The 63,478-nt window shown below is 41.5% G+C and overlaps 2 protein-coding genes across 2 annotated transcripts; both read right to left on the bottom strand.

Moving 5' to 3' along the window:
• Nucleotides 1-15,441: 15,441 nt before the first annotated feature.
• On the bottom strand, nucleotides 15,442-25,574 carry LOC108412241 (microfibril-associated glycoprotein 4-like). The gene is made up of 6 exons (XM_037543833.1): nucleotides 25,550-25,574; nucleotides 25,115-25,181; nucleotides 24,218-24,424; nucleotides 22,925-23,021; nucleotides 19,933-20,100; nucleotides 15,442-15,890 (listed from the first exon to the last, which is right to left on the bottom strand). Exons 2-6 carry the CDS (start codon nucleotides 25,118-25,120, stop codon nucleotides 15,637-15,639), a joined length of 732 nt encoding a protein of 243 aa, XP_037399730.1. The 5' UTR covers nucleotides 25,121-25,181; nucleotides 25,550-25,574; the 3' UTR covers nucleotides 15,442-15,636.
• Nucleotides 25,575-52,124: 26,550 nt separating this feature from the next.
• Nucleotides 52,125-58,755, bottom strand: LOC108412240 (microfibril-associated glycoprotein 4-like). The gene is made up of 6 exons (XM_017684166.2): nucleotides 58,462-58,755; nucleotides 57,718-57,762; nucleotides 56,976-57,182; nucleotides 55,914-56,010; nucleotides 55,369-55,536; nucleotides 52,125-52,513 (listed from the first exon to the last, which is right to left on the bottom strand). The coding sequence occupies exons 2-6, from the start codon at nucleotides 57,721-57,723 to the stop codon at nucleotides 52,257-52,259; spliced, it is 735 nt and encodes a 244-aa protein (XP_017539655.1). The 5' UTR covers nucleotides 57,724-57,762; nucleotides 58,462-58,755; the 3' UTR covers nucleotides 52,125-52,256.
• Nucleotides 58,756-63,478: the final 4,723 nt, after the last annotated feature.

The following is a 63,478-nucleotide window of genomic DNA, read 5'->3' as shown; positions in this document are numbered from 1 at the left end:
CCAGTGTTTACCAAGAGAGGCATGCAACTTTCAGAAGAAGACACCACCAACACTAGGCGCACTGGCAACGTCCATGTCCACGTTGAACGGGTCATACGTAGATTGAAAAACTTCCGAATAATTTCTCAAACAGTCCTAATTAACCTTGCACCTAAATAAAAAAAAAAAACAGTTTGTGCAGCCCTGTGTAACCTTCGTGGTGATATAATTCAAGACTCAGAAGATGATCAGTAAGGACCTGCTTGTGAGCACTTCATGTATTTAAAATTTTCATTATTAATAGTTGTTTGTCAGTTCAATCAGTTTGTACATGTTTTGGTTGAAGTTATATAGTTATAAGTTATAGTTATATAATATAGGTAATATTTTGCAAATCTATACAAAACCTGAACTATTGTTCCTTTTTTGATATCTACATGAAGTTTATTTCATTTTTACAAATCTATACAACTATACGTTCAGAGACCACAAGGTATAAAGTTCACAAGTCTTAAAAAATGCATCATTTAGACCTCTCCACAGAAAGTATTCTTTCGTTTATTTTATATAACAATAACAAATGATTGCTCAATAATTGTTACTTATAAGTGCCATACAGCAAAACATGCAAATTCATAAAAACATAATTCATGTGTCTGTCTGTTGTAAGTTCTGTGTTATTACATGTAATGTCATTAGGCCAATGATTGAGAACATGCTCGTTTCTATACACAAAATAATAAACTAATGTTCTGTGAACATTTTATAAGTTCTAATTATTTATCAATAAACCTGCTACTACCTACTATCGGGAGAGAACAGGTGATCACAAATTCATTTTCACAGCTGAGTGTATCTATTGCAAAGCAACAGGCGTCCTGCGTGATACTCATCCGACACGTGAGGGAGCAAAGACTTGAAATAAAAGGTTCTAAGTCTAGCCACAGACTTGGCACAGAATGCCTCATTGTATGGGACATGGAGCAGAACCTGTTGTGATGGAGTCCATATGAGCAGCTTACATGCCCTCCAAAGCTGAACCTGCATATAGAAGCCACATAGACCATTTTGCTGTGGCGTTCCATACTTCTGGTAAAAAAGTTAATCCCACACCACATACCATGAATATTGGCAATCCATACTGTTCCCACTTTTGGAAGCGAAGAGTTAACCTACCGTCTTCAGATGTTCAGCAGGAGAGACAGTTAGGTTTTATTTGTACAACCATATTACCTGGACTCTAGATACATGATTTGTTGAAATGTATTTACCAGGACTCCAAATACTTCCCTTGCTCCATGGACACATTAAGAGATTTGACAACACTGGCTACTTACAAATGGTCATCAATTCAGCAGCTGTGCATGTCCAAAAGAAGAAGAAGAAGAAAAAAAAAAACAACAACAACCACTACATGTTAACATTCTGAGTTGGACACACTGCAAACTAATTTTTCCAGATACTAAAAATGGATTTTCAACAAAAAGTAAGCTAATAGAAAGAATGTTTTCTGAAACACTAACAGGAAAACATAACTAGTTCACCTTCTGTAGAGCATTTACATTAGAAATGTACAAGTGCTGTTAAATGCACTTCACACGTTACTACAGATAAACTCTCTGGGTAATCTGAGAGAGCGCCTGTCTGACCGTGAACGAATTGCACACATCAATCTAACGTTAACCCTCACATCAAAGACGGGAGGACATAACTAGGTTAGCTTTTCCCTTCTGCATATCATGTTATCCCAGAAGTATGAGGCAATGCTGGCTAGCTGATACCACATCCAGCTGACAGACAACAACAAATAAAGTCACAGGCCTGCGTGCGAGGAAAAGGCTGTCTGACCCTTAATGAATGCATATCAACATGACACCACCCTATAAAGTTATACAAGCTTAGTGTTACTTACCTTCCACAGTATTGCGGCGGCTTGACTGCATGATCTTCCTAAACCGGCGATACAGGAGCACCCCGTCGTCTCCACAGATCCCTGGACTTTAACCAGTACGCATGCCGAGTGGCTCGGGCAGCTGGCTTGGGTCCACACTGGCTTTCAGAAATATAAATTCACCCTCTTTGTGTAGGAGCGCACGGCCGACCTTCCCACTGTGCAGGTACTGCTTCGCTTCCATATTTTTATAGTTTTTCATCGCCGAACCGTCTACGCCTACTGACAGTACAAAATAATTGAAAATGTCGCCATAGGTAACCTCAGGCCACCTTTTCATCTCATCCACCCACTGTGTTATGACCCTTGGATGAGGTAATGTTGTCCCATTCGAGCTTTTTATTGCTTCTTAGGTATCCTCCCGTGTAACTTTGTTCATTTTTTTTTATTGTAGTTAGCCAGCCAAGTAGCTGACCGGAAGTTCTAACGCAAAGGCGGAAAAACCAAACTCGTGAAAGTGGGCGTGGCAAAACAAGGTGAATAGGTATTTGTGGACATTTCAAGATGGTTATAAATTCTAATTCCTTCACTATAAAACATGAAACCTTTTATAGGCTAACGACACAGTACTATCAATATTTCTACAATACTATTACAAGATTTGCGAATGTAAAATGTGTTCTAAAAAAAAAATCCCAATTTTATTTCCCATATTAAAAGCCTTAAACTTTTAAATCTGTTAATTGAATGAGCTCACCTTTCTGAGATGACGGTCCTGAAAAAAAATTTGATGATCCCAAAATTACTGTTAGAGTACTTTACTGACTAAACTTATTAAGAAGTAGTCATGAGTGGTCTGGGACTTCAAACGCGGCTGAAGAATCGGTTCAGCTGGACGACTCCTTCACGAGTCACTACCTCTATGATTGACAGGCGGATCTGCGTCCTCTGATCTCAGAAGGTGTCCCTGAAAAAGACACTGCCGGGAATAACGGCTCCTCAGGGAGAGGTCGGCGCCTACGGCTCAGTTCCAGAGCGAGAGCTGTCAAAATAACACTTTACTTTTTATTATCCAGAGATTAATTTTCATTATTACAGCTTAGCGGCGGGTTTGAAGCGCATAGTGAGGTCTGTACACAGCTTTAACAGAGCCGCTGTGAGCTCCAGCTCCAGCTCCGGGTCACGGCCGCGACGCCACGGAATGGAGGGAGCTCCGACTTTAGCGACGCCCTACACGATAAAACTACGAGCCTTCCTGTCCCGCTAGCCGAGAGTGAACACACGGGTCCGCATGAAGCAGCACGGCGCTCATTCGGCCGACAGACCGCAGCGAGTTAGAGAGTCAAACATCTCACTGCTGCGCTTTTACTGTTCACCGGCGGGGGGTTAGCCTCTCTGCTAACGGGTTAGCGGTCTGGCTAAAGCTAGCTCACGGACAAACGCGTCACCGCAGCCGCTAAACACTCGACTCATTCACACTTTCTGTAAACGGACAACCGCCAATCAACAGAATCACCGAGTTTAACAGTTTACTGTTCCGTTTTACTGATCAAAGCCTGCAAGATTACCAGATGTCCAAGCTGGCTCTTAGCTAACCGGGCTAGCTAACGGTCGTGTGACTGCCGTTAAGCTCGCGTTTCCAGCTCTTCCGGTTTTTTAACCAAAACTCATCACTTACCAATTTATATCCAGCAGGACATCGTCAGCGCGGTCAGTGTCCAGAAATCGCTGATGAGAATCAGGAGACAGTCCAGCAGAAATTCAGTGTAAATCTCAGAGATACAGAGCGGAAGCCTCTCGGTCCGCAGGCAGGTCGCATCTGAGGGGGACGGAGAGCGGGAGCTGAAATAACGGACGGCACTTTTCAAACAACAACAACGCCGCAGCCAATCAGATCCATCCCAGCGCGCAAGCTCGCTTCTGATTGGGTGAACCGAGATCAGCCGTTTTTAATAACCAGTCTGATTTCTGTAAGAAATGCAGATGAGACTCGGCTCCACCGCTTTTCCTGGTATCAGAAGCTTTTGACTGGCCACTGCTGATCAATGAACTCTGAATCGGTCAGTCACTGCATGGTGTGCGCTTACCCTTCTACTAAATATTCATGCATATTTTATCCATTGATCACCAGTTGAAAGTTTTAAAACCTTAAGAAGAATTGAATCACTTTACTATGTGGTTACTATGATGTTGCTATGTGGTTGGCAAATGGTTGTTAAGTGTGTGGTATTAATGCATTTATAGGACACAGGGTGTCATACTCCCCCTAGTGGGCAGGAGGAAATAAAGAGGGGCTTCATACGTGCATCCAGAATATGACTCTCCGTGTCCATCATTCAGTTAAAAGTAACTAACACTACATGGTGTCAGAAGGCTTCAATTCAATTCAATTCAAGTTTATTTATATAGCGCTTTTTACAACAAGGTTGTCACAAAGCAGCTTTACAGAAAAACAGGTCCACGCCTCTTATGAGCATCACCACAGTGAAGCCAATTTTGTGGTGACTACAGTGGTAAGGAAAAACTCCCTTTAAGAGGAAGGGACGCATGCGAGAGAGACAGAGAGAGAGAACAGAGTGGGAGGGAAGAAAAAGAGTTTCAGAGCTTCAGTTTCAGAGCTTCAGTTTCTCGCTTCGGGTAAACATGAGAGTTACTTTGCCGAGTTAACTGAAGAGGACTCACCCATTTTTTTTAGTCAGTTTAAAAAGTTTTAAGTTTAGCTAGCTATCATAGCTAACGTGACTGCAGACTAGCCAACAGACGTTTGAGCGCGAGTGGCTAAAGATGGAGAGATTCCAGATTCCACCGCCACCGAAGTTTGACTTCACGCGGCCAGAAGAGTGGCCCAAATGGATTAAGAGGTTTGACAGATTCCGGATTGCTTCAGGTCTTGAGCTCCAGGCAGAAGAGAATCAGGTGAACACTTTAATCTATACCATGGGCGATGAGGCGGAAGATATTATAACTGCACTTCAGCTGACTGTAATAGAAGCGAGCCAGTATAACGCGGTCAAGAACAAGCTCGACGCACATTTCGTAGTGAGGAGAAATGTTATTTTTGAACGGGCCAAATTCAACCAGAGACAACAGGAGCAAGGTGAGACTGTAGACAGTTTCATAACTTCACTCCACTGCCTGTCCGAGCACTGTGGTTATGGACACCTCCATAATGAAATGGTCCGGGACAGACTTGTCGTAGGCTTACGAGATAAAAAGCTGTCAGAACAGCTCCAACTAGACTCGGAGCTGACGCTGGAGAAAGCGGTGACGCGCGCGCGTCAGAACGAACAAGTGAAAAACCAACAGGACTTGTTGAAGAGCAATTTCAAGTCGACGGCCACGGACGTGGACAGCATTCAAACAAAACTCCAGCCCGCCACAGGTAAAGGACGACAACAGAAATTTCAGGCAAAAACAAATGACAGACATAGTTACCACATGCAGCTAGGCAGCCAGAGACGGTGCATGTGGTGTGGCAGAACCCCAGCACACAGTAAAAACCAGTGCCCAGCTAGAGATGTAGCATGTAATCTGTGCCATAAAAAAGGCCACTATGCGAAAGTGTGTAGATCGGGGGTCCTCAATGACGTAAACACAACAGGATCAGATGAGGAGGAGATTGCTTTTTTAGGCACTGTCAGTTCGGACGGCGAGCCCTGGCTAATCACACTTAAGGTGAATGAGGACACAGCTGTTTTCAAAATAGACACAGGGGCTGATGTAACAGTGTTATCAGAAGAAATCTTCCAAAAGGGGAAATTTCCACAGCTAGAAAGTACAAAGAAAGTGCTGCAGGGACCAGGCCGGACACCCATCACAGTGAGAGGGAAGTTCACTGCGTCCATAAGAACTGAAAATAAAACCACCACACAGGAAGTGTATGTAGTTCCAAAACTGAAGTGTAATCTGTTGGGACGTCCAGCCATCCAAGCACTTGGCCTAGTGGCCAGAGTGGACACAGTGATACTGGACTCCAGAGAGAGAGTCAAAGAGCAGTTCTCCAAGCTCTTTAAAGGGCTAGGCAAGATGGAGGGGGACTATAAGATAGAGCTTAGAGCAGACGCTAAGCCATTCTCCATATCAACCCCACGACGAATCCCGCTGCCACTCATGTCTCAAGTGAAAAAAGAGCTCTCACGCATGGAGGAGATAGGCGTGATCTCAAGAGTGGAACAGCCCACAGACTGGTGCGCTGGAATGGTCCCTGTGCCAAAACCAGGCAAGAATGAGGTGCGCATTTGCGTTGATCTGACAAAATTGAACGAGTCAGTCAAACGAGAGAGACATATACTCCCCTCAGTTGAGCACACACTGGGACAGCTAGAGGGCGCTAAAGTGTTCTCTAAAATAGATGCAAACTCAGGCTTCTGGCAAATACCCCTAGCCAAGGAATCTGCCCTCCTCACAACATTCCTCACTCCCTTTGGGAGGTTTTGCTTTAACCGCCTCTGCTTCGGAATATCCTCAGCGCCGGAGCACTATCAGAAGAGAATGTCCAGGATACTGGAGGGGCTTGACGGCGTCTTGTGCCAGATGGACGACATTCTCGTCTTTGGAGACACACAGGCCCAGCACGACACACGGCTATCCGCGGTGCTGGGGAGACTGCAAGAGGCCGGGGTCACGCTGAGGAGTGAGAAATGTGAGTTCTCAAAAAGACATGTGAAATTTCTTGGACAGATAATTGACGCAGCCAGGGTGCGGGCTGATCCTAACAAAGTAAGAGCAGTGACGGACATGGGAGAACCAGAGGATGCGAGTGGAGTGAGAAGGTTCCTCGGAATGGTGAACCACTTAGGAAAGTACTTTCCAAATCTGGCCGAAAAGACACAGCCGCTCAGAGACCTGCTAAAGAAACAAAACACATTTCAGTGGGGACATCAACAACAGAGAGCATTCAACAACATTAAGAAGGAGCTGAGCTCACCACCAGGGCTAGCGCTCTACAACTCGAAAGCAGAGACCGTCGTCTCAGCCGACGCATCATCATTCGGACTGGGAGCGGTGCTGCTGCAGAGACAGGAGGAAGGCTACCTTAAGCCAGTGGCGTACAGCTCCAGGGCACTCACCGAGACTGAAAAAAGGTATGCCCAGATTGAGAAAGAGGCTTTAGCAATCACATGGGCATGCGAGCAGTTCTCAGACTACCTGGTGGGCATCAGGTTTCATGTGGAAACGGACCATAAACCTCTGGTCCCGCTACTAGGCTCCAAGAGCCTGGATGAGCTCCCACCACGCATTCAGAGACTCAGAATGAGACTAATGGCTTTCTGCTACTCCATCTCACACGTGGCTGGCAAGAAGTTGGCCACAGCGGATGTGCTGTCAAGAGCGCCCTTGAGAGAGAGTGAGCAGCTGAAACAGGAGGAGGAAATCAAGCTGTATGTCAACATGGTCATGTCAACCCTCCCAGCTACGGAGAAGAGGCTACACGAAATACGTAAATGTCAAGAAGGGGATGAAATACTGAGCCAAGTGAAAAAGTACTGTAATGAGGGCTGGCCAGACAGATCCCAAATAAACAGGGCTTACCTACCTTATATACAGGTTGAAAAAGAACTAACAGTGGAGGATGGCCTACTACTAAAAGGGTGTAGGTTAGTTATCCCCAAGGCACTACAAACAGATATACTCCAAAAACTGCATGCAGGACACCAGGGCATAGCAAAGTGTCGGGAAAGAGCCAAACAATCTGTCTGGTGGCCGGGGCTGAGTACGCAGCTTCAGAAAGTTGTCAAGGGCTGTGACACGTGTGCTAAAGAAAGAGACAACGCCAGAGAGCCACTGCTCACTTCCGAGTTCCCAGACAGACCATGGGCAAAGGTGGGTGCCGATTTATTTCAGTGGGATGATAATCAGTACTTAATAGTGGTTGATTACTTTTCTCGTTGCATTGAAGTAGCTAAACTTACGTCCACCACCTCATTAGCAGTAGTCGAACACTGCAAGTCTATTTTTGCCAGGCACGGCATACCTTCTGAGGTTATGACAGACAATGGACCCCAGTTTGCGTCTGAATGTTTTAAAAAGTTTGCAGCACAGTGGGGATTCACACACACAACATCCAGCCCTAGATATGCCCAGAGCAATGGAGAGGCAGAAAGGGCTGTGCAGACCATAAAAGGGCTCCTCCAGAAAGAAAAAGACCCGTATTTGGCCCTCCTGGCTTACAGGGCCACCCCACTTGCCAACGGGCATAGCCCAGCTCAGCTGTCAATGGGCCGACAGCTCAGGACAACGGTTCCGGTCACCCTGTCATCCCTGAACCCAGGATGGACTGACATAGTCAAACTCAAAAAGGTAGAACAGAAGATGCGACAGAGGTCGAGGGTCCACTTCAACAAAAGACACAGAGCTCAACAACTCACCACACTCACACCAGGTGACCACGTCTGGATAAAGGACGCAAAGGAGAAGGGAACGGTGATCAGCCAGGCAAATACACCAAGGTCATATGTCATTGACTCTCCCAGAGGTATCCTACGCCGCAACCGCAATCACCTCGTCACTACACCAGTGCCGCCAGCAGAGCAGACCATCTCGCCAGAGCCAGACCTACCTGCTGGTCAGCCAGGGAGTCCTGTGCGAGCTGAGCAGATTCCAGTTCAGCCAGAGAGACCGGCACAGGCAGAACAGGGCCCAACTCAGCCGGTCAGTCCTGTGACCTGTACACGCTACCCCGCAAGAGAGAGACAACCTCCAGGATACCTGAAAGACTTTGTGTTTAAATAGGTCCGAGTGACTTCAACGGGGCAGAATAATTCCCCACACTCAGTAAGAGGATTGGGTAGTCCACCCCACCTCCTTAGTTTAGTTTATCAGTGAATGTCTAACTGTTCATGTTCATCTGTTTAATTTTAGGCTTGTTGTTCTGCTGGCTCATGGTTATTTATTATTCTGTTATTCCTGTGATGCTATGACTCTTCAATGAAAATATGGGGATTGTTAACTTCTGGTATAATCTGCTACAGTACAGTGGCGTTAATGAACCCTTTTGTCAGATATCAGCCGTACTGATCTTTGAAAGGGGGATGTGGTACTAATGCATTTATAGGACACAGGGTGTCATACTCCCCCTAGTGGGCAGGAGGAAATAAAGAGGGGCTTCATACGTGCATCCAGAATATGACTCTCCGTGTCCATCATTCAGTTAAAAGTAACTAACACTACAAAGTGGTTGTTAAATGGTTGCTAGTGTATCCCAAGTGACTGCTATGGTGTTGCTAAGTGGTTGCTTTGGTATCCCAGTAGTGTATTGGTAGTGCTGGAGCCTATCCCAGCAGTCATCGGGCAGAAGGCAGGATACATGCAGACACGGGGAGAACATGCAAACTCCACACAGAGAGGACCCTGATCACCCAGCCAGGGAACCCAGGCCCTCCTCGCTGTGAGGCAACAGTGCTACCCACCGCGCCACCGCGCCACCCCTAGTTTTTGAATGATGGATGCAAACATGTGGATGTGTGTAAATGATCATTAATGGTAACTAAATCAGCCCCCACTGTTGATGTCTAAGGTAACGTCTGTAAGTTATATTGCAAAAGGCAAGCATAAATCATGTCCAATTACAGTTTTCAGAAAGGTCTTTGAAAGGAAATTATTTTTGATGACGATCTCATAAGAGGATGACAACTACACGCATATTAATTAACTAATAAAAGAGTCAGGGTCAATGAGTCACTTTGCCATATAAAACAGTGCAGTGTACTTTTGGTTAATGTGCAGTTCTTTTCAAATTATGTTTTTTATCTTTATTCAGTTTATTTGTGTTAAAAAAGTAAATGTAATCCCATAGTAAAGGTTTTAAGATTACATTTCTTTAATATAGTAATCATTTGAATTAGATTAACACTTAATCTGTACAATAATACAGTTTAATATACCCCTCCTGTGGCTATGAGTGACAGCAATGAGCCTTTTGGAGAGACATACAATCACAGAATGGAAAAAAATATTGAAAGTTTGTAGCATCACATCTTTAATATTTATATTAAAATATAAATTTATTAAAATATATTTAATATTTAATATTTAAGAGTTTCTTTTGAGTTATTTTGTGGCTAGTAACTGAGACCCACACATTGACTGGGAAAACCCAGCGAGCACTCAGAGACACTAACACAGACAACCAGTGCTCCAAAGTGATCCACAGGTGCTTTATTTACACAGCTCTTAGTAACACACGCCGAGACGTAAACGTGGCTTGCCTCGCCTTTTGCTTTCACAAGACAAAAGTCCCTCTCACTTGTCCTTTTTTCTGGTTTTCTATCCAGGATACATGAGACCAGGAGGCCAGCGCCCCCTCTCACACTGGAAAGAGAGAGTGATCAGAGGAGGAGCACACGTCATGTAACCTTTGGGACAACGCGATGGCTCTGCCTTGACACTGCAACATTCACCTCCCCTTAGACCACAGTCATCAGGGTCAAAGGTGAGGTGAGGTCTGGTGGATAGGTCTAAGCCTAGGAGGCAGGGTGAGAGAAGCAGTGTCGCCACTGAAAACACTGTTGGGTCTGTAGCTAGCTTCATTCATTCCCTTGAAGCCCCAGGCAACTGTGTGGGCCTTACTGGAGTAGCCAGTAACCCAACCACCTGCCCACTGGATCCCATCCCATCGGCATTGTTTCAGTCAATCTCTGAGGACCCACTGCCCTTCATCATGTTTCTCATCAACAAGTCCTTGGCATCAGGTGAAGTTCCATCAACCTTCAAGATTGCAAGAGTACTCCCCATCTTGAAGAAACCCATGCTTGACAGCTCTAATGTCAGCAACTACAGATCAGTATCACTTCTTTCTTTCCTTTCAAAGGTTCTTGAACATGCAGTCTATAATCAACTTTCTTTCTTTCTCATGCAGAACCAGCTCCAAGACCCTAACCAGTCTGGCTTCAAACCAGCACACTCTACAGAAACTGCCCTCATTGCAGTGACCGAGAACCTCCAATCTGCAAGATAAGCCAAATTGTCTTCTGTCCTGATCCTTCTTGATCTCTCAGCAGCTTTTGACACAGTCAACCATACGATCCTTCTGGACATCCTCACCAACCTCAGAATCACTGGTTATGCGTGGAAGTGGTTCAAGTTCGATCTGGAGGATTGCTCTTATCATGTAACATGGAGAGGGTTCACATCCTCTCCATGCAGGCTCTCCACTGGCGTCCCCCAAGGCTCGGTCCTGGGTCCTCTTCTCTTTTCTCTTTACACTAGCTCTCTTGGTGATGTAATAGCTTCTAATGGCTTCTCTTATCACTGTTATGCTGATGACACTCAACTAATGTTTTCTTTCTCTCCCTCTGACACACAGGTTTCCAGTCGCATCTCTGCATGACTGTCTGACATCTCTACATGGATGGCAGCTCACCACCTGAAGCCCAATCCCAGCAAGACTGAGCTGATATTCATCCCTGCAACTACAGGTCCTCATCATTTAATACGTTCTCGTATTTTGTGCTTCATAATGCGCCACACATTTTCAATGGGAGACGGTCTGGACTGCAGGCAGGCCAGTCTAGTACCCGCACTCTTTCACTACGAAGCCACGCTGTTGTAACACATGCAGAATGTGGCTTGGCATCGTCTTGCTGAAATAAGCAGGACGTCGCTGCAAAAGACGTTGCTTGGATGGCAGCAGATGTTGCTCCAAAACCTGTATGTACCTTTCAGCATTAATGGGGCTTTCACAGATGTGCAGGTTACCCCTGCCATGGGCACTAACATCCCCCCCCCCAACATCAGAGATGCTGGCTTTTGAACTTTGCGCTGAAAACAATCCGGACAGTCCTTTTCCTCTTTGGCCCGGAGGACACGACGTCCATGATTTCCAGAAACAGTGTGAAATGTGGACGCGTCAGACCACAGGACACTTTTCCACTCTGCGTCAGTCCATCTCAGATGAGCTCGGGCCCAGAGAAGCCGGCGGCGTTTCTGGGTGGTGTTGATATGTGGCTTCGCTTTGCATGCAAGTTTTAACCTGCACTTGTCGATGGAGCGACGAACTGAGTTCACTGACAGTGGTTTTCTGAAGTGTTCCTGAGCCCATGTGGGAATATCCGTTACAGAATGATGTCAGGTTTTAATGCAGTGCCATCTGAGGGATCGAAGGTCACGGACATTCAATGCTGGTTTTCTGCCTTGCCGCTTGCTTGCAGAGATTTCTCCAGATTCTCTGAATCTTTTGATGATATTATGGACTGTAGATGATGAAATCCCTAAATTCCCTGCAGCTGCACATTGAGAAAGGTTGATCTTAAACTGTTGGACTATTTGCTCACGCAGTTGTTCACTAAGTGGTGAACCTCGCCCCGTCCTTGCTTGCCAACGACTGAGCCTTTCAGGGATGCTCCCTTTATACCCAATCATGACACTCACCTGTTTCCAATTAACCTGTTCACTTTGTGGACGAAACCAGTCCTGCGTGTTCGTTGATGCAAAACAAATGAGACGAGTCGATCAGACTGAAGTGAAACAAACGGTTTTATTACAGAATTCTGGAGAGGTTACAAGCAGAGAACATGCATCATGTATCTCCCAAGTAAGCTCTGACCCCTTCTCATCTGACTCCCTTTTTATAGTCACATGACCGCTCCTCCCTTACCCAAGATATCAGTAGATTCCATCAAGCCTCTAATGTGTGCGTTAGCCCAGCTCACCAATCTATACCATAAAAGTTTAAGGATGTGCTCGAGACGTGAGCGCGTCTGCAAGGTCAGCTTAAGGTATTCCCTGTGTTTATCAACTCCCCCCGTTTTCCAGACAATGGCTCTGCTTATCTGACCAGATGAAACACATGTGGTGGTTGGCTAGTGTAGTGGTTAACACCTTCTACGCTGTAGACTGGGGTTCAATCCCCCTCCAGGGCAAGCACCCTACACTATACCAATAAGGGTCCTTGGGCAAGACTCCTAACACCACCTTGGCCTACCTGTGTAAAATGATCAAATTGTACGTCGCTCTGGATAAGAGCGTCAGCAAAATGCCATAAATGTGTAGTCAGCACACAGCCTTATGTGCTGACTCTTAGCTCTTAGAATTGGACAATATGACCATTAAGCTTTCAATGCTAAACATAAGCTTTCTTTAATAAATCTTAAAAGAGTAATATGAACAATAATAAGGCTAATAATTCCGCAACCTGTGGAATGTTCCAAACAGGTGTTTTTTGAGCATTCCTCAACTTTCCCAGTCTCTTGTTGCCCCTGTCCCAACTTCTTTGGAACGTGTTGCAGGCATCAAATTCAAATATTTGAATTTGAGTAAATACTTGCAAAAAACAATAAAGTTTATCTGTTTGAGCATTAAATATCTTTGTCTGTCTTTGTAGTGTATTCAATTGAATATCGGTTGAAAAGGATTTACAAGTCATTGTATTCTGTTTATTTGTTTTACTCAGTCCCAATTTCATTGGAATTGGGGTTGTATACAGTCTGCATATTGCTTGTATGCTGTGTGCAGTGTATGTTTTATTGTCTAAATTATTTGTACATTGTTTTTACATTGCATTTAATATAAATGAGACACCAATGGCAAATTTAGTGTGTGTGTCAGCATATTCAGCCAAAAAATCTAATTTTGATTCTGATGAATCCTTTACCACAAACAGTCTCCAGGAAGCAGATGTTGAGTAACAGAAATACTCCAAACCAGCATGAGGAGCTCTGGTACTAAAGAAAGTGAAAGCACGAATAAATCCACCTCATCGTCTGTCACCAAGCCCAAACTTGTGAATTGTGGCTTCGTCAAGTGAACACCACACATTTCAGATTTGTCCAAAGTCATATTTCTGGAATTGCACGTTAGACTTGCCAATGCCTTGATCTACGGTGTACGTACTTAACTCAGTCATGCTTCAGTGAAGTCTTCAGGAAAAAGTGTGCGTTTGTGTGTTTTTGCGTGTTTAAAGACTAAGACACACTCGGACGCCAGAAAGCACATGAACCTGCACACTAGTACAAAAAAGAGTGAACTTTGGGACAAAAGAATAAGCCCAACTGTCACACTTGTGACCACGTCGTCATCATTTGCATTTGCCTGTGAGGATCAGAAAGTCATTAGGTTTCCCATTCCTCATTTTGGGTTCAAGGAGATGCTCTAAAGTACCCTGTATGCACCCCTTTTACTTCTCTTATTGAGGACTGCAACTTATTCTGACTTTGTTTGAAATACAGAATCGGAGATTCATTACGACTGCAGTGAGTGGTTAATTGTGGAAGAAAAGACCATCAGGTGTGAAATAAAATGGTGTAGTTTTCTTGTTATTGAGCTGCATTCTGAAAAAAGCTGGAGCAATGTAGATAAACATTAGCTAATTTGCATGGCAGAGTTTTAACTTGCACTGGTAGATGGAGCGACGAACTGTGTTCACTGACAGTGGTTTTCTGAAGTGTTCCTGAGCCCATGTTGGAATATCCGTTACAGAATGATGTGGGATGAGGGGTCGAAGGTCACAGGCATTCAATGCTGGTTTTGTGCCTTGCCGCTTACTTGCAGAGATTTCTCCAGATTCTCTGAATCTTTTGATGATATTATGGACTGTAGATGATGAAATCCCTAAATTCCTTGCAATTGCACGTTGAGAAGTTGTTCTCATTACCAATAAACCAATCAATTGATTAAACCAATCAATTGGTTTGATCACATAATTTTCATACTTTTATTCATCTTGTGAAGACATTAAAAAGGGCAAACAGACATGAAGACCAGAGAGCTGTCTGTGGGAGAAGAGAAATAGGGAAAATGGTACAGAGACAATGCGCGACCATTTGGCACAGCCAGTACAACAAGATGAAATGTCTTGAAAAAGAAAGAAACCACTAGAGTAATAAAAACCAGACCAGATATTGGAGTAGCTGTGTTAATTAGTTTAACTGTAACTGAGGAGGGTGGTTGTACAGTTTGCTGACCATGTCTACTGTCCTCATATAGCTGTGGTCCTGCATTACCCCTCCTTTTGTTTTGTATGGGAGAGCGCTACGTTGGGCATTTGTGGGTCTTTGTAAAGACTCGCTGTTGAAATGCCTGTTCAATCAAGAGCATTTACCTGTATGTGCAATGTTTTCCATGAATGACTTCTTTGCTGACACTACACTGTTATCAGAAGTGGGATATGGCCACTGAGCTGGAAGTCAAGCGGAGTAATAATGAACTCGAAGTTAGACAGCAAAGAGTACATAGGAAGAGGAAGGGGGCACTGAGTGCTATGACCACCCCTTACCTGATGGGTTCAGCCTGTTTGTGTATTGTTTGGAATTCTGTGTTTATTTCGTCATGTCTGTCACTCCTGCTCTCCGTGTTGGCTCTCTGACTCTGGACCGTCTCGACCCTGATTTTGGATTTGCCTGGAATAAATCTTGCTTTTTTTCCCTAGATATGCACCTGCTGCCTCATTGCTCCACTACATAATTACAGTTATTGAGCTGTGTTATTCTGAAAAAAGCTAGAGCAATGTAGATAAACATATTAGCTAGTGTATTTACATTTATTATATCCCCATTTTATTTAAATAAATAAGGGTCGGTTAATGCTGTTAATAAAACATTTTAGTTTTAAGAAATAATACCACAACAATATTTTTTGTACTGCAATAGATTTTATTAAATTTGATGTACTGAATAAGACAATATGCACAGATTTAAACAGAACAGCATTTTTCTAATAAACTAGCTCAACTTTGTGTCTGTCTCCAGAGGCTACATGCTACAAAGAAAAAAGGAAAAGAAAATCTGATTCTGCCTTTTTCTTCTTAAGAAAGAGGAACCCATTGCACGGGTCTAGGCCACAGGCCTGATCTTCATAGTGATGGACTTGAGACCGTAATCATAGGTTTTCCAGTGGTACCACACATCTCCAATAGCGAAAAGGGTGCCATCCTTTCCCCACAGATAGATACCGTTGGGGTTAGCATAGTGGCAACCATTGTACCAAAATGCTCCGAGGAAGGATTTAGCACAGTTACCAGGCCAGGAGTCCTGGTCTTTGTCGAAGGTGGAGAACTTCTGTCCATTGGCTAATGCCATTGAGTCACCTACAACAGAAGGATCTGTCACTATAGGGATGTTTTTGTACATTCGCCATCATAGAAAAGAGTAAAGAACAACTTTATAACACAGTTATATAAAATAAATGACTTTATATTTTATATGAACGCTTCTCTGACTATCCAGACAGCCACATGCAGGGTGGTGTAGTAATGCAATATACATTAAAAGGGGGAAAAAGGAAAAAGGTTAAGGAACACATTTACAAAAATCATAAAAATTGTCACAAATATGAAAAACTGTCATACTTTGCTACGATTTTCCATTCTGAATGTTACATATGTCACATGATTCATGTAAACAAGAGAGTTTCATTCTGTAAGGCATCAGGGCTGCAACCAGCTGAGAAATATAAAGAACCCCCCACAAGTTCAGTTTTATTTAGACCTTTTTTATTAGACTTTTATTGAGTTAATCTATATTCTTCTCATTCTTTCTGCTTTTTTATTGGCAGAACTGAGCTCACATTCGTGGTAACTAATATTTGAACTAAAATCAAACAAAACAGTGAAGTGGTAAAGTTGGTTTTACTTTTGTAATATATTTACTTTTACATAAATGATTTTCTCTTTCTTTTTTTTGAAGAATGGGTGCAAAATCTGCCATTTTGTGTAGATTCTATTTATTATTAATTAAACAATCAGTTCCCACTTAGTTCTTGTGTGAAACTAATTCATTTAAATATGCTTAGAACATTGATTCCAGTGTGTGTTCCCACTGAGAGTTTAGGGACAATCACCAAATTACATCACAAATGGCGGTCAGCAAATTGATGAATATGAAGTGAGATTTAAATTTTAGCTTTTAAATTTACAATCCCATTTCCAAAAAGTTGGGACACTTCTAAATGTAAATAAAAACAAAAATGTAGCGATGTGCAAATCATTTAAACCATACATTTAATTAATAAAATAGTAGAAAAGACAACATATCAAATGTTGAAACTAAGAAATTGTTTTTGTTTCTTTTTTTAGAAAAATAATTGCCCGTTTTGAATTTGATGCCAACAACATGTTTCAGGAAAGTTGAGACAAGAGCAACAAAAGTGTCCTCAAAGTGCCTCATTAGATTCAGACTCAGCCTTCCAGAATCCCCTGGGAGATCACCCGACTCCTCACGCGACTATGCACTCCTATCAGTGCTCTCGCTCTCCTGAGTACTAAAGCGAATCACCTGTTTATGATCATATGATAGATCTAGCTCACCTAGCTCAATGTATTGCCTACATTCTGTGAGCTACTGAGCGGTTATTTCTGTCTAGTTCTTCTTGTGTATGACCCTTGCCTTTGTGATTTTGACTGTCTTTTGCTTTGCCCATCGAATTGTTTGCCTGACTGTGGTTTTTGGCCCTTGACTGTCCGTTTGTATTTTGACTGTTTTTTGCCTTTCCCTTTTTGGACTGTCCGCCTGGTGGTATGATTGTGGCTCTTATTTTTATGCTTTCTGGGGCAGACCCATGCCTGTTTTCTGATGACGACCTCAGATTGTGATATCAGTAAAGCCTCTTTTTCCTTTTATATCTGCAGGCATCTGAATCTGTTTGTCTCGTTACAAAAAGGCTGGTACAGTTGTGAAATCCAAAAAACAGTACTGGGTGGTTAACTGGCAACAGTTCAGTAACATAACTGGTGGGTACAGAAAAGAGTCTTTCAGATGTAAAGATGAGGAGGGTTCACCACTCTGTGAAAGACTGCATCATCAAATAGTGCAACAATTCAGGAATAGCATTTCTTAGTGTAAAATCGTTTATGATCTATAGTACAATATCATCATGAAAAGATTCAGAGAATCTGGAGAAATCTCTGAATGCAATGGATGAGACCACTAATTACTGGCCATGATCTTTGGACCCTCAGGCAGCACTGCATTAAAGACAGACATGATTCTGTAGTGGAAATCACTGCATGGGCTCAGAAACACTTCTGAAAACCACTGACTGTGAAAACAGTTCATCACTGCATCCACAAATGCTGTTAAACTCTAAAACACAAAGAAGAACCCAAATATAAACAGGATCCAGAAATGCTGCCAGCTTCTCTGGGCCTGAGCTCATTTAAAATGGACTGATGGGAAGTGGAAAAGTGTCTGGCGGTCCAACGAATCAACATTTAATATTCTTTTTGGAAATCATGGACACTGTGTCCTCCAGGCTAAAGACCACTCAGCTTGTTATCAGCACATAGTTCTAAAGCCAGTATTCATGATGGTTTAGGGGGGCACTGGTGCGCATGGCATGGGTGACATGAAGGCACCATTAATGCTAAATGATATCTATATATTTTGTCAACATATGCTGCCATTCAGATGACATCTTTTTCAGGGAAGGCCTTGATTACTACAGCAAGACACTGTAAAGCAGAGAATTCTCTGCCAGCCAAACTGAGAAAAGAGTGAAAATTGAGTCATTGCACAAGCACTGGGCGTAGCCAATACATCAGTTTATAATGTCCTGTAAAACAAAGAAACCACTAAATTACTAACAACAAGACCTCAAACAGGTCTGCCAACGAGAACAGCAGCAGTTGATGACAGGAACACTGAACGCTGTGAAGAAAATCCCAAAAACAACAGTCATTGACATCACTAACCATCTCTACCAGGCAAGGGTGAAGAGAACAAAACCCATTACACAAAGAAGACTTAGAGAGCATAAAAATAGAGGCCGTAACACAAGATGCAAATCACTCATCAGCAGTAAGAATAAGAAGACCAGAGTGGATTCACAGAAAAATTCAGAGATGAGCCTAAAACGTTCTGGAACACAATAAAGAGGTCTATGGATTTATATGACCAAGATTAACCGTTACCAACATGATAGAAATGAAATAATGGAGAAAAAAGATCTACTAATGATCTCTTTATTTACAAGCTCATCAATCAAGCACGGTGGAGGTAGTGTCATGACTTGAGCTTACATGGCTGCTTCTGGAACAGACTCACTTCTCTATAATGATGATGATGTAGCTCATGATGGCAGCAGCAGAATGAATTCAGTCTACAGAAACATTCTGTCTGCCACTTTACAGAGAAATGACTCCAGTCTAATCAGGGGAAACGTCTTCATGCAGCAAGACAATGATCCAAAACACAAGACAAGACAATTATATCAGCAGCATTACATCAGACCTTAAATCAGCAGCATTTCATCTTGTAAAGAGGAGACTGAAGATAGAAACTCCCCAAAAACAAACACCAACTGAAAGAAGCTGCATGACGAACCTGGGAAAGCTTTACAAAAGAAAAAGGCAAAAGACTGTTGATGTCAGTAGGTCACCAGCGTGATACAGTTATTGCAATTAAAAGATTTGCATCCAATTTGTAAAATTATTTATTATTTCATTATTATGTTTGTATACATCTGCCTTCTTAAACACTGGGGGCTCCTGACACCAAAGAGGCCATGTTTTAGGTTAGTTCATACTCTACTAATACTCTAGATGTAAATATCAGGAAATCACAGCTGAATTTCTGTTCTCTCAAAACCCCCGATGTCTTCACTGTATAGCCAAAACAAAAGAACTGGCACTGCTGTTCCAAAATCTTTGGAAGGGACTGTAAACTTAACCAGTGTAGATCCAAGCAGGCAGTTCTCGTCCATGTTGAGCAATGAAATCTGACTCTGAGGCAGGCGGAAGCATGTCTTGTGAAACTCCAGCATCAGTAATGTGAGAATAAGCAGTGGTGCCCCAGGCAGTCATGTTCTAGACAGTTTTCAGAGCTCATATAGTACATGACTGTCTCATTTGCTCCACCTGTTTGCTTTTGGTCCAAGAAAAAGGTACATATTTAAATTCAGTGGCCTCTTGCAAGCCCACTCACTGGTGAAGGCGGAGTTTTACTACACATTCTATCTGTTATTTACCTGCTATTACATTCGTACAGTCTAACACTCTGTCCTTTCACTCTGTAATTCATTATATGTAGCCTAAATTTGTAGCTCTAAAATGATCATCAGCATGACAGTGACCCTTTTTGAATCCAACACAATTGTTGTCCTTAATTATTTCTATATTGTTAATTCTGTCTTACCTGCTCCTCCATCGATGAATCCAGCAACGGTGAGTTTGTAGCCATTGACTTCAGAGTCCACAGAGAAAGTAGAGTACTGGGCATAAACCTTCACTCCCTCAAAGTCCTCCAGGTCCACTCTCAGCTCATACTTTCTCTTTCTGGTGAGCTGGTAGAGGCTCTCCAGTCCTGTTGATGCAAAGGCCAAAACAGTTATAAAGGTTATTCATGAAGATTCAGGTCCAAATTGTGACTACATTAGAAGTAATATGCACAGCTTATTCCTCATATGAAGTTTTCATTTTCCAGTGTTCTTTTTTATTATTATTATTATTATTATTGTTATTGTTATTATTATTATTATTATTATTATTATTTTGCTGTTCTAACACTGTAAACTGATCAGTCTTGGTTCTGTGTTTCAGAAACATTTTAAATAACCTTATAAATCACAAGTCAATGATAGCAGCATAGCATGTGATTATGATTCTACTTGTTTCTTGATGTGTTTGTTTCATTACATTATTAAATATTATGATGATCTAAATTCACTCACGTCCAAAACAAATTTCACACTGGAATCTTACTAATTCTGTGCTTAACTCATGGATATTTTCAATATCTCAAATTAGTACATTTGTGTCATATACTTCATGATGTGTTTAACAGAACTTCAATTTACCCAAAAATAAAAACTTATTGTAACTCTCCATAAGATGGCACTAAACATGTGACTGATACCGGTGATGGATTGACTGATTCTTGTGGGCAAAAGACAGAAATGGCGCCCCCTGGATGCACATTTTGAAAATTAGGCTCTGAGCTACGGAGTGACAACCATCTACACAGCAAAAAATCTTATCTTGTCATCTTAATTCTAGTAGAAATATGTAATAATCCTCATTCTGAGAGTGCTGTAAGAATATTATAAGATTATTCGACTACTTCTGGAAAGTTTTTGCTCAAGTTAATATATATGTAATTATATGAAACATAAAAAAGTGACAATTTCATTATATTGGCTGATTATTGTTACTTGGTTTGAGAAACAATGCCTCATACATGCAAAACTACCTGCCAGTATAGGCAAAAAATTTGGTACAGAGTATCATAGAAGTAAAAAGATTACTTTGTCCAGAAAAGAAATCACCCAATGTTACTATAATAATGATAATAATAATACAAAAAATAAATAAATTAATAATAATAAATTATTTATTAAAGTATTAAAGTAATTTTAATAGTCTTAATTAAGAATAATGTAAGAAAATGACCCAGATCAAATTAAAAGATAAGTACCACAAAACGTACAGCTTTAATTAAACACTGAGCGGCGTTTTCAGATGTTTATAAAAAGTGAGCTCTGAGCTCGACTGTCTAATAAAGGTGAACTGAGCTCCACAGTTTAGAAGCAGAATAACTGAACAAGTCTCTCCATGTTTTCTGTATTTTATAGAAGGGGTTTGTAGAAGGTCAGTATCTGCAGATGTAAGATCACGTGTCTAAGACACTCTGTTATGTAAGCAGTGCTTTAAGGTAATTTAGAGCCTCAAAACTAGTAGCAGAACTTTAAAATCTGTCCTGAATGGTACAGGCAGCCAGTGCAGCTCTTTTAAAATGAGAGTGATGTAATCTCTTTGTGTTGTTTTTGTTAATACATCCCTTACAACTTGTACCAAAATCTTTTTTTTTTTTTGAAGTGTAGTGAGGAGAACATTACAGTGATCAACTCTGCACTACTTTTAGCTAGAAAAGATGAACTTTAGTGATATTTCTTGATAAAAAGCTACTATAGTGACTGAGTACATTGTGCTTACACTTTCAGATAAAACAGAGCTTGGATCACACCCAGGTTTCGTACTTCAGGTTTAGTATATGAAGCAAAAGAACCAAAGAAACTTTCTCTGAGTTTTTGTACAAAAAACACTTTTTCTTGATTTAATTGTAGAAAATTAGCAAATCTGTCTACAGTGTCAAAAGCAATGTAAATGTGTCCCCGAGTGTCATCAGCATAGCTATGAAAACGTATATTATGTTTCCTAATGACATCACCCAGACGTAGTGTATGCAAAGAGAAAAGCAAAGGCCCTAAGACTGAACCTTGAGGGACTCCAGAAGAAATGCCAAATCTTTTTGATGAATGATTTCCCACTGACACTGTGAACTTCCTATTAATAAAATATGATTGAAACCGTTCTAAAACTGTGCTGAGAGGCTGACCCAGCATTCAAAATATTGGATTAGAATCTTGTGGTCAGTGTTATCAAAAGCTGCACCAAGATCCTATAAAACCAGAAAGAAAGATTTTGTGCATCAGCACTGAGCCTGAGGTTATTCACAATGCCAACCAAAGCTGTATCAGTACTATGGTTAGAACAAAAACCTGATTAAATCTTCTCATATAACATATTTGATACACATGCATTTAATTGTTTGAACCAACTTTTCTAAAATGTCACAGGAGGTTTGAAATTGGTCTAAAATTATTTAGTCTACTCCTCTCTGGAAGGTTGACCTGCCCAGACTGGAATGGCTCATTCCAGCTGTGCTCCTCCTTGGCTCCACCCCTTCATTACATACACTGGCAGCTAATATAAGGACTCATTAACACTGAAACTATCTATACTGACATTAAAACTAATATTAAATACGACCTGCTGAAAATAGCAGCCATTTAAAAAATATATATATATACATTTCAGAATAAGTTACTTAACATCAAAAAGGTATTATGTATCTAAGCTGTATTTTCATGGGACCCTTCACAGCGGTCCTGTGCCTGGTGCAAAGACCCTCCCTGACTAATATTTATGTACAAAACAAAAACGTATTCCTGGTAGTTTTAATTTTAATCTGATTATTTTAATGTTTAACAAATAACACCTTAAAATAAGATTCATACAATATGCATTCAATTGCTTTTTGTTAGTTTTTTTTCATGTTTGTCTTTAGACTTCATTCTTTCAGTTCGTAAAGAAATTGGACTCCACAGTTTCTGATAATTGATTCTCACCCAGCCAGTATTCTCCATTTTTGTTGCCAAATCCTTTCTTGTACTGCTCCCAAGGTCTGTAGAAGTTCACACTGCCATCCATCCTCCTCTGAATCACCTGGTGCAAAGATAACCTTCACTTATTTAGTGGAATAAAGACAGTCGTACTTACTGTAAAGTATCATGAACACTTCTTGCAGAACTTCAGACTGAATTAAATAAAAATCTAAAACTTTTGCAGCAGAATTTTTGTGTTTACATTTAACTTCATTTTCTTTTTATTTACATTTAATGGTGTTGGGCAAAAGTCCAGAAATCCAGTACTTGAGTGAAAGTAGTTATCGTACTATACGATTATATTACTAAAGCAAAAGTATAAGTGCTTTACATAAGTACCCATGTACTTGCTTCTAAATGTACTTAGTTATCAAAAGTTATAAAAGTTCTGTTAGATATTTCAACGTTTCACCTTTTGTGTCACAATGAGGTAAACCTTCACTCCCCATACAAACTTCTGCAATTTAGGCTATCTGGTTAAGCATTTTGCTATAATTAGACATTTGAGGGGTGGGGTTGAGTGAAAGGTGTGCTATATTTGGTTTGAATTATTTTTGAAAATGTATTTTGTGCTTTTATATATTATGGAAAATATTTTTTTTACACTGTTGCAGAAAGTAGTACAGTAGAAGTAAAACTCTCAAAAAAGTAAAAACTAAAATTATGCAATTAAAACAATAAATTTCACCACTGACATTTAATAAGTGTCTCTTTATGGGTGATATTTCAGTTCTACAAATTGCACATTTAGGACTTTCATGTATACTGTCACAATTGGCCCCTCCCAGTCCTGTCCATGTATTTGTGTTGTTTTGGTTTAGCCCCCTTGTTTCATGACACCATCCCTGATTGTCTCCACCCGTTTCCCACCTGTCCATTGTTTACCCTGTGTAATTAAGCCCTGTGTTTGCTGGTCTTTGTTATCTGCACTGTGTTGGATGTTCTGTTTGGTTGTTTGGTGTGTTTCTCGATCATCTCTGCCCGAATCGATCCGTGTTGGCTACGTGAACCTGGACGTTTAGACGATGACCCTGGATTTGCCCATAATAAACGTTGCTTATCTCTGCATATGTGTCCGCCTCCTCGATCCCTGTTACATATACATACAACTGCATACCGTTCACGAGTTCACTAATATTGATAGTTCACTAGTTTATTAATGCTGCACTTGATAATAGACAGTAATAAATTAATATTTCTTAAAGAATCAGATGTGAATTGATTAATCTATTAGAGAACTACAGAGAATTAACATACCGTCCACTTTGCATCCTTTATGTCTCCATTGCAGCCCATGTCACAGTACACCTGTACAGGTGCGTCACCTGCAGGGTAGATGGTGTTAACTCCACTCAGTTTGTCTCCGTTAGTGTAGACGTCAGAGCAGTCTGTCAGGAGCAGTTCCTGTGAAACTGAGGTGCTCCCAACCAGCAGGGGGAGCAATAGAGCCAAGAACAGTCTGAGCTGGAGGGAAGACAGAGTGACTGAGAGGCACAATAAAAAATAATACAATAAAATGGCAAAATTACAAGAAACATTAAAATATTGTTACATTTCTCCACATCTATCTGAAAAAAAATGTCACTTAAGAAATGCAGAACACTGATAAACACAGAATGGCCAATTCATTAAAACCACCTCCTTGTTTCTACACTCATTGTCCATCTCAGCACTGCAGTAACACTGAAGTGGTGATAGCACGTTAATGTGTGTTGTGCTGGTGCAAGTGGATCAGACACAGCAGCGCTGCTGCAGTTTTTTAAACACCTCAGCGTCGCTGCTGGACTGAGAATAGTCCAGCAACCAAAAATATCCAGCCAACAGTGTCCTGTGGGCAGCGTCCTGTGACCACTGATGAAGGACTAGAGGATGACCAACACTAAGTGTGCAGCAGCAGATGAGCTGTCGTCTCTGACTCTACATCTACAGGGTGGACCAATAAGGAAGAACTGTTTATTAGAGTGGTCCTGTGGGGCTCCTGACCATGAAAGTATGCAAAGAAACAAATGGACTACAGACTGTAACTGCAAAGTGCACCTATGTGGTCAGTGGAGCTAAGAAAATAAAGTGGACGGTCAATGTAAGATCAATCCCCATTTCAAATATTCACAATATAATAAGATGACTAAGTAAGCTGAGAGTAAACTGACTTACTGTCATTGTTGTTTCCAGAAGCTCTTCCAATAAACTTAACCTGATTCTGAAGCTGAGGTTGGATCTGCTGTCAAGAGAGATTGTGTTCAGGAATATAACAGTGTCAGGTCACCATTACCAGTAAATGTTAAAAAGCTTGTCTCATACTAATTTTGGCTGCTATATCAAACATTATGTCATCTGACATGACAGTTCCTGGGAATAATAACACAGTACTGTAATATAACAGATCTTTATCTGTAACGACATGTTGATATTCAAAGTGTAGTGTTACCGAGGTGGCTATAAAACCACTGGAAAAACTATTTTAAAGTAAATGAGGCTGCCTGTTTGTCCTCTTTCTCCAAAAGAAATGCATTTTTTGACAACCGCCACATTCAGAATCACACAGAACAGCAGAGATGAGTCATTTAAAAGACATCAAATGTGACTTACCTGTAAGACTTGTCTTACTGTCTCTGTTCATGTTCGCATGCTTTTAAATCCTGCTGGACCATCAAACCCCTCCTACCTAGAGGACGTGGAAGTCAGCATGAAACATTTCCTGTCATTGTCAAACAACCTCTTGCATGCATCTAATGTATGTGTAGATTTGAAAATGTCAATAAAATTCAGTAGAACACACATTAATATTCAGTGAAGCCAGATCATTATTACAGTATGTACTTTCATATTAACTCAAGCCAAAAACATTAAATTGCATGAACTTGACATTTTGGCATCACCAGAAAAGGAGAATATGCTGGTCAATTCTTAAATTCTTTTAAGCTGTACTCAGCAGAAGTACATTGTGGATTAGTAGAAGGAGCACTTTGAGGAACTCCTAAACCCGAGAGACATGCATCCCTCATGGTAGTCAGCTGGAGGCTTCTTGGGTATCATATTCCATTTTCCTAGTGAAAGTCATATTTGTTGGCATGCTCCTCGGTAGCAAGGCACTAGGGATGAATGAGATTCACCCAGATGTGCTTAAGGCTGTAGACATTGTTGGGCTGCCATGGCTGAAATGCCTCTGCAGTGTTGCATGAAACTCAGGAACAGTAACTTTGGTACCTTCCCAGGAGTATGGGGTGACGGGACACTACTTCAGGCCATTCAGTCTCTGTATGCCTGTTGAGGTGGTTCTGGCATCTGATTAGGATGCCCCCTGGCCCTTCTCACTGGAGGCTTACCAGGCATGACCAACTGGGATAAGACCCTGAGGTTTTCCTTGGACCTGCTGGAGGAAATATATTTCTACGCTGGCTTGGGATCCCCCAGAAAGAACTGGAGGAAGCTCTGCAGTCTTTTGCGTGTTCAGCAGCAAGTGGTTTCTGCTCCACCAGAAGACCAGCTGCTCAACTTCCTTTCTGTAGGCAAACTGCTCACAACTGGCTACAAGGTCTACCATGGTGGTATCATCTGCAAGCTAGTTCAATAGAGATGTAGTTGTTGGTTCTCAGCCTTTTTTCATCTCAAGTCCCACAAATCAGTAGAACCATGAAGAATAGAAGCATGAAGAAGCACAGGAAAACAAATTTCAGTTTAATTTTAGGACAAAGCCGGCAGCATGGTTGGCAAAGCAGCTTCCTTTTAGTGGAGGCTAAAAAGAAAGCAGATAAGCATGTCGGCAGTGGAGCTGAGCACAGTGGTTCGGTTGGCATACCTGGCCCTTGAAAAGTCTCCAATGGAGCACTTCCTGAAAGAGCTGCTACCAGAGGTGCACAGAGAGCACGTGCAGCTCACTGCATCTGGCAGTCGTCAAGCATCCATCACCAAGGCAGAGAAGGCAGATTTCATCCTCGGCATACAACTAGCATTTGCTCTGATTGCACTGAAGGTGCAGTTTCCATCACTAAAGCCTCCTCCTTATTGTACATGAAAACATAAGTTTAATATGGAAAAACTTATAAATTTCCCTGATTTGAATACATTATACCTTCCGGAATAGGTTATTTATTCTTTAAATTAGCTTACTTCCAAATTTTCTTGTATTCTTAAACCAGAAACCAGAATAGTGAACACCCTATAATATATGAATAATAAATGTAACTGGAATTAGGAATTAGCGGATCTTTTATCCAAATTTAGTGCTTCTGAATTGCTGGCCTTGGTGATTTTAACCTCAACTGGCTTTCTAATGCATCCGATCACTTAAAGGAAATATGTGGCAATCTTAACCTAACACAGTTAATCAGTGAACCGACTCGCCCAAATCTGAAAGAACCCACCAAGTCAACCCTGATAGATCTAATACTCTCCAATAAAGCCGACAAAATTACTGCGTTTGAGTTTTTGAAATTGGCATAAGTGATCATTGTCCCATCGGATGTATTAGAAACAGTTGCACAAACAAAACAGGCTCTCGGTTGGTGGTTAGAAGAAAGTTTAATCATTTTAATGAGCAAGCTTTCCTTTCTGACTTAGCAATGAGTGAAATCCACCTTACACTAGAAATCTCCGATGTTGATGGGGCACTAAACCACTTCAGTAAAACTTTCCTAACAGTGGTAAACAAACATGCCCCATTCAAAAAGTCAAGAATCAGTGACAGATCAAGTCCCTGGTTTACAGGTGAAGTTTCCTCATTGTTTAAGGCCAGAAATAAAGCTTGGTCAACTGCCAGACGCTCAGGGGAGAGAGACCATTGGCTTACCTTTAGACAGTTGAGAAATAAATGTACTTCTGCTGTTAGAAAAGCTAAATCAGAATATTACCTCAGCTTAATCACCAGCACTAGAAACCCTCAAAACTTCTGGAAAATAGTAAATTCTCTAAAAAATAACCCCCCCCCCCTTTTCCAACAAGCGTTTTAGTTGACGATCAGCTGATTTCTGCCCAGAAGGAAATATGTCAAGCTTTTAACTCACATTTTGCTGCAGCCGGCCACATCTTTGATAAGAATAGCACAAACCCATTGAATAAAACTGATCTCAGCTCTACTGTTGGTCTTTTCTCACTCCAGCCATTTTCTCCATATTTAGCTGCTAATGCCCTGCATAAAATTAATCCACAAAAAGCCACTGGAGAAGATGGGCTGGACCCCTTTTTATTGCGTCTCACAGCCCCGATTATTTTAGAATACATTTTATACATTTTTAATCTTTCAGTTTTATCTTGCAGAATTCCCAGGGTCTGGAAAACAGCTCATGTAATTCCTCTGCATAAAGGTGGTGAGACAACAGATCTGAATAATTATAGGCCAATCTCAAAACTGTCGTGTTTAGCAAAAATGTTAGAATTTCTAGTAAACCAGCAGTTGAAATCATTTCTTCATGAAAATTCTGTTTTATCTAAATATCAGTCTGCTTTCAGAGAAGGTCACAGCACTATCTCTGCTACGACGCTGGTTTTAAACAATCTTTATTCAGACATGGACAAGAAGAAACATTGTGCAGCTGTTATTGACTTAACAAAAGCATTCGACACAGTTGATCACACTCTTCTTTTACAGAACTTAGAAAAGATTGGCTTTGATGCAGCTGCGCTGGACTGGACCCAAAACTACCTCACTGACAGAAATCAATGCATGACATTGAATAATTATAAATCAGAGTTGGTATCTGTATCTAAAGGTGTACCACAAGGTTCAATTTTGGGTCCAGTCTTATTTAATATCTACATAAATGATATTGCTACCTCTGCTTCAATCTCAGACTGCAAAATTCACCTTTATGCAGATGATACGATTTTATATTGCTCAGCTGATTCTATTCATGCTGCAACAAGAAAATTACAGAGCTCATTTAATGCTCTGCAGGTGGCGTTATATAAGCACAAACTAGTTTTAAATGCACGAAAACTAAGTTCATGCTGTTTTCCAGATCTTTTAATACTGATTTTAGTACTGTAAATATTACTACCCTGGCAGGATCCACTATTGAGAGAGTCACAGAATACAAATACCTTGGCATATGGCTGGACGATAAACTCAGTTTTAAACCACACATTAATAAACTAGTCAGTAAATGCTGACAGAAGCTGGGTTATTTTTATAGACATAAGTCCTGTTTCCCCATGCACGCCAGAAAAAGACTAGTTGAAGCAGCTTTACTATCAATGCTGGACTATGGTGACGTTATCTATAAATATGCTCCCTCCAGCTCTCTCAAATTACTGGACCCAGTGTATCGCTCTGCCCTGAGGTTCATCACTGGAGATCCGTACAGAACTCACCACTGTGAGCTGTATGCCAAAGTTGGGTGGCCCTCTTTAACGGGACGAAGGGAAACACATTGGTTGATTTTTATTTACTTGTTTATTTATGACACTCTCCGGTCATTTGCCAGAATATATCACTTATATATGAGTAAAAACAAGAGTTTTTACTGAACTGGGAAAATCTGCTTTTAGTCACAGTGCACCAGTGAGCTGGAATTCACTACAGGAAACACTAAAACTCAGCTCACTGGTGTCACTCAGTCATTTTAAACTTTTAATATCAAACCACCTACAGACACCCTGTACCTGTTTTACTTAATCATATTTATTCATAACTTTTAATTTTGTGTTAGTTCTCCTTAGTTCTTTCTCTTTTTATTTATTTATTTATTTCCTCTCATTTTATTTTAAGTTTTTTTTTATCATTACTTTTTTAATTTGTGATATTGTACTATTACCTTACTAATTTCTTATCTGCTTTTGATCTTAATTTCTTACCATTTCAATCTCAAGTTCTATTTTTTATCTACTTTTATCTTTTATTCACTGTTATTTTAAATTTTCTTTTAATTTAAAATGATTAAATGTAGTTATTATTTTCTTTGTCATGTCAATCCCTGTTTTTGTAAATGCTCGGCTACATTGAAAATGAGGGTTACCCTCAATGTACTTCCGAGTCAAAATAAAGGTTGATTGATTGATTGATTGATTGATGTAACGTGTGCCAGTTTTCTTGGTGTATCAAAGTTTTCTGTTGTGCTGCTGAGCTTTTTAGTCTGTTAGCACAAGGGCTACAGGTGATCTATTCAGAGCTCAGGTTGTGGGGAGTATTTGGAAGCAGATGCGTGATTGATTGTTGGCTGTAACACAGATAAATGATCCGGTGAAATAGTAGGTAATCAATAAAGGTCTGCACATATGTGTGGCTAATGAAGTCCTACATAAGTGTGTTTTTCCTCTGCAGACCACCAGAGACCTGAGAGAGAGGGTCCATCATACTTGAATGGCTAAACATAATTTTTACTTTGTGTGTGACAGCTGATAAGCTTGAGTTCAAGTTTTTTAAACAATCTTGCTCTGCCTTCTAATTCTGCCTCATGTGTTCTTCCTCCAAATACAGCAAAGGTTTTATACAGATTCACAAATACTAATAAAACAAGATGCAACTTATAAAAACTAAGATTTGTTGTGGCATAAAAACCAGACTTCATGTATATGATTCCTTACATTTGTGGCATTCATTTTTATTTCTTAACCAAGACTTATTCCCATTGGGTGTGAGGTATTCAAGGTCCTTGATTATTTTGTGGGCCTTCCTGAGGACCCTGGAGTAGTGAAGGTCGTGGGTGGAGCAGCTTCCAAACCAGATTGATGGAGCTGGTGTGAATACTGAACACTCATCAGTGCACCTGTAGAAGCTCTTCAGAATTCTGACAACATTCCAGTTTTATTTAGCCTTCACAGGAAATGCAGTCATTGGTATGCTTTCTTGTTCAGCTATGCTGGGTTATGAGACCAAGTGAGATCTTTTTTGATGTGGACACCAAGGAATTTGAGAATTTGAAGCTGCTCAGTCACACTACCTCTGTCTGTTGAATGAGCAGTGGTTTATGCTGCTTTGCCCTCCTCCAGTAGTCTACAATCATCTTCTTTGTTTTGTCAACTTTTAAGCACAGAATTGTTGACCTGGCACCATGCCACCAAGTCCAATAGGCCCATCTCTTCACCCCCAGTCATCAATCCTGTGATAGTGGTATTAGCTAATTTGATGATGGTGGTGTCACTGTTGGAGGCAACATAGTCATGGCTGAATCAGATATCCTTCATACACTCTTGCTACATGTCTGCTCTGTGATTGCAACATCGCAACTGCAAAAGTTTGGTCAAGTAAGCAGAGTGACACAAACAGAAGTGAAGGACTTATCTGATAAACTGACCACTGATAAAAACAGCATTTACATTTAAGAATGTAATATTCAACCTAAATTAAATTTTTTTATTGATAGTGTTGCAGATACAACCTATCACACCTGTTTAGGGAGTGATTATAGATGAAAGTAACAACATTATAGTTGAGATCTGAACAGTACATGTTTTGATGTAGATGTTTTTAGCCGTGATTGATTTATATTAAAAATAAGACATAATGCATTACATTATAGAATCAGTTTGTGAAATATTCATTTTCTGCTGAAAGCTTTGCAACATAAAAATACCTTGAGAGCAAAAAAACAAAAAAAAAAACCCAAAAACCCCAAAGTAACAGTGTGAGCAGTGATGTGGATTTGATGTATGCTGAACTATGAGAATCCCTGTCATGAACTGCTTCACACAAGGGGCAGGACTCAAGTGCAAGTTTAATTCCATGTGCAAAGTAAGTAATAACAAGCAGAGGGTCAGAAATTCCTGAAAGAGCTGCTACCAGAGGAGCACAGACAGCACATGCAGCTCACCGCATCTGGCAGTCGTCAAGCATCCATCACCAAGGCAGATTTCATCCTCGGCATACAACTAGCATTTGCTCTGACTAGCTCCTGCGTTAGCTTTAGCATTAGCTCATCTGAAGGTGCAGTTTCCATCACTAAAGCCTCCTCCTTATTGTACATGAAAACATAAGATTAATATGGAAAAACTTATAAATTTCCCTGATTTGAATACATTATACCTTCCAGAATATGTTATTTATTCTTTAAATTAGCTTACTTCCAAATTTTCTTGTATTCTTAAACCAGAATGTCTCAAGTGAACACCCTATAATATATGAATAATAAATGTAACTGGAATTAGGAATTAGCGGATCTTTTATCCAAATTTAGTGCTTCTGAATTGCTGGTCCTTGGTGATTTTCACCTCAACTGGCTTTCTAATGCATCCGATCACTTAAAGGAAATATGTGGCAATCTTAACCTAACACAGTTAATCAATGAACCGACTCGCCCAAATCTGAAAGAACCCACCAAGTCAACCCTGATAGATCTAATACTCTCCAATAAAGCTGACAAAATTACTGCCTCAGGAGTTTTTGAACTTGGCATAAGTGATCATTGTCCCATCGGATGCATTAGAAACAGTTGCACAAACAAAACAGACTCTCGGTTGGTGGTTAGAAGAAATTTTAATCATTTTAATGAGCAAGCTTTCCTTTCTGACTTAGCAATGAGTGAAATCCACCTTACACTAGAAATCTCACATGTTGATGGGGCACTAAACCACTTCAGTAAAACTTTCCTAACAGTGGTAAACAAACATGCCCCATTCAAAAAGTCAAGAAGTAATAACAAGCAGAGGGTCAGAAATCCAGAAAAGCAGGCCACGGAAAGCAGACAAATTCAAAGGGGGCAAATCCAAAAGAGTAGTTAATAACAAACCAAATAGCAAGTTCAAAACACCAGAAAACCAAATCAGAAACAAACGCTCAGAATTGTTGAAACACCAAACAAGACTTCGCAAAGAACATTGGGGAGGAGCATGGCAGGCAGCAGATGTGACAGAACCCCTCACCTGAGGGGTGGATCTCGATGCCAAAGACAGTCTACGACGTGGTCGACCTCTGGGCCTGGGAGCCGGACGGTCCGGATGAGCCCTATTGAAATCCGAAATCAGAGACAGATCGAGGATGTCCTCTGTGGGTACCCCAGGATCACTCCTCCGGACAGTCAGGACCCAGTCCCCAACCTGAAGGCATAGGGAAGCTACCCTCTGGTCCACCGGAGAAAACCCCAACATACAGGCACCGAGTTGAGGGGCTATGAGAAAGCCCACACCTGCCCGCCGCCTCTTACCATGGGCAACTCCAGAAAAGAATAAAGTCCAGCCCCTCTCAAGGAGATTGGACCCAGAGCCCAAGCTGGTATCTCTCAACCTCGCGCACCAACTCAGGCTCCTTCCCCGCCAGTGAGGTAACGTTCCAAGTTCCAAAAGCCAGTTTCAGCAACCGAGGATCAGAACGCCAAGGCCCACGCCTTCGTACACTGCCCGATCCACAAAGCACCGAACCCCTACTACTGCCCCTCCCATTGGTGGTGGGTCGATGGGAGGGGGGACTCATGTAACTCCTTCGGGCTGGGCCTGGCCGGGCACCACGAGTAAATGCCTGGTCACCAGACGCTCGCTGGCGAGCCCCTCCCCCAGGCCTGGCTCCAGGGTGGGGCCCCGGTAACCCTGATCCGGGCAGGGTACACAATTCCTGTTTTCTTTTTTTCATAGGGGTGATTATGGATCACACTTTGTCTGGCCTGTCACCTAGGACCAGTTTGCCATGGGAGACCCTACCAGGAGCTTTTGCTCCAGACAACATAGGTCCTAGGATCATTCGAGCACGCAAAGCCCTCCACCACGATAAGGTGATGATCCATGGAGAGGAGGCCTTGACCCGTCTGACCTAAATAATTACCATGCTATCTCTAACCTTCCCTTTCTGTCCAAACTTCTCGAACGAACTGTTGCCAGTCAGCTGCAAGAACACCTAATATCTAATAATCATTTTAAACCTGTCCAGTCTGGTTTCCGTCCATTCCACAGTACTGAAACAGCTCTAATTAAGGTCACTAATGATCTCCTTATGTCTACAGATGCTGGTGCTTTAAACATCTTGTTACTGCTTGACTTAAGTGCAGCCTTTGACACAGTGAGTCATTCCATTCTCCTGTCAAGGCTGCATGAACTGGGCATTGACGGTACTGCCCTGGACTGGTTTACATCCTACCTGACCAATAGGCATTTTATCACCCTCTCCGGTCATACTTCCTCTACCTCTGCTGACTCACAAGGTCTCCCACAAGGATCCGTCCTTGGACCTCTCCTTTTCATTGTACACACGTGGACAAAATGGTTGGTACCCCTCGATTAATGAAAGAAAAACCCACAATAGTAACAAGAATAACTTTAATTTGACAAAAGTAATAATAAATAAAAATTCTATGAAAATGAACAAATGAAAGTCAGATATTGCTTTTCAACCATGCTTCAACAGAATTATTTAAAAAAATAAACTCATGAAATAGGCCTGGACAGAAATGATGGTACCCTTAATTTAATATTTTGTTGCACAACCTTTTGAGGCAATCACTGCAATCAAACGATTCCTGTATCTGTCAGTGAGACTTCTGCACCTCTCAGCAGGTATTTTGGCCCACTCCTCATGAGCAAACTGCTCCAGTTGTCTCAGGTTTGAAGGGTGCCTTTTCCAGACGGCATGTTTCAGCTCCTTCCAAAGATGCTCAATAGGATTTAGGTCAGGGCTCATAGAAGGCCACTTCAGAATAGTCCAGTTTTTCCTCTTAGCCATTCTTGGGTGTTTTTAGATGTGTGTTTTGGGTCATTATCCTGTTGCAAGACCCATGACCTGTGACTGAGACCAAGCTTTCTGACACTAGGCAGCACATTTCTCTCTAGAATTCCTTGATAGTCTTGAGATTTCATTGTACCCTGTACAGATTCAAGACACCCTGTGCCAGATGCAGCAAAGCAGCCCCAGAACATAACAGAGCCTCCTCCATGTTTCACAGTATGGACAGTGTTCTTTTCTTGATATGCTTCATTTTCCCGTCTATGAACATAGAGCTGATGTGCCTTGCCAAAAAGTTCCATTTTTGTCTCATCTGTCCATAGGACATTCTCCCAGAAGCTTTGTGGCTTGTCAACATGTAGTTTGGCAAATTCCAGTCTGGCTTTTTTATGTTTTGTTTTGAACAATGGTGTCCTCCTTGGTCGTCTCCCATTAAGTCCACTTTGGCTCAAACATCGACGGATGGTACGATCTGACACTGATGTTCCTTGAGCTTGAAGTTCACCTTTAATCTCTTTAGAAGTTGTTCTTGGCTCTTTTGTTACCATTCGTATTATCCGTCTTTTTGATTTGTCATCAATTTTCCTCCTGCGTCCACGTCCAGGGAGGTTGGCTACAGTCCCATGGATCTTAAATTTCTGAATAATATATGCAACTTTAGTCACAGGAACATCAAGCTGCTTGGAGATGGTCTTATAACCTTTACCTTTAACGTGCTTGTCTATAATTTTCTTTCTAATGTCCTGAGACAACTCTTTCCTTTGCTTCCTCTGGTCCATATTGAGTGTGGTACACACCTTGTCACCAAACAGTACAGTGACTACCTGTAGCTCTACCTATATATAGGACCACTGACTGATTACAAGATTGTAGACACCTGTGATGCTAATTAGTGAACACACCTTGATTTAACGTGTCCGTTTGGTCACATTTTTCAGGGGTACCATCATTTCTGTCCAGGCCTGTTTCATGAGTTTATTTTTTTAAATAATTCTGTTGAAGCATGTTTGAAAAGCAATATCTGACTTTCATTTGTTCATTTTCATAGAATTTTTATTTATTATTACTTTTGTCAAATTAAAGTTATTTTTGTTAGTATTGTGGGTTTTTCTTTCATTAATCGAGGGGTACCAACAATTTTGTCCACGTGTGTATATATCCTTCCCCTTGGACACATACTACGTCGATACAATCTTGATTTTCACTGTTATGCTGACGACACCCAGATTTACCTCAACACCGAATCATTTCATAATCCACCCCTCTCTCACTTAGAAACCTGCTTATCTGAAATCAAGAGTTGGATGAAACATAACTCTCTCGTTCATTGCTTATATTAACTCCATTGTCAAAATTTTATTTTTCCATCTGCGCAATATTGCCAAAATCAGATCATCCCTCTCTGTCAGTTGCAAAAATCCTCATCCATGCTTTCATTTCCAGCCGTCTCGACTATTGTAACTCTCTTCTAGCGGGAATCAGCTCTTCCTCCACTCACAAACTTCAAATGGTTCAGAACTCGGCCGCCCGTCTCCTCACCCACACTTGACTTGCGCACATCATCACATTACCCCTGTTTTCCAACGTCTCCACTGGCTTCTTGTGAAATATCGCATACAGTTCAAAATTCTTCTCCTCACCTATAAAGCTCTTAATGGTCTTACCCCTTCTTACTTGTCTGATCTTCTTCTTTCCTATAAACCCCCCCGCTCTCTCAGGTCATCTTCAGCTGGACTACTTACTGTCCCTCCATCTAACCTCCAAGGCTTTGGTAACTAAATCTCCAGATCTTCCACTAGACTCTGGAACTCTCTTCCACTAGGTCAGACAATCCAATTCACTCTCCATATTCAAGTCTAACCTGAAATCTTATCTTTTCGCACTTGCTTATAACCTCCCTCATGCCTTCAATGTCTGATCCAGCATTTCTTATATAACTGGTCTGCCCCACCACACTCATAACCTGCCCTCAATTTGTTATGCTTTTTCATATTACCTCCCATATACTGCCTTGTCTTTTTGTTTGTAGTATTGTGCTCTTGTTGTCTGTGTTAGTGTGTTATCTATGTACTTTGAATTGTAAGCATCTTTGGGTCCTTGCTAAAGTGCTATATAAAAATAAAGAATTATTATTATTATTAATTAACAATTAATTATTCCTTAACAAGGAAGTTAAAGGTGCAGCAACAGAACTAAATCCCTGAATAAAATGTCTGTAAAAGTTTGCGAATCCCAGAAACCTCTGCAAATCTTTTACTGATTGAGACCTAGTCCATTTCCTTTCAGCATTTGCCTTGGTTTCATCCATGCTCACTCCACCCTGCTCAAGTACATAATCTAGAAAGAAATCTTAGTTTTATGAAATTCACACTTCTCTGATTTAACAAACAAGTGGTTCTCACACAGCCTTTGAAGAGCCAGTCTAACATGTCATTGATGTTCTTCCAAGGTTTGTGAATATCAAAATGTAATCTATGTAGACAACAACCCACTTAATTAATTAACCAATTAAGCATCTCTCTTAACGCATCATTTATAAATGTTTGGAAGACAGAAGGCCATACGGCATAACAGAGTATTCATAGTGGTTAAAAATGCAGTTTTCCATTCGTCCCCCTCCCTTATCCTAATTAAGTTATAGGTGCTGCGCAGGTCTAATTTGGTGAAAAAAAGCACACAGTCTCTCAACTGTTCGAGTGCTACAGGTATGAATGGGAGGAGGTATCGATAGTTTACAGTTAACGCATTTAAACCTTGGTAATCAATACAAGGACATAATCCACCATCTTTCTTTTCTACAAAGAAGAAGCTAGCTGCTGCAGGAGAAGTGGAGGGTCAAATATATCCAAGTTTAAGAGCTTCATCAATGTATTCATCCAGTGCCTTAGGTTCAGGTTGAGAAAATGGGTAGATTCTGTTCTTAGGTGGTATAGTGCCAGGTAACAAGTCTATAGCACAGTCATAGGGACAGTGAGGTGGCAGTTCACTGGCTTTGTGCTTAGAAAATACATCTGCAAAATCTGTATAGCATTGTGGAATATAATTCTCAGTAGAAACACCAGAATTCTCTATATTGGTAGCTTGCAGAGGCAGAGTGATACAAGTTTGAAAACTATTTTGTCCCCATTGACTAAGCTCACCTTTGCTCCAGATAATGGAAGGGTCTTGTTGCACTAACCAAGGATAACCCAGAATAATCGGGTCCTTAGGAGAACAAATTACATAAAAGTTTATGTTCTCTTCATGTAGCAATCCCTTCATAGTCAATAGACCAGTTTTCTCAGTCACTTGGCTTTTACCCAGTGGTCGGTCATCCAACCAATTTTAGTAATATAAAAGTGAATTACAGTATAATAATGAGTTGGACGGACAATAAGCCCACGGCCAGAATCAGAAGACACCAAATTCATTAGGAGCCAATAAGTTGAGCAGCAATGACGAATCAGACACCGGAATAAATGTTGAATAGCCACTCTTATATTGTTACAATAAACAAAGAAAAAAAATATTTGCGCCTTATAAAATTATAGAATAATTACCCAAATGATCAAAACAACAAAAAGAAAAGATGTGCACATGGAAAATGAAATAAAAGTATCTGTTGGGGCCCTTCAAAACATTAAAAATTGTCTCAGGTGCACCTGGTGTTAAATGCTCATTGGAGTGTCGTATGAATGTGTGTGTGGGTGCACGTGGTACATGTATATCTCCTTGTCCGCGCCTTTTCTTCAAAGATCCTGGCTCGCCATCTGATACAATTGGGATCACGTCCTGGTCCTCAAATTTTTCCCGTTCCTCTCAAAAACCTGACCTATAAAAAAGGCCATATATATTATCCTCTCTTTTCTTATGCATCACTATAGGTTTAAATGTCAAAATGCTATATATGGCATTAAATCTCACAAATCTTATCAAATCTCAAATCTCCAGCTACAGTTGTACAACATTGAACGTTCAAAGATATCACAATTCAAATATGACAAGTAAACATTCAAGTACTCACATGTTTCTGTTCATATGAGCGGCGTTTCAATAATACTCATGGTAAGCGAGCATTAACATTTGAAATATAGCATATCTATATCAAACTACACAACATAACATACAAATAAAACAATAATTGCCCATACTGAGTTGTTTTCAGAGGTATCAAAAATGTGCTTAATTATTTCTCATACACTATAAGCCTGCTAGTGTGGAAGAAACTGCACCAAAAATGATCCTCCTAGTTACTTTAAACTCAAACTTCAAAAAGTTGAAATGGAATAAATTCCTTCTTTGGCTTATACTTACAAAAATAAAATGTATGTTTACTCATCCTATGAATAATCAAATTACATCTTTTCTTAACACACTTCCGCCCGAAGACTGCTATGATAGGCTCCAGCACCTCCCCGTGACCCTGACGGAGAAGCGGCTTAGAAGATGGATGGATGGATGGATCTTTTCTTTAAATTTGCAGTAGCAAAATAAAACAACTTCCCTTTTATAAACATCAGTATAAAATAATAGGCACAATATACATAGCAAAACATCAAAACATTGCACCTTTATTCACCTCAGTTCACTTCCATGATCTTTAATACTGCCACTGGTTTTGTTAGCACACTGAGGAACAACAGAAAATCAGCATCAGAGCAGCTAAAAAGTACATTTCTCATTGTTGCTCTGTGTTTCAAAGCTGAGCACGCCGACGTCGGGGTTTGCAGCGGCTCACAGATGTAAATAAGTGGTAACTAGTCTCCTGCATTCGGTCACTCGGCTCTGGACTCTTAATAGGCAAGTGCACTGGCCTTCTCTTTTCCTTATCGTGGTTTAATGCCGATTTTTCAAGTTTTTCCCTCCCCTGCCTTTAGCGGGCAGCTGCTCTCATCCTTGCGGCGGCAAACTCGGAAAAAAACTTCATCTGAAGTACTATCAAATACATCAGGTGGGTTGTCAAGATCAGGAGTACTATCAACATTCTGAGCATTTACAGGATTGTCAACAGGACGAGTGCCTGGAGGTTCAGTATGCTGAATATCTTTGACATTGGTTGTTGGTGGATCAGGCTGCACAGGATTCTCACAGACTGTGGGGACAGAAGGACTTAAATAAACTGAAATGAGCACATCATCTTCATTTGAAGAATCCTCCTCTTCTATAGCAGGGTGTGTACGGGTCCCCGGTCTGCGTGGTACTGGTTTTTGTACAGGCCCACTGCTTTCCTCCACAGGTAAGTACCCACATCGAAGTAACAGGTCCCTATATAATGTCCTTATGGGGCCATCCCCCTTTTCACGTTTAACTGTGTAAACTGGAAGAGTGCCTGCCCTTCTCAGCACTACATGGACAGTGTGTTCTTATTTGTCTGAAATCTTATGTTTGCCCCAGGTAAGGACATTCCTGACCAGTACTCGATCTCCTGCTTCCAAGTCTGAGGCAGTTACATGTCTGTCAAACCTCGTTTTGTTCTTGTGAGCTATTTTTGCGGCTTTTTCCATAGCTATCTTGTAGCTTTCCTTGAGACGGGACTTGAGGTTTTGCACATACTCAGAGTGAGATGAATGTTGACCCTCTTGTACCGGCAACTTGAACGCAAGATCAACCGGCAGGCGAGGTTGGTGCCCGAACATTAGCTCATATGGGGAGAAGCCAGTCACCTCATATGTGGTGCAATTATAAGCGTGGACCAAGGGTCACACATGGTCACGCCAACACGTCTTATCTTTATCCTGGAGAGTGCCTAACATGTCAAGCAGGGTGCGATTAAACCGCTCTACAGGGTTGCCCCTAGGGTGGTAAGGGGTTGTCCTAACCTTGTGAATACCAGCTACCTGGCAGAGTTCTTTGATTGTGCGTGCCTCGACATCTGGACCCTGGTCACTATGTAGCTTTTCTGGGATACCATAATATACCATAAAATTCTCCCACAAACATTTTGCTACTGTGCGGGCCTTTTGATTGGGTGTTGGGATGGCAACCGAAAACTTAGTGAAGTGATCTGTGATCACGTGTATATCCTTAGTCCCACTTTTGTCAGCTTCCAGGGACAGGAAATCCATGCAGTTCAAGTGGTCTAGTAGTGCTAATGTTGATCAAAGGAGCAGCTCTTTCAGGTCGTGCCTTCCTTCCGCATGCACCTACCGCATGTCCTCACTTTCCTTTCAACATCCATAGCCATCTTTGGCCAATAGAATCTGGCCCTCACAAGGTCCAATGTACGATCAACTCCCATATGACCCATATGGTCATGCAAGTTGGTGAGGACTATGTCGCAAAGCTCAGCTGGGAGGACAAGCTGGTAAGGTGTCTGGGACCTGGCTCGGCGTTGCCTGTACAGGATGTTGTCATGGAGCTCGTAGTAGCTAAGAGGGTAATTTCTTTTTAAAACAGGGCCAGGTAGGGCTGAAGAGCATTCTTCCTTCAATAGATGAAATTTTCATGTAAAAATGGCATTTTGTGTTCACTTGGGTTATTTCTATGTCTAATATTGAAAGTACTTTGATGATCTGAAATATTTGAGTGTGAAAAACATGCAAAAAGGGAAGAAATGATGACAAATACTTTTTCACAGCATGTGGATGAGCCATTTAGTGCATACTGATGGTTTTAGAGTGCACCCCATTACTTACATTTCCAAATGAGGCATTTGACTGTATATGGAAATAATGTAGGGCAGAAGTCTTCAAAGACAGAATCCAGTTTCCAGTCCTGGACCTTTATGGACTGGACTGTTGATGTAACTGATTGGCACAGTCTCTCATGACAATGCATGGCAGGATTTGACATGATTTAAGCTTAAAATGAACACTTCAGTAATATTCAGTTGAACATAAATATTCTGAGATGCCTGATCAGCATATAAATTGTTGCTTTTTGATATTAACTCAGACCAAAACAGACAGCCTGAGAATGGCTCTGATGTTAGATCTTACACCAGCACTTGCTCAGTAACCACTATGAGATTGCATCATAATAACAGCAAAAGCGTGGGCACTGAAGTACATTCACAGAAACAGAAGTACAGGACTTATCTGATAAACCGATCCCGTGGTCCATCTGTTTCAAACTTTGGGCAACTGGCAAAACCCAAAGTCATTATATTGGGCAATGACAGTTATAAGAATGTGAAGCTTACAAGAAAAGTTAAGTTCATTAAATTTTTACTTTTGGTGGAATATCTCAGATGTGTATGCTGACAAAAAACAACTGTTTTATTAACTATACTTTAATATTTAGGTTCTAACAGATTAAATGAACTGTAGGATTCCACACATTTCTATGAGTTTAAGTTGAAACTGTGTTAGAATTTGTATTTGTGAAACTATAACAGCTGCAAAAGTTTAAAGAGTGATCATGGATGAAAATAACAGCATTATGTATATTTTGATTTAGACATTTTTAGCCATGAATGTTTTTTATATATGTTAAAAAAGACTTAAAATTAAAAATACCTTATATAAACAATTATTACTATTAAATATTAATGTAAAATTATTGTTTTGCTGATAATTGTATAATATGAAAATGTCTTTCAAGCATTAAACTAATATTTGAGCACAAAAACAAAAAAGTTTCAACAACAAAAAAGTAACAGTATGAGCAGTGGTGTTTATTCAAATAGTGATGATGTGAAGATGATGAAGGAATCTCCCCTGACACTGTCTTGCTTGCATATGAAAAGTTCATTACAAAGGAAGATCAGCATTGCATTCAAGTAAACATGGGGTAAAATTTAACAAGTATTTTAATTAATTAAACAGGTTCAAGCAGAACATGCTTTTGTATGCCCATGTCAACACCGTCAGTGAATTTGCAAGCAATCAGACAGATATTTCTCTAGATTTATAACAATAAATTAAGCCAAGTCATTTTTTTCATTATAAGTGTTTTTATTGCTGAGTTGATAGAATTCACTCATGCGTTACAATCTCCAACTTAGTGGCAGCAGTAAAGCAGCAAATACACAGCACACAATTAGAGCTACAGAGGCTAAAGTACAGTCTGCACATGGCAGGGTTAGTTCCCTGAAGTAAACCATTAGAAAATGCCATATGCCCCATATACTTTCATAAAAGTTTCTTTTTTGTTTTTTGCACAGATTCATTAAAAACCTATCATAGATTTCATGTAAATCAGGGGTTCTAAGACATTTCCACCTCAAAGCCCCCCTACGTTATCACTAGAAAGCATGCAGGCCCACAGGAAAACAGAGCTCAGGTTCAGTTTAGAGGTTTTCACCACAGCAATGTCTGGGTGCCAAACCCCAGAATATGAGACATGTATGACTGAGCATACAATTTCAACAGATTTAGCTGAAAAAAATCTATCGCAAATATAAGATCAGCATTTTGCATTTTACGTTCCTATTTTGTTTCTGCAATACTTTCTCCCTTTTGCGTTTCTTTCTTTTGTTTGCGCGTTACACTGCTTTTCTTTGCGTCTTGCGTTTTACGTTCATAATTTCTTTTCGCGCTTCTCTCTTTTCTTTGCTCCGGTTTTACCTTCTGTGTGGGCGCGGGAAAAGAGGCGTGGCCAAGAGCGAAAGGCGTGCTGTGAACGTTCCGCGTCATCAGTTGGAGCCACCGTCACACAGCGCGGCAATTCGGTTTACTGGTATCATGGCAGACGGTCGCCCAGCTGGACCACAGGTATATACAATTTATAGATTGATGGTAATAATTGACCTGTGCTAGGCATAGTGGAGGAGGAGGAGGAACAGGAGAAGGAGGAGGGGGTGGGAGGGGTTGTCTCGGTTGCTGGACCTGACCTCCCTGTTGACTTAGGCTTTGGGTCAGCAAATTTATAAGAGTCTGAGTGGCCGTAGTGACATCAGGATACTCTTTCTGCTAAATATAAAGGCCGTTAACAGTGTATTATACAGAGTAAGGTTAGCCCAGCTAGCTCCATGACTAACAACCAACTACCTCCACATGCACAGCCTAAATTATGGTTCCTAAATTAAAAGTCTTCATTTAACATTTCTTGAAGACGTAAAAGCAGCTCCCACCAGCCCAGTCCACTTCTCAAACTAACTGAAGTTAGCTCGTAATTAACTTACTGGAGTTCATTAGCTCACTTTACCGTTTACCAAGATAATATGTTTAAAGAAATACGGTTTGGGATCCAGCGGTGGATGCCGTGGGAACCATTTGGCTATATAGTGGAACTGGTATCCATGGTTACCATGTTAGCCTACTCTTCTCACAGCCCTGATCACACTGCACAATTTAATGAAAACAAATCCAGCCGAATTAGATAAAATGTCTATAAAAGTCGATTATTACCATCAATCTATAAAGTGTACATACCTGTGGTCCAGCTGGGCGACTGTCTGCCATGATACCAGTAAACCGATTGAAAGGTTTGGGGTTATTCTGTGCACATGTAAGACAACGGTCTAATATGGCAGAGTTCAAATTGTGAATGCAAAACAATTCAGACATGTCATGCTTTACCCCTCTTCGTTCCCGATGCGAAATGCCATGAAAATCGGGAACGAGGAACAGAACACAATGTGCGGGCGTCGCGCAGCGGTTTGACGGCTGGATCGTAGCCCGATGACAGCCAATGCTTGATATCAGAGTCCGAGGCGGTGGCCTGAATACAGTCAAGATCAAGACCAGGAAGTAAGTCAACCGTGAGTGCAGCACAGGAGAAGGAAGCCGAGTTCATAAAAGGGCAAGTGGGGCCATGAAGAGCTCCGCGTTTTGCGGCAGAGTCGGCGGTATTGTTACCAACAGAGTCGGGGTCGCTACTACGCTGGTGAGCGCGAACTTTAACAACGGCCAGTCGGGAGGGCAGGAAGCTAGCCCTGATCAGGTCCTCGATAAGCGACGCATGGGAAATGGGTTTGTTATCAGTAGTAACGAAACCGCGTTGATGCCAGATTCCCCCAAAACCATGAACTACGGCGAAAGCGTAACGGCTGTCCGTGTATATAGTGACATCTTGGTCTTGAGCCATCCGATGATGGCTCGGAACATGATCCATCAACATAAAATGCTAGGCCAGAAGGCAACGGGGTGGAAGACACGAATAGAAGTTTCACCGGCCAGACGGGTCTCGCAGTCATGCACGTCTAGAGTGGGACTGGAGGCGTCGTGTGGTAACAGAAGTAAACGCATTAAAGCGGAAGAGACAGTATCTAGTGAGGAGTGCGGATGCACAGTGAGGTTTTCGATGTTCAACAAAATGTTTTCATAGCCTGCACGCCGCTGAGCAGACAAGTGCTGTGTAGAACAGTTATTTAGGAGCTGACAGACCTGATGAGAGGTGTGTAAGGTCAAGTCATGACCTAGAACGATTTTTTCAGCATCCTGTACCATTAGTGCGCACGCCGCGACCGCTCGGAGACGGGACGGAAGGCCTCGGGCCGTAACGTCCAATGTTTTAGAATAATATGCGCAAGGGCGCAAACCTCCCCCGTGGGGCTGAGCCAGAACCGCAGCAGCAGTGCCCCCCGACTCTGACACCCACAGGTGAAATGGCAGAGCGTAGTTGGGCAGGCCCAAGGCTGGTGCAGACTGCAGTGAGGACAGTAGAGCAGAATATGCACAGTTCATGGCTGTAGTCCATGTGAGGCGATGAGTCATGGCCTGTTCGTGAGTGAAGGAGGCACGCAGTGTTTTGTCATGCGCGGAGCAGTCAGGAATCCACTGTCTGCAGTAATTGATGAGGCCGAGGAAAGACATCATAGCCTGCTTGGTGGCGGGCTTGGGAAGCTGCGTGATGCATGACACTCGGTCAGCGGAGAGGAGGCGTTGACCTTGAGATAGTTCATGACCCAGATATTGGACCCGGGGTAGGCAGAACTGCAGTTTCTTTAGTGAAACCTTGAAGCCCAGGGTAGCCAAGCGCATGATGACCAGTTTAGATGCCTCAGTGTACGTGGAGCTGTCAGGGGCCGAAATCAGAAGGTCATCTGCATACTGCAGGAGCACAGCACCCCCGGGGAGGGAAAGGTCAGAAATGAGGTCTCGGAGCGACGCGGCGAACGCCGCAGGCGAGTCGCAGAAACCTTGCGGCAAACGAGACCACGTGTATTGGCGTTGGCGATGAGTGAAAGCGAAAATCGGCTGGGTGTCAGGTTCAACAGGAATGCTGAAAAAAGCAGAACTAACGTCTAAGACAGTAAAAAATGCGTGTTGACACGGAATGGAGATCAATATCGAAGAGACATCAGGCACAATTGGGGCGATAGACACGATGGCGTCATTAAGGCGTCGAAAATCTTGAGTGAATCGCCAAGAACCGTCCGGCTTGGGGACTGGGTTAATCGGTGTGTTATACGCACTTTGACATGGGACGACCACACCTAAAGAGAGAAGTTTCTGTAGAATAGAGTCTATACCACACAGTTTGTGCTCGGGCAAAGGGTATTGTTTAACAAAAACAGGAGTGGGGCTTTTTAGAGTAGCCTCATATGGTTTACAGTCAACCCTGCCAACATCATCCCTATGTGCAGCCCAAACAGTGTGTGGTATAGAACGCAGAGGCTCAGGAACCTCTGTGGCGTGTGAGACAGACAGCAGAGCAGACACAGGTGATTTAAAGGATTTATTGGCGATGTTGAGATTGCGATTGAAATCTCCCGTGGACACGGTCATGCGCGAACCAGAAAAGGACAGGGATAGACCAAGTTTACTCATTAAATCCCGCCCCATAGGGTTAAAGGGACAATCTGGCATGAACACGAAAGAATGAGAAAATCGCACTGCGTCGCATACAAACTGAAGTGGGGGCGTATACGGAGATTAGAAGGGCGGTCCTGTAATACCCACAGAGCTAGTGATTCTAGATGATAAAGGCCCCTCATAGCGAAGAGAGCGTGGCGCCGGTATCAATGAGAAAATTATAATCAACACCAGATACATTGAGAGACACAACAGGAAGGTCATGATTCAGATGGTTGGCAAGGGGAAGAGCACATTTTGGTAACAAAAAGTGCAGATGTCCTGTTATTTATCTGTCTTTTCTTAAACCTAACTTGCCTGGCACTGCTGTGGATTGAAGTCCACATTTCAAAAAATACACAGTAGTGATCAGACAATGCAACATCCTTAATAGAGGCTGAAATGTTAAGACCCTTTGAGATAACCACATCCAAAGTGTGACCATGGCAATGTGTGCTTCCAGTCACATGCTGAGAAAGTTCAAAAGATTCAAGTACATCATAGAGTTCTTTGGCGTAATTATCCTTGTGATTATCAATATGAATGTTAAAATCACCAGCAATAACAAAATGATCAAATTCAGTAGAAATAAAGATAACATATCTGTGAAGTCATCAATAAAATTAGCATTGTACCTTGGAGGTCTGTAGACAGTTACTAATAATATTCTTTGTGCCCCCTTTAAAATCGCATCTAAATATTCAAAAGATGTGAAATCACCAAGTGGTAACTGCTTGCATTGGAAAGTATCATTAAACAGCATTGCTACACTTCCACCTTTCTTGCCGGTGCGTGAAACGTTTAAAAAGTTAAAGTTTGGTGGAGCCGTCTCAGTTAACACAATATCAGCACTATATGAGTTTAATGTCTCTGTTAAAAGCATGAAATCAAGCCTGTGAGTTGTAATTAAATCATTAATTATATAAGACTTATTTGTAAGAGATCTGATATTCAGTAGAGCTAACTTAATAACCTGTGCACTTTGTTTCAAAGACTGTGAGTTACCTCCAACATACTGCAGGTTGGATGTATTCACAGTATCTGACCTAAACTCCTTGTTCTTTCTGCTTCTGATACGAACTGGAATGGGAAAGATAATTTGGACACAGGGTCCATGCTTGTTTTGGAAACAAGTACCGCTGATATCATCACTGTAGCAGCACAGATCCAAAAGAGAGAATGCAGAAAGGCTGAGCGCAGATGGCGTAAAACCAAACTTCACACACATAAAGAGAGTTTCTTCAGTTCATCCCACACCTTTTTCACGTCATACCACGATTTATAGCTTTCATTCATGTAAGATAGGTCCCATCCGGGATCCACTATGCCCTCATTAATCATGCGATGTGCGGAACCCAAATAGCCCACATCGAAAGTGCCCTCCCTGGGGTATGCGGGTATTTGCGGATTACCTTCGTTCCAACCAGCTAGGTTGGACAAACCCAAATTACATCTACACATCCATGCAGCCGGTGTCTCTTCCGGCTCTGGTTGGAACGACGTGCCCAGTATGGAAAAATACAGTGAGAGCTGTACTGAGAGTTTCCACTATAGGACGTTCCCTGTCTCCCACTAAGCGCTTAGGTTTAAATGTACCCTCTATACCCTCACTCTCGTACTCCCGCCCACCCGACAGGGCTGGGTTGGTTCACTCTGAACACCCAGGTGATCTCGACAACCAGGTAGAGGTCCAAAAACGATTAATTGGACTTACCTGGGTGAAGAGAACACGTCGGAGGTCACCATTTGAAAGGACCGGCCGTTTTTGGTCCGTTCATGAAGAGGAACCAGAGAGTGGATCACCTGTCCTGTGGAAAGTCTCAGTTGCAGCGGGAGCGCTCGGTGCAGGAAGACAGAACCACTCTCGTAATTAATCAAAGAGTTTATTAAGTCTTCTGCACAAAGAAAGAAGGGCACTCCTTCTTTTATACAAACACGTCCTGCCCTGTTGCGTACAAGCAAACAGGGTGGACCCAAATAAGTTGTCTAACAGTCATGAAATGCTAAGCTGACACTCACGGACCACCGGAACTGCCCAAAGGAGGGGGGCTTCTGCTCTGTGTACGATAATCTTACCTACGAAAGAGAACAAATTGTTCTGGACAGAATGTTGTCCCGATAAGAGGAGCAAGTTGTTTGTGTAAAACTGCCAAGGACAGTAGCTATGCTTGCTGCAAAGTCTGCTTAGAGCAGAGTTAGAGCAGAGTTAACCCTTTCACCGATTTATATATATTATATATTATATATTGATATATTTTTTTTTCTCGTCACCATTAAAGACCCTAATTTGACTCCATAGTTTCATACCAAATAAACAGGTGGAATAGAGATAAATGACGCTCATCTTTTCTCCACTGAAATTTACACCAGTCAGTCATAAGTGGATGAACACAACATCCGGGGCAGTGTATTTTGTTCATTTTGTTGAAACAGAGCTTGTATTTATAACTACAATTTGAAAATACTTTGTTATTAAAGTGACCGCAACAGCCCACTATGGACAACTGCTCCCCTCAGTATAGGCCTGAAGGCCATCAGAAGGGTGCTTGTGTAACGGATGTGGAAGAAGATTTATTTTTTTATTTCGCATGAAATCCTTCTATACTTTCATCTATTATTTTCATAAATATCCTTTATTTATTATCTTGTTTATTTATCCATGTTTTTTTGGATGATTTTACATCAGGGACAATTTATTTGAATCGACACTTGCAGTGAACTTTTATTTTGAAATAGTGGGCCTCGACTGGCGATGTTATTGATGTTGGACTGCTCGCTGTCTTCAGTTTGCGGTAAAAGCTGAGAGGACAGGTAGGTGTTTTTAGAGATCTCTGGAAAAAAGTTGTTTTAAAGTTGATCAGATCACTTTTCATGCAAGCAGATGCTTAGTTAAGTTGTTTAGTTATTAAGAGCAAAATGGCTTTGATTCTGTGACTTGTATTGAGCGTTTGAGAGTTTTATCGAGTGCAGCAGTTTTTTTCAAATGAATGTACAGCCACCATTTAGGCTTAAATAGCATCTTTTTTTTCTCACAGCATGTGTACGTGAGAGAGACAGAGAAATCATTCAGTGCTGTGCTTATGCCATTCTTTCATTTAGTATACAGAAAAAGAGAGCGAGAGAATAAATTCCCAGTCGTATGGTGTCCGGTTTTCCTCTTTTCCGCCGGTAACTCAACGCAGAGGGTTTTGGAGTGTAGAGGGTGCAGTTGAGCCGCACACGATTGCATACACCGGTTACGCTTGCGGTCAATAACCCAGTGGTTGGGAAACCATGATGTGAATCATTGAACATTTTCCAAAGACACTCTTCACAATCTTGCAGAAAGCCCTCCCAGAAGAGTGGAGGCTGTGAGAGACACGAATGAGGGCTACTCCACATTAACACCTGTGGTTTTAGAGCGGGATGTCCAACAAGCACATGTAGGTGTGATGGTCAGGTGTTCACTTCTGGCAACAACCTGCATGGTGATTTGAGTAGATACAAGAGCCTGGCTGTTGAGAAAGTACAGAAGATGCTCCCGTCGGTCCACCAGCCCATAGCCCAGCCCTGTCATGCCCAAACCTGATGGTAGCCTTGATCTTCTGTATATAATTCAGAAAGTGACTTAAAGAAGCAAAGGCTATGTTTACACAGCAGGTAAAAGTGGCCCAAATCTTTTTCTTCGTATGTAACACAGATGTGTGTCTTTGTCTCAGTGTGAACAGATAAACACACTGAATCTGACATTTTTGATTCCAATTTGCTTTCATATGTGGGACTGAAATCTGATCCATATCCGATCTGTGGCGTGCTACTCAGTCTGAACAGCCAGATCGGAATTCATGCGACTTTTACCTCAGTGCAACTCGATGTTCATCATTATTTCACGCTGCTGAGACTCATAAATATTCAGGCTGATGTTTCTGTGCCAAAAAATTAGAAGAGACTCATCGCAACCGCTCCAGGTTTGAAGAGGTTTCAAAGGAAACGGCCGAACGTGGCCGGAGGAGTCCGAGGCTGCAGCGTCAGAGAACAGTTTAAAGAGGACATGAACCAAACAAGTGGCCGTGACTGAATAACGTGCCCTTTTTATGGAAAACTCGAACACACTGTGGGTGATGAGCCCAGCTGTCAACAACTGGAACTTCATGGTGGCTCCTATGATGCTGGAGAAGACTAAACTGAAGCTCTGGGAGCGACTGCTGTTATGATTGTTTACCTCTGGGAGAGCTGCGTGAAGCTCTGTTCTTTTGCGCATGCAGGTCAGTTTAGGAGCTGATCTGTTCAGACTGTCACATACAGATCACATTTAAAAGATAATCTGAACAGTCAAACAATAAAATCAGATTGGTGAGAAAATCATATTCTGGCCACTTTTACCTGCTGTGTAAATGTAGCCAACGTATCTGTGTTTGGCTGCTGAATAATGGTTTGTGAAGCTTGACCCACACTACAAGACTTTGAAAATCCTGATATTAAAGACGTGAGCAACCCCACACATTATGACATTTTTCACCTTTATTATTGCTGGGTTTTTGTTTATTTCCACACTACACAAGGTGCCCTGAATGAAACGCCACACACTGAGTCCATATCCAATGGTTCCGATTCTCAAAAGCTCACACATCTGTCACAGTGTTCAAACATGCGGTTTACTCTATGCACATTAATGTGACATTTCTGAATTTGTCAAAAGTGTCTCATTAAATATTTATTAAGACAGTACGTGTGTGGATATGTATGGTATATTTGTGGATAATGCAATCAATGATGTTCTAGAAAGAAAGTCACCAGAACTTTAAACGACAGTATATGTACATAACTTGATATCCCTTCGATAATGTCTTTGAGAAAGTGAGTGCTTAGTATGGTCTTACACACTTTATAGATTTTGCAAGTTTGTGAAATGGGACACACTTGGATACGTACCAGAAAGCACAGAAATCTACACACCAGTAAACAAAACTTAATCCAGTTGGGGTCGCAGCAGCAGTTGGGAGAGCAGAGAATCCCAGACGACCCTACCCCTGTAACTTCTTCCAGCTCCTGAACCTGAGCCCCTTCCAGGTCAACTTGGAGATATAATCCCTTCAGCGGGTGTTAGGACAGCCTTGGGGTAAACCCCCTTCTGGAGGCATCCTGATCAGATGTCTGAACCTCCTCAGCTGGCTCCTTTCAATGTGGAGGAGTAGCGGCTCTACTCCTGGATGACTGATCCCCTCACTCTGTCAAGTAGAGTTTAGCCCCCACCCTGCGAAGAGGCTCATTTCCAACACTTGTATTTGCGATCTCGTTCTTTCAGTCTTTACCCACAGCTCATGACCACATGTAATGGGGAGCGAGGAGGCGGACGCATATGCAAAGATAAGCAACGTTTATTATGGGCAAATCCAGGGTCATTGTCTAAACGGTTCAGGTTCATGTAGCCAACACGGATCGATTGGAGGACAAACATGACAAACCAGAATCAAACAAGCCGAACAGTACAAAGACCAGTACATCCAACAAAGACCAGCAAACACAAGGGGCAAACACGTGGCTTAAATACACAGGCTAAACGACGGACAGGCGGCAAACAGGTGGAGACAATCAGGGGTGGAGTCATAAAACAAGGGGCTGGACTAGGATCAAAACACACGCACATGGACCGGACTGGGAGGGGCCAATCGTGACACCACAGGTGAGGGTTGGGATGTAGACCAGCTGGTAAAGAAAGAGCTTTGCTTTATGGCTTAATTATTGCAATGAATTTGTGGATCAAATGATCTTGTTATTGAGCTCCATTACTCTAGAAAATCTGGAGCAGATGTAGATAAACAAATGAGCCAATTAGCTATTTGCTATTGCATTCATAACATCCACATTTCAGACGAATGAATGTTTACTGTTTGATGTATACATTTCTTATAAAATAACGTAATAATGAATAACACAACTCATTATATCCTGTATAACAATAAACCTTTATTAAAATGGAAGGACTGAAAAATATTTACACAGATTTTAACGCTCTTCTTTGTGTCTACCTGCAAATATTACATGCTAAATAGAAAAAAATAAAACAAAGTATACCCATCTAAGGCACAGGCCTGATCTTCATACTGATGAACTTAAGACCATAATCATAGCCTTTCCAGTGGTACCACACATTTCCAATAGCGAAAAGGGTGCCATCCTTTCCCCACAGATAGATGCCGTTGGGGTTCGCATAGTGGCAAGCATTGTACCAAAACCCTCCGAGGTAGGATTTAGCACAGTTCTGGTCCACGGTAGAGTCCTGGTCTTTGTCGAAGGTGGAGAACTTCTGTCCATTTGACGTTGCCAGTGAATCACCTGCAGACAGAAGGATCTGTCACTACAGATACACTTCAGGCATCACTAATCAGAGTAAACAATGACTTTATAACATACACAATATAAATATTGTTAAAATGGCTTTCTGTTTCAATCTTTGTTCTTGCATCAAGACTCTCATATTTCTTTCAGGCTGATATTTATTATATTCTAAGACTGAGATGAGCATAGCCACCAAAAGGTTATCGGGTACTTTTTACTGGCTAGCCAAACAGCCATGTGTACAGGCTGCCATGCACCGGTTTTATCAGCTCAGTGGGAGCAAACTGAGTATGACCACTGTGCATCCTGTCACAGCAATGAGCCTTTCAGAGTGACACTCATACTGTCTCACTGGCCTCTCCTGTTGGACTTGTGTTAAGAAAAGGGTACATTTAAGGGCCACTTGAAAGCACAGATTATTGTGGTGCAATTAAATGTTGTGTAAAGCCACAGTATTACCATATATTCTACTTGCTATTTACCAACTAGTACATTTGTACAGTCTATATGCCCGAAATGAACATTTTATTAGGTACGCCTACTTTGCTTTTACATTCACTGTCCATTTTATCAGCTCTACTTACCATATAGGAGCACTTGACTGTAGTCCATCTGTTTCTCTGCATACTTTGTTGTGCCAACTGTTGTGCCTCAGAGAGCCGGTACAATTTGGGTGGTGAATCATTCTCAGCATTGCAGTAACACTGACATGGTGGTGGTGTGTTAGTGTGTGTTGTGCTGGTCTGAGTAGATCAGACACAGAAGTTTTTAAACATCTCAGTGTTTCTGCTGGACTACCAACCAAAAATAGTCGACCAACCAAAAATATCTAGCCAACAGTGTCCTGTGATCACTGATGAAGCAAGGGTGTACAATCTTATCTGAAAAGGGCAGCTGTGGCTGCAGGTTTTCATTCCAACAAAGCAGGAGATCACATGATCATTTGTTTGATGCCTGTGCCATTGATTAAACTACTGGAATCAGCTGTGCTCCTGCATGTTTGGAATGAAAACATCCAGCCACATTTGCCTTTTGCAGATAAAGTTGGACACCCCTGGACCAGAGGATGACCAACACAAACTGTGCAGCAGCAGATGAGGTGTCGTCTCTGACTTTACATCTACAAGGTGGACCGACAAGGTAGGAGTGTCTAATAGAGTGGACAGTGAGTGGACACAGTGCTTAAAAACTCCAGCAGCACTGCTGTGTCTGATCCACTCGTACCAGCACAACACACACTAACACACCACCACATCAGTGTTACTGCAGAGCTGAGAATGATCCACCAGCCAAATAGTACCTGCTCTGTGAGGGTCCCTGGGGGTCCTGACCACCGAAGAACAGGGTAAAAGGGGGCTAACAAAGTATCAGAGAAACAGATGGACTACAGTCTGTAACTGTAGAACTACAAAGTGCACCTACAGTATATTGCCAAAAGTATTCGGTCGTCTGCCTTCACATACATATGAACTTGAGTGACATCCCATTCTTAATCCATAGGGTTTAATATGATGTCAGCCCACCCTTTGCAGCTATAACAGCTTCAACTCTTCTGGTAAGGCTTTCCACAAGGTTAGGAGTGTTTATGGGAATTTCTGACTTTTCTTCCAGAAGAGCATTTGTGAGGTCAGACACTGATGTTGGACGAGAAGGCCTGGCTCACAGGCTCTGCTCTAATTCATCCCAAAGGTGTTCTATTGGGCTGAGGTCAGGACTCTGTGCAGGCCAGTCATGTTCTTCCACACCAAACTGGCTCATCCATGTCTTTATGGACCTGCTTTGTGCACTGGTGCGCAGTCATGTTGGAACAGGAAGGGGACGTCCCCAAACTGTTCCCACAAAGTTGGGAACATGAAATTGTCCAAAATCTCTTGGTGCTGAAACTTTAAGAGTTCCTTTCACTGGAACTAAGGGACCGAGCCCAACTCCTGAAAAACACCCCCACACCATGATCCCCCCTCCACCACACTTTACACTCGGCACAATGCAGTCAGACAAGTACCGTCTCCTGGCAACCGCCAAACCCAGACTCATCCATCGGATTGCCAGACGGGGAAGCGTGATTGGTCACTCCAGAGAACACGTCTCCACTGCTCTAGAGTCCAGTGGCGGCACTTTACACCACTGCATTCCACGCTTTGCATTGCGCTTGGTGATGTAAGGCTTGGATGTAGCTGCTCAGCCATGGAGACCCATTCCATGAAGCTCTCTACGCTGTTCTTGAGCTGATCTGAAGGCCACATGAAGTTTGGAGGTCTGTAGTGATGGACTCTGCAGAAAGTCGGTGACCTCTGCGCACTATGCCCCTCAGCATCCGCTGACCGCTCTGTCATTTTACGTGGCCGACCACTTCGTGGCTGAGCTGCTGTCGTTCCCAATCACTTCCACTTTGTTATAATCCCACTGACAGTTGACTGTGGAATATTTAGTAGTGAGGAAATTTCACGACGGGACTTGCTGCACAGGTGGCGTCCGATCACGGTACCATGCTGGAATTCACTGAGCTCCTGAGAGCGACCCATTCTTTCACTAATGTCTGTAGAAGCAGTCTGCAGGCCTAGGGGCTCGGCTTTATACACCTGTGGCCATGGAAGAGACTGGAACACCTGGATTCAATGCTTTGGATGGGTGACTGAATACTTTTGGAAATATAGTGTATATAATAAGTGGAGCTGATAAAATGGATCAGGAGCACAGAAACAAGAAGTGCTCAGTGAGCGTAATTCAATATATAAAGTTTAAATGTGTGCCTCTAAATGGGATATTGATCATAAAATTTAAACTGGCAAGGGAAGATTGTGATATTGGCATTGTCTGTGTCCATCACTACTGATGCCCCAATAATATCTCACCTGCTCCTCCATTGATGAATCCATCAACATGCAGTTTGTAGCCATCAGTTTCCGATTCCACAGAGAAAGTAGAGTACTGGGCATAAACCTTCACTGCCTCAAAGTCCTGCAGGTCCACTCTCAGCTCATACTTCCTCTTGCGCGTGAGCTGATAGAGGTTCTCCAATCCTGGACGTGCACAGGATAAAGCTGAAGGTCATTTATGAAGGACCAACAGTGTGACTGCTTTTCATAAGAGACAGTGTTTACAGCTTCTCCATGATATGAAGGTTTATTATTATTTAGCTGCCTTAAAACAGCCTATAAGCTGTAATTTTTGCAAACATCCGAATTAATTTTGTGAGCAATACTTACAAAATAACAATACCTAATGTGGCCACATGGTGTGACTCTTCAAGTGAACTTTTTCACACTTACAAAGTCTGACGTCCAATGTTGACTTCTTTGCTTTTTTTCTATATTGCTTCCTAAAATCATTCTTTCAGATTCAGTTCATAATGAAATTGGCCTCTACACAGTGTTTCTGATGGATAACGGATTCTCACCCAGCCAGTATTCTCCGTATTTGTTCCCAAATCCTTTCTTGTACTGCTCCCATGGTCTGTAGAAGTTCACACTGCCATCCATTCTCCTCTGAATCACCTGGTGGAAAGATCACAGAACTTCCTCAGACTAAAATAAATTAGAATTTTAATCTAAACAGGATGTAGAGGGTGGATTTTTTGACTGTGACCAATAGTAGTAAAATATTTCTCAAGCAAACGTCTAAGTTACATTAGCATTTAAGTGCACAATTTATATTTCTACTTGACTTTAAGTTCCAAATTACTTGCATTTGAATATGTATAAGTATTAAAAGTAAACATAACACTTTACATTAAGGGTCATAAAATTAATATTTATATGTTAATAAGTAATTAAATACTCAGGGATACATTAGCATTAGTTGCTGACTGAGTACTTAATACTTAGTAATTGAGTACACTGTTAACTGATAGTTTAGTTTGCCCTTATATTTTTTAATTACTCAGTAAATTTGTACTAACATGATTAAACACACAATCAGTTCTTTGGCAGTATAAAATCTCTCAGCGCATAGTTAATTAGTAATAAATTTGTGAATTAAGGGCTGACTACTAATCTATCAATTAACATAGTACTCAAATACAAATGACTAAGTACTTAGTAAATAATCAATTAATATATAATAATGAGTACTTAATCGATCATTAGCACTTAATGATCAATTAATTTGCGACCCTTGATGTAACGTGTTAGGAAAGTAAAAGTCCCAAAGATCAGATTTTTTCATATTTCTCCTCTTGCATCTAAAGTCCTATCAGCTCTCAGTAAAAGTCCCAAAAAATGGAAAATACTCTAAAAAAATTGCAAAAAGTACTTAATTACTTGTACTATTAAATGTCCATGGTGGAAAAGTAGTAAGTGTCTCTTTTTGGGGGACATTTAAATTATTCAAAAGACACATGTTGGGCTTTTTCATGGATATAACCTATCGCCATTCATTACTTCATTAATACTGAGATACTCAGACGTGGCTTGACCTCAATACTGTAGTTAATCTATTAGAGGAGTACAGTCAAACGTACCGTCCACTTCGCATCCTCTGTCTGTCCATTACAGCCCATGTCACAGTACACCTGTACAGGTGTGTCACCTGCAGGGTAGATGGTGTAAACTCCACTCAGGGTTTGTCCGTTAGTGTAGACGTCAGAGCAGTCTGTTGGGAACAGTTCCTGAGAAACTGAGGTGCTCCCAACCAGCAGGGGGAGCAATAGAGCCAGAAACACGCTGACCTGAGGGAAGAGTGGCAGAGATTAAACAAAAACACAATGAACTGAACAAGTACAATAAACAGTAAAATGACAAAACAAGAACAACAAACACTACAATGTTATTCACTCCAGAGAAAAAAACAAAGTAAAATTAAAGCTAACCCACCTGCTGTGCAGTACACAGAGACTTTTCTTTTACAGATATTTCTTTATATGTATCAGAAATTACATTGGTTAACAAGCATAGACAACTAAACCATGATCCCAGTTCACAAAATACAGATTAGAATTATAGAATATCGCTGCGAATACTTTGTATCTCCATTTTTTACTTTTTTTAGTTTTTGACATAATTTGAAAGCAACTGTTACCCTTTACATTGTGTGTAAATTTCATGATGAATGGACTGAGAAAAGTGGCCCAAAATGCCTTGGAAAAAATTCTGCATTAAACGTAAAGTAGGTTTTTTCCTTCTCCTGTAAAGTTAACATTTTGGAGATACGAGGTTTTCCTCCAGCAGCAGCGATAAGCAAGATTAGAGTAAACAATGACTTACTGTCATTTTGTCCGAGGATGTTCCAACAATAAAAACCTACAGCACCTGGACAGAAATCAAACGTAAGTATAATTTTATGCCCATTTGAACATCCATTTGGCATGAAGTCAACATGAAGTGTTACTTTTTGTATAGACAAGGTATGTGCAGAAGCACATACGTTCAGTTTTTAATCACACTGATTAAACGTGTGGATACTTAATGACCAATGGAGTAAAAGGTCATTTTTTTATTTTGGCTGTCCAGAAATGAGGCATTTCACTGAAAATAATATTTTTTCCCCAAATAAAAAATGAAGACTTTCATATAGAAAAGTGATTCTCTGTAAAACTGACATAGTGGTCCAAATTAATATTATGTAAAACATGAATTTTAGAAAGTTACATACATACACATAAACATTTCATAACATGTTCGGGAAAGATGTTATTAATGTGTTATGTAGACACCCTTGACGTGCAATATAATATTTCTGGTAATTGTCATGATAGACGACATACTGTTGTCGTCACAGCTTGTGTGCTAATTTTGTATTAAGTGTATCAAACATTATGGCATCTGTCATGAAAACTACTGGTAATGACAACATGATGCTGTTATATTACTGAATAAAATCCTTATGACAGCATTAGACTGTCTGCTATGACATGTTTATAGCATTATTATCTCGGTGCTAAAAAGGCACCTTTAGAATCACACCGAACAGCAGAAAAGGGTCAATTTAAGACATAAAGTGTAGCTTACCTGTGATGTTTTTCCTTTCCAGTGTTTCGTCTTCCTACTCACATGCTTTTAAAGCCTGCTGGACCCTCAAACCCCTCCTGATTACAGGGCATGTGAGTCAGCATGGACATTCCTCGAGAAAGTTCCCGTAACTGGTAAACGACCTCATGTGTGACGTACATAGACTTACTTGATAACGTTCACCTGATCATAAATATTCCTTCTTGCCAGATCAGAATGTAGAGCACTGTAGAGCTCTGGTATTAACCTAGGTCAAAACATTGAACGGTCTATAGAATGACTCTTATGCTCTTGGACATTTACCAGAAACAGAACTTTTCTGAACTCTTGATAAATATGCACTCTATGATTGCAACACTGCAACAGCAAATATTTGGACAATGAAGCACAGCGACAGGCACAGAAGTGATGGACTTATTTGTAGATAAACTGACCCCTGATAACAAAAGTATTCAGTCATTACACTGGGCAGTCCCAAAATGTGACTGATACTTCTGCTGACCACCAATATTTAACATTTAGTAGCTACACTTCTGTAGTTTATCTTGAAATATTTCTTGAACTAAGAGTTTAAAGTGTTGAATTGAAATTGAAAATTGAAAAGAATAAATTTTTTGTATTAATTTTATTAGTAGTAAAAATTTTGCTTACATTTAAAAGAAGAATAGAGTTCATACAATACCCTATATAATCAATTCATTATATTATATTCTTTTTCTACTGACTCTAATTAAATACTAATGATCTCTTCTATAACTATGTTTTATCACCTGTCTGTAGAGCACTTTGAGCTGCCACCATAGCCATGCTATAGAAATAAAACTATTATTATTATTATTATTATTATTATTATTATTAAATATTTATGTCAAACTGTCACAATATGAAAGTGTCTTGAGAGCATAAAACAAACATTTGAATATAAAATGCAACTTAAAATAAATTTCTAATAAAAGATGAGCAAAACCTTACTAGTAATCTGAAAAGTAGAATGTTATAAAAAATGTACATGAAATTTTGAATTTGTTAGCATGTGTCCTTCTTCGCTTTAATGATAATGTGTATTTGAGCTAGCATGGACTCTGACCACTAACAGTGATGAAAGTCTCTGTTCAGATCCCCCTGAGAGTCTCTGAACACCAGCTTCAGTGGAAAAGATAAGACTAAAACAAATTTAAACCTTTGTGTACAAAGCGCTCAATGTTGAAAATTTGAATAGTGCAGATTTGTGACATTTCTTCTCACTTGTATTTGTCATTTATAGTCTTTATTTAAAAAATTTTTCACAATTCTAAACATTTCTGTTGTTTATTCCAGACTTTAATGGAAAAATGAGAGATTTTTAATGTGGTCTCAGACTTTTGGACCCCACTGTACACTGTTAGAAATAAAGATACCATGCAGGTACATGATTCGTTCATCAAGGTACAAACAATGTACAACTCCAATTCCAGTGAAGTTGGGACGTTGTGTAAAGCATAAATAAAAACAGAATATGATGATTTGCAAATCCTTTTCAACCTATATTCAATTGAATACACCACAAAGACAAGATATTTAATGTTCAAACAGATAAATTTTATTGTTTTTTGCAAATATTCACTCATTTTGAATTTGATGCCTGCAACACGTTCCAAAGAAGTTGGGACAGGGGCAACAAAAGACGGGTAAAGTTGAAGAATGCTCAAAAAACACCTGTTTGGAACATTCCCAAGGTGAACAGGTTCATTGGAAACAGGTGAGTGTCATGACTGGGTATAAAGAGATCATCCCTGAAAGGCTCAGTCGTTCACGAGCAAGGATGGAGTGAGGTTCACCACTTTGTGAACAACTGCGTGAGCAAATAGTCCAACAGTTAAAGAACAACGTTTCTCAACGTGCATTTCATCATCTATAGTCCATAATATCATCAAAAGATTCAGAGAATCTGGAGAAATCTCTGCAAGTAAGCGGCAAGGCAGAAAACCAACATTGAATGCCCGTAACCTTCGACCCCTCAGGCGGCTCTGCATTAAAAACCCACATCATTCTGTAACAGATATTCTCACATGGGCTCAGGAACACTTCAGAAAACCACTGTCAGTGAACGCAGTTCGTCACTCCATCTACAAGTGCAAGTTAAAACTCTGCCATGCAAAGCGAAAGCCACATATCAACACCACCCAGAAACACTGCCAGCTTCTCTGGGCCGAGCTCATCTGAGATGGACTGACGCAGAGTGGAAAAGTGTCCTGTGGTCTGACGAGTCCACATTTCACACTGTTTTTGGAAATCATGGACGTTGTGTCCTCAGGGCCAAAGAGGAAGAGGACTGTCTGGATGGTTATCAGCGCAAAGCTCAAAAGATGGTGTGGGGGTGTGTTAGTGCCCATGGCAGGGGTAACCTGCACATCTGTGAAGGCCCCATTAATGCTGAAAGGTACATACAGGTTTTGGAGCAACATCTGCTGCCATCCAAGCAGTGTCTTTTTCAGGGACATCCTGCTTATTTCAGCAAGACAATGCCAAGCCACATTCTGCACGTGTTACAACAGCGTGGCTTCGTAGTAAAAGAGTTCGGGTACTAGACTGGCCTGCCTGCAGTCCAGACCGGTCTCCCATTGAAAATGTGTGGTGCATTATGAAGCACAAAATACGACAGCGGAGACCCCGGACTGCTGAGCAGCTGAAGCTGTACATCAAGCAGGAATGGGAAAGAATTCCACCTACAAAGCTTCAACAATTAGTGTCCTCAATTCCCAAACGCTTATTGAGTGTTGTTAAAGGAAAGGTGATGTAACACAGTGGTAAACACGCCCCTGTCCCAACTTCTTTGGAACATGTTGCAGGCATCAAATTCAAAATGAGTGAATATTTGCAAAAAACAATAAAGTTTATCCATTTGACCATTAAATATCTTGTCTTTGTAGTGTATTACGGGGTTAGTTATAACTTTTTGTCACAATTGGCCCCCCTGGTCATCCATGTGCTTCTGTTTTGGTCTGGTCCATGTGTTTCTTTGTTTTTCTTCCCAGTCCTGCTCCCTGTGTTTTGTTATCCCTCATTTTCCGTGTTGTATTGAAGCCCTGTGTTTTTCCTAGTGTTTTTTTGGTCTTTCTATTGCTTGAAGTGTTTTGTTTGAAGTGTTTTATATGCTGGTGTGTTGTTTAGTTATTCCAGCCTCTGTTGTGTGTTTCAGTCTGTGTTCATTTCATTATGTCTATCCCTCCATTTCTCCGTGTTGGCTTGTTGACCCTGGACCATCTTGACCCTGATCCTGGATTTGCCCTGAATAAATCTCACTTGTCTTTGCACATGCGTCTGCTTCCTCATCTCTCCACCACAATATTACAGAAAGGCCAACCAACAAAGGACACAGCAAGAAAGCGAGACTCTGGCATGTAGTTGTTCCATTGGGACGAAACTCCGGCTGTTTCTGTTCAGCACAAGTTAACTATGTCTTAACGCCACAAAGCCAGAGACAGCAAGTCCCCTGGTGCTGAGGGTACATGAGAATCTCGTCATTCCTGTAAGAAGGCGAAAGACAATCCCACCTTGTATCATGATCATGAGAGCTCAGGTAAGCGCCTAGGGTCTACCTGTCTTGAGCAACACTGCAGGGAGGAGCGACCTGTAGCGCAAGACGTGGTTAGACGGCAGGGACACTGCGCCTCCGGACCGCTGCCTGCCTCCATGGATGTTGCTGCAGGCCCGCCTGCCTCCGTGGACATCGCTGCAGGCCCGCCTGCCTCCATCAACATCGCTGTAGGCCCGCCTGCCTCTGTGGTCATTGCTACCCCTTTGTTCCCGCCCTTGCCTGTGCCTGTTGCTACCTGTGGGCCTCCTGTTCTGTCTGTGTCTGTTGCTCCCCATGGGCCCCCTGTTCCGTCTGTGTCTGCTCCTTTGTTTTTGCCTTCCTCTGTCCCTGGTGTTGTTTTGTTCCCTACTGTAGTGTCTGTGCCCGTGCCCATTCTTCTTGTAGTTCTTGTTCCTGTCTCTCCTTCTGTTTCTGTCCTGGGGTCTGTCTGTGTGTCCGTTTCTGTCCCAGTGTCTGTTTTGGCTCTGGTTTCCTTTTCTTTTGCATGATCTGTGTTGCGTTCTTGTGTTCCTCATCCTGTTGTGCCTTCTGTCATCCCTTGTTCTGCATCATTTTGTGTTGTGCCTCCTCATCCTCCCTCTCGGCCTTTGTTTTGTCCTCCGTCTGTTCGTGTTTCGTCTGTTTCTGTGTCTGTTGCTGTATGTTCTGTTTCTTCTCCTGTTTTAGTGCCTTTGGTTCCTGTTCCGTGTTCTTCTGTGCCTGTTTCTTTGCCCATTCCATCTTCTGTTCCTTGTGTCCCATGTCCTGCTCTTTTCACCCCAACTCCTGTCCTTGTTTGGTTCTGTCCTTGGTGTCTGTGTTTTTTTTTTGTTTGTTTTTTGGCACACTTCAGTGCCACATGCCTTAGTGGGGGGAACTGTCATGATTGACCCCTCCCAGTCATCCATGTGCTTCTGTTTTGGTCTGGTCCATGTGTTTCTGATTGTTACCACCTGTGTTTTCCACCTGTGTCCTGTTATCCCTCGTTTTCCCTGTTGTATTTAAGCCCTGTGTTTTTCCTAGTGTTTGAAGTGTTTGTGCTGTTTGAGGTGTTTTGTATGCTAGTGTGTTGTTATGTTATTCTGGTCTCTGTTGTGTGTTTCAGTCTGTGTTTTTTTTGTCTCTTCATTTCTCCGTGTTGGCTGTTTGACTCTGGACTGTCTTGACCCTGAACCTGGATTTGTCCTAAATAAATCTCGCTTGTCTTCACACATGCGTCCACCTCCTCATCGCTCCACAACAATGTTACACTTTTGTACTCTTGCTGCTTTCAGCTAACCTGGAAACAAAATTCATATATTATCCCTTTTAACAGAGATGTGCATGTTGCATGTAAAAAAAAAGTCCCACTTTACATTAACTGTCTCTAATAACTGTGTACTTACATGTGAACAACATTTTCTAAGCCGCTTCTCCATCAGAGTCGCGGGGGGAGCTGGAGCCTATCGCAGCAGTCATTGG

Source organism: Pygocentrus nattereri, chromosome 12, assembly GCF_015220715.1.
Source record: "Pygocentrus nattereri isolate fPygNat1 chromosome 12, fPygNat1.pri, whole genome shotgun sequence".
Lineage (NCBI taxonomy): Eukaryota > Metazoa > Chordata > Actinopteri > Characiformes > Serrasalmidae > Pygocentrus > Pygocentrus nattereri.
This window is presented reverse-complemented; position numbering and strand designations above follow the sequence as displayed.

Bases quoted from the DNA above. Each gene is read 5' to 3' on its own strand.
- LOC108412241 (XM_037543833.1), bottom strand. The intron at 20,101-22,924 runs GTGAGAATCAAT...TTGCATCAACAG, and splicing joins AAATGGAGAATACTGGCTGG to GACTGGAGAGCCTCTACCAG. The intron at 15,891-19,932 runs GTAAGACAGAAT...CTTCTGTTGTAG, and splicing joins ATTCATCGATGGAGGAGCAG to GTGACTCAATGGCATTAGCC.
- LOC108412240 (XM_017684166.2), bottom strand. The intron at 56,011-56,975 runs GTACGTTTGACT...TCTTTCCACCAG, and splicing joins CAGAGGATGCGAAGTGGACG to GTGATTCAGAGGAGAATGGA. The intron at 52,514-55,368 runs GTGAGATATTAT...TTCTGTCTGCAG, and splicing joins ATTCATCAATGGAGGAGCAG to GTGATTCACTGGCAACGTCA.